Source organism: Lithobates pipiens, unplaced genomic scaffold (assembly GCF_037356315.1).
Source record: "Lithobates pipiens isolate NorthernLeopardFrog02 unplaced genomic scaffold, aLitPip1_a1.2 Scaffold_16, whole genome shotgun sequence".
Lineage (NCBI taxonomy): Eukaryota > Metazoa > Chordata > Amphibia > Anura > Ranidae > Lithobates > Lithobates pipiens.
This window is the reverse complement of record NW_027507748.1, coordinates 225,253,333-225,314,862: the sequence shown is the minus strand read 5'-3', so window position 1 is coordinate 225,314,862 and position 61,530 is coordinate 225,253,333. Positions and strand designations below refer to the sequence as shown.

At 43.5% G+C, this 61,530-nt stretch overlaps 1 protein-coding gene across 1 annotated transcript; it reads right to left on the bottom strand.

Annotated features, from left to right (window-relative positions):
• Positions 1 to 10,676: 10,676 nt before the first annotated feature.
• On the bottom strand, positions 10,677 to 43,572 carry LMOD1 (leiomodin 1). The gene is made up of 3 exons (XM_077481145.1): positions 42,922 to 43,572; positions 21,973 to 23,352; positions 10,677 to 12,660 (listed from the first exon to the last, which is right to left on the bottom strand). The coding sequence occupies exons 1-3, from the start codon at positions 43,138 to 43,140 to the stop codon at positions 12,634 to 12,636; spliced, it is 1,626 nt and encodes a 541-aa protein (XP_077337271.1). The 5' UTR covers positions 43,141 to 43,572; the 3' UTR covers positions 10,677 to 12,633.
• Positions 43,573 to 61,530: the final 17,958 nt, after the last annotated feature.

The window sequence follows — 61,530 nt, the reverse complement described above, 5'->3', positions numbered from 1 at the left end:
GACGTGACCAGGGTGGCAACAATGTCAAACCGTACACAACTCCTTCAACAAGAACTGTTCCCATGTGACAGCTGGGTGACTTCCTGTTTAACAGCTATTACCTCCTGCCTAATGGATTCTTTTGAGTTCCTTGAGAGCCTCCTTTAATACATAGAAAGGAGAGGGATCTATCTGGCATTCCATCGTCACAGATTTTAGTCCTTTGGTCAGCTCTTAGTTACGCCCCATACACACTATCAAATTTTCTGCTGATTTTTTTCCTTCAGATTTACCAAAACCATGTAGTGCAAGGGCCTGCCTGATTGCATACAAATTGAAACTCCTAAGGTTTGACCTCATATTATATGGTTATGGTAAATCTGAAGGAAAAAATCTGCAGAAAATCTGATAGTGTGTATGGGGCTTAAGGCTTCTTTATCCTCCCCATCCCATTTTCTAGCTTCCTGGGGCAGGGAAGTTTACTGTACTTTCTGTACTCACGCGGCCCTTCAAGGCCCATTTTAGCTGCACAGGCTGGATCTCAGAAATAAATTGATCATGAACCATCACAAGTATGGCAGCACAGCCATTGCGTATCTTTATCCTGCAGGTGGTTCCTAATTACTGTATGGCCATTGAATATTAAGGAATAGTCTCCTCCTCTTGATTAATCTACATAAAATTATTCTTTTGGAGTTCTTCCAGGGAGGCATTTTCACAATACAGAACATTCGAGCGAGCCGCTACAGCTGCTATAGTGTCTCTCCTTCTCAAGGAAAAGCTAACGCTGCCTGACAAGCCCCATCACCCAGGGAATGGATAGCTAAATCAGGAGGGTATGCCACGGGAATCTGAAACGTATGTGTAGAGCTCTGTATATGTTCTGCCCAGTCTGTCAGGGGAATATTTGTGCCAATACATTTTGAGATTAATGCCATTGCAACTTTATAAGGCATCATGGCCATCCTTCTTTTCACACCTGCCACTGAGTATGATGGTTCCGTCACCCTGCCGACTATGCCAAGTGTAGGTGGGGCCTAGTCAGTGCATTCGGAGGAATCGCCACATTGAGTCATTTAAATGTTGTTTATATTGTAGTTTTACAGCAATATGTATACACAGATCACAGGATACCAGAGGTGCACTTTCCTTGGAGGGGTTATGGTGTAAAGCCTCATACACACGATCAGACTTTCCGATGGGAAATGTTCAATGACAGGCAGTTGGCGGTAAATCCAACCTTGGGTATGCTCCATCGGACAATTGTTGTCAGACTTTCCGCGGATAAATGTTGGCTAGCAGTTTTTCAAATTTTCCGCAGACAAATGTGTGTTGTCGGATTTTTCCGAGCGTGTGTACACAAGTTCGTCAGACCAAAGTACAAACACGCATGCTCGAAAGCAAGGACGAGCCAGAAGCAGTCGGTCTTGTAAACTAGCGTTCGTAATGGAGAATTGACGTTCGTGACGTGGCAAATTCTGAAATCTCAAAATGCAACACACATTCTCTTCTTCTTTAATGGGATAATAATCAAGCTGGTGATACTAATGGAGTTATTGCAAATTAATTTTCAAAGGCTTTTTTTTTCTTCTAGTGATATCAAGAATAATATTTGTATGCTTTTTTTTTTTTGGTAAGTTACCACAGCACCATTATCCCGTAGTTTTTAAGATCAAAGATCTGAACTCTCCAGTTTGGATTAGAATGGAATGGTTTATGAAAATTGAAACATTGTTTAGGGAATTCATTTGGAAGAAAGGTCAGGCTCCTATTGTCTTACAGATATTACAGTTACCAACAAAAGAGGAAGGAGCGGCAGTTCCACACCCTCGCAGTTACTTTTTGGCTGCCCAACTGCAGCATTTGAGGGGATGTAATATATTAGGGGATGGTAATAACAATGTACGGATGATGTTGCAGGAAGCCCTGCACAATAGCTTGGTTGAAGCCCTGGAAGCGGATTCTCTTCTTCTTGTGTGTCCCACATTTAAATTAATTACAAAAAGTATGGCAGGCAGCCAAAACAGTAATGGAATACAGGGGGTTAACAGAATATACCCCAATTTGGGATAACAAATACCTTCCAGACTTGATTCCCATGGGTAAAATAAAAGAGTGGGAGGTTTGTGGAATCGGAAAACTCGCTCAACTACATGAAGGAAGTACTTTGAAGTCATTTGCGGAGTTGAGGAGCGAGTACGGTATCCCAAACCACTCATTCTACCGATACCTTCAAATTAGACACACCTTGAAGGCCCATTTTAAAGCACAAATAGTGGAATGGTGTAAAGTACCCCTTATAGAAAAAATAGTTAAAGGGCTTAATATCAGAGATATATGAACAGATATGTAGTAAAACATATGGGGAAAGCACTGGGGAAAGACTGGCCAAAAAGAAAAATAGATGGGAAGAGGATTTGGGGGAAAACAGCAGAACAGTGGAGAGGGATAATGGAATCGGCTCCCAGGTATCAGTCTCCCCCTCACAGAAAATGTCACAACTATTTTTGCTACATAGAGTTTATTATAATCCAAAGAAGCTCTTCCCATATGGATTTAGAGTTGATGATAAATGCCCAAGGTGTCAAGGAATAGGTGATTTGATTCACATCACGTGGAGGTGCCCAAAGCTATTCAGGCACTGGACAGAGATACTGGAGGATATTAATTGTACCTTTGGGCTTAAGTTGGATCTGGATGGTACTATATGTTTGCTGGGGAAAATAGAGGAAAACAGTGGGGGTTATTTACGAAAGGCAAATGCACATTGCACTGCAAGTGCACTTGAAAGTGCAGTCGCTCTAAATCTAAGGAGTAGATCTTAAATGAGTGGAAGCTGTGCTGATTTTATCATCCAATCATGTGCAAGCTAAAATGCTGTTTTTTATTTTCCTTGCATGTCCCCCTCGGATCTACAGCAACTTTACTTCCAAGCGCTCTTTCAGTGCACTTTCAAGTGCACTTGCAGTGTAAAGTGTATTCTCCTTTAGTAAATAACCCCCAGTGTGTCTGCAAACAGCAAAACTGTAGTAATAAGATGTTTATTTCAAGCACGAAAAATAATAGCCCAGAACTGGCAATCAATGAGGCCCTCGACATCAGAAGAATGGACCAAAGTGATGGATGCTACAATATGGAGGGAAAAAGTGGCATTTATTAGACGTAGCAACCTGGACAAATGCTTAACCACCTCAATACAGTGCACTTACACCCCCTTCCTGTCCAGACCAATTTTCAGCTTTCAGCACTCTCACAGTTTGAATGACAATTACTCAGTCATGCAACACTGTACCCATATGAAACTTGTGTCTTTTTTCCCACACAAATAGAGCTTTCTTTTAGTGGTATTTAATCACTAGGGGTTTTTTTGTGCTATAATTAAAAAAAACATACATTTTGTGAAAAAAACGCCTTTTACTTTGTTTCTGTCATAAAATTTTGCTAATTAGTAATTTTTCTCCATAAATTTTGGTCAAAATGTATACTGCTACATATCTTTGGTAAAAATAACCCAAATTAGTTGGACTTTGTGAAAGTTATAGAGTCTACAAACTATGGTGCCAATCACTGAAAATTGATCACATCTGATCAGGCCTTCAGTACATCAGGTGTATCTCATTTCTTGAGACACTAACAAGTCAGAAAAGTACAAATACCCCCAAAAGACCCCTTTTTAGAAAGTAGACATTCCAAGGTATTAAGTAAGTAGCATGGTGAGTTTTTTTTAAGTTGTCAATTTTTCCCACAATTCTTTGCAAAATTAATTTTTTCTTTTTTTGGCATATTATCAGGTTATTCCTCACACACAGCATATGCATACAACAAATTACACCTCAAAATACATTCTGATACTCTTGCTGAGTATGGCGATACCACGTGTGAGACTTTTATACAGCCTGGCCACATACAGAGAACCAAAATTGAAGTAGCACCTTCAGGCGTTCTACGAGCAAAAATGACATCTCATTTGACAACCACCTATTACACTTTTGAAGGCCATGAAGCACCAGGACAATGGAATTGCCCACAAAATGACCCCATTTTGGAAAGCAACCACCCCAATGTATAATCTATGAGGCATAATGAGTGTTTTGAGCGGTTAATTTTTTTCCAGAAGTTTTTGGAAAATGTGGAAAAAAAATGAAAACGCATATTTTTTTACACAAAGTTGTCCATTTATAAGATTTTTCTAACACATCGCATGTATATAGCAAAAATTACACCCCAAAACACATTCTGCTACTCATCCCGAGTATGGCGATACCTTATGTGTGAGACTTTTACACAGCCTGGCCACATAGAGAGGCCGAACATTGAAGTAGTACCTTCTAGGAGCATAAATTACATTTCATTTCATTCCTACCCATCACATTTTTGAAGGTCCTGGAGCACCAGGACAGTGCAATTACCCACAAAATGACCCCATTTTGGAAAGCAAACACCCCAACATATATTCTATGAGGCATGGGCTGCAAATAGGTCCTCGGGTACTCTGATGGGATGCAGATAGGTACTCGGTACTCTGATGGGCTGGTGACAGGTACTCGGGTACTCTGATGGGTTGGTGACAGGTACTTGGGTACTCTGATGGCCTGGTGACAGGTACTCGGCTACTCTGATGGCCTGGTGACAGGTACTTGGGTACTCTGATGGCCTGGTGACAGGTACTTGGGTACTCTGATGGCCTGGTAACAGGTACTCTGATGACCTGGTGACTGGTATTCGGGTACTCTGAAGGGTGGTGATAGGTACTCAGGTACTCATATGGACTGTGACAGGTACTCAGGTACTCAGATGAACTGTGACGGGTACTCAGGTATTCATATGGACTGTGACAGGTACTCAGATGGACTGACAGGTACTCAGGTGAACTGTGACAGGTACTCGGGTACTCTGATGGACTGTGACAGGTACTCGGGTACTCTGATGGACTGAGACAGGTACTCGGGGACTCTGATGGACTGAGACAGGTACTCGGGTATTCTGATGGACTGTGACAGGTACTCGGGTACTCAGATGGATTGTGACAGGTACTCGGGTACTCTGATGGACTGTGACAGGTACTCGGGTATTCTGATGGACTGGGACAGGTACTCGGGTACTCTGATGGACTGTGACAGATACTCAGGTACTCTGATGGACTGTAACAGGTACTCGGCTACTCTGATGGACTGTGACAGGTACTCTGATGGACTGTGACAGGCACTATGATGGGTGGCGACAGGTCCTCTTTATTGGGGGGGCAATCAGTGTGATTGGTGTGTACTGCAAGCAGTAACGAGATGTTACCGCAATCTCCTCCTCATACACCGATCATGTGAACCCGGTAACATCTCGTTACCGCAGTTTGTTTACATTCAGTGATCGACTGTGAAAGGATCACAGCTGATCACGTGGGTAAACAGCCAGCCAATGGCTGTTTACTAACGTCGGTGACGAGCAGTGTTCCCGGGAACACGCCACCACCGACGTGCACGAGCAGCGCGCTCGCGATCGCGCACATGTGCCGTGCACAGTGGGGGTGGAACCATCTGTGATCGGCCGTGACTTCATCACAGCCGATCACGTGGTAAATAGCCATACCCAATGGCTGTTCACCCCCCTCGCTGGTGAGTGTTGTCTCCATGACACGCCACCACCGAAGGAACAGGGATGCATGCGCACGATCGCGCGCATTCACTGTTTAAATAGGAGGCCGTCATATGACGCCCTCCCGCCACAAGAGCCGCCTGGCCGTCATTTGACAGCCGGCGGTCAGCAACCAGTTAAAGATGTGGAAGCCCTGGTTAGATAAAATGGGGTGCCCTCCATAAAGGGATTAACCAGGTAGTAGAGATTGTACCTAAAGAGTAGGTGGATATGACCGGGAAAATGAGGTGGGAGAAGAAAGGACGAGAGAAATAAGAACACATAATATATCTGGGTATGATACAAACAGACACAGTGCATGGATGGTAGCGTTTACACTTTATCACAAGGAAGGTTAGGGAGGAGGGGAAGGGAGGGAGGTTGTTACAAAAGAGTAGAGAATTGATAGAGGGGTCAGAATGGAGGTATTGGTAGCACTGGTGTTTAATTTTGTTATTTTGATCCCGGTAAAGGAAGTAAATATGAATGGTGTATAATGATGTATTGAAGGTTACTTAAGTGTGAAAACATGCATGACATTGTAAATATGCTATAGCAGCACGTATATTGTTTTAGGTGCCTCATGAGTGGCGGTATATATGTTTTTGTAAAAAAATAAAAATAAAAAAAAAGGATCAAAGATACAACTTTGTTGGTGTCCCTTGCCAATTTTACATTGTAGTTTTTTTTTATGTAACTGCCTACTCCCAAACTGTCATTTGAAGTAAAACACATAGCCAAATATTATTCTACACAATTTTTTTATTGTGCATTTAAAAAAAAAATAGACATACTATCTGCCAATAGAACTTAATCAAAAAGTGCATTCTATGCATCCAAAAATATAGAAAATATACCAAATCGAATCATTATTCAACCAAAAAAATAATGTCAAGCAATAACTCCAAGGCCAATAATAAATAACAGGTCATCTCCTCTGATTCTACAACATGGCTGGTTGACGAATGGCCATTCAGAAATGAAACGAAAAGCATAAACTGAAAAACGCTCAATGAAAAGCACGAATCAACACTCACCAAACTTCTACTAAGACAAAATTAGCAGAAGGAGCCCGAAGGGTGGCGCTGAAGAGGTGAAAATCCACGTAGTACGTCTAGTACATCACTAAGTTCGTAATTGTTGGCCATTTGTGTGAATGTGTGTATGCAAGACAAGTTTGAGCCAACACCCTTCGGACAAAATTCCATGGTTTTGTTGGAGGAAAGTCTGGTCGTGTGTACGAGGCATAACGTGTAGTTAGTAAGATTCTGATGTTTTAGATTTGTGTAGATTTGCATTTGTGTTTTCGATGTACTTTCTCGTTTGTACATTGTCATGATACTTTGTACTGAATTTACTTCTATTCTTCAAATAAAAAAATGTAAACAAAAAAAAGTCATCCATCCTAAGATGGCTGCCTGGAGCCCATAGCAGGGGACAAACTAGTCCTCGATGGTCTTCTGCCAGCCTGAAGAAATGGCACAGTGCCTCCTTCAGGTCAGCAGATATACTGCAGCCCAACACTTGCCTACAAGTGCAGCAGTCCACTGTAAACAGTCGCTTACACAAATACGACCTGCAAGGAAAAGTCCTTAAAAGATAACATTATCTTGTTTTCATACACTTTGAGAAGCCATATGCATTTTGTAACCCAGTGCTGTAGTTTGATAGACCAAATGTTGAAGAAACTGCGGGTAAAAAGAGGGACATACTGTAACCAACAAGACAGTGATTCAAAACAAAGTCAACCTTGAATTACAAAAAAAAACAATACATATTAAGATTGTGGAATGGCCATCACAGTTCCCAGACTTCAATGTTAGCGAAAATATGTAGATAGATTTTAAACATGCAGTGAGAGACAGCCGGGGAATATGTTTTTGAACATATGCCAAGGAATAGTTTGATAAATCCTAAAAAAACAAACAAAAACTGTCAGCTGGCTACAAGAATCTTTTGGAGGCTGTCATTGCACGAGAGTTTCAAAAAGCACTGACAGTGTTTCAAAGTTCTGGACATGCCACATTTTTATTTATTATTTTTTCAGCCTGTTAAAATAAGCAAATAACTAACAATTGTGTTAAGAAAAAGGAGAACAGTTGGGACTTTATATGAAGTGGTGACCTGGTAAGGTCAATTGCCTCCGTCCCTATCTATATGTCAAAAAAAGTGGGGAAAGGAGTTTGGGACTTGGAATGAAGCATGTAGGTATAAAGAATTCAGTTTATTGTATAAATTAACATACAAACACATCGTTTATGATCATGTGGCAACCCGTCTACATTGTATGTATAGATATTCATTTTTATGAATTGTACCAGTTATTATAATTGTATTGGATGTACACTTACTCATGATTATGCTTTTGTATGTTAATTTATACAATAAACTGAATTTTTTATGCCTATGTGCTTCATTCAAAGTCCCAAGCCCCTTTCCCCTCTTTTTTTAACTAACAATTGTGTGTTGAAATTATAAAGAAATGTACACATGCCAAGATTGGATTTGCTCCCAGCAGAAGTTATGTTACCTTTTTTACCCTGGGGTTTTTCGCCTTCCTCTGGATCAATTGTGGGTATAGGATTAGGTATATGGGATTGTATAATTTTATTTATTTATTTATTTTTATGGTTAAACTAGATGGACTTGTGCCGTTTTTCAACCTGACTAACTATATGTAATCCAGGGAAAAGCCACAAAGCATGTAATTTGACCAGGGGTACCCAAACTGGTGAGCCAACAGACCTTATCGCTTGTCAGTGTTCACTGTCAATGGACAATGTCACAGGACAGCCATCAACTGGTGACGCAGTGTTTACATCACCTGGGTCTAAACAAAACTAGAAGTTCTCAATTAAAAGTACTGTAGCTGCTGTCTTTTACAAAATATGTACTTACCAGCCCAAGAAGTACAACCCAATGTCTTCAGCGATGTCTTCGTTCCCACATTGCCATCTTGGATTTGGGTGCTGACTTTGACATCCTGATCAGTCACAACCGGGCCTCTACTGTGCAATTACAAGATGTGGTGGCTGGATGAGGCTGTCCTGACATAATTCCAGGAGGCTGCAGGCAGGGGTGAGCAGACTTAGAAAACCTAATTCTGGCCTAGGTAAGGAATGACGAGGTGGATGGAAAAGGTACTTGCTGCCTCCCATAAAAAAAATTTAAAAAAACTTTCCAAGAGTGTAAAAGGGCAGGGGGAGTTCAAGAATTAAAATAATTGTAAACGATCACCTTGTAAAACAACTCATTCAGTTTAAAATAGAAATGAAAGGCAAAATATTTTTGTATAGATATAAAAAACAAATACATTTTTTTCCCTTTTTCTTTTTAATAAGAGATCACATTCCCTTTTTTTTCAGCTGCATAAGAGCAGGGGGAGGAGAAGCAGCAGCTCACCGAGCTTCCCAGTGAATGGCTGTTCAGAGGGGGCGTGTCAGAACAAATCTAATCATTGGAGGAGAGTACACTGAGTTCCCATCATAGCTAGGGAACTGACCATGATGAGCTATCCTTCTTAGTGTGGTCAGTATTTATTTGGAAAGCAAGGGGACTAGCAGAAACACCAGGGATTTCCCATATAGGAAGCAATACAAAGAGAACACTTTCTCACACAAGCACATGGTACAAAAGGGACATATTAGGAATATGAAGTGTTGGGGTAACAAACAGTTTAAGCAATCTCCAAAAGGAGAGTGAAGGTCCCACTTTAACTATGCACTGCACTTTCAAGACTAAGGTGTCTGTGAATGCAGGAGAATGGAGCAGTGACATTTTTTCACTGCTTAATGAATGGAGGAGATCGTTCTCCTCTGGATGCCAGTTTATGAAGCTGTTCCTCTGGATGCTCCTCTGGATGCCAGTTTATGAAGCTTTGTAGATCGCTTCTCCTATGGAGGAGTGACGCGATCTACAAATGCTTTAAACAGTGGAGAACGGCCCCTGATACTGGAATGTCGTGAGACTTTACGAGAATACAGTACCAGAAATTCACTGAAACAAAAAGGTGTTAGTTTATTAAGCAGTGATAAATTATCACTGCTCAGTCCACGGCCATTCCTGGAGGAGACCGCCCACATAGTAATAAAATATTTGTCCCCATATATATATATATATATATATATATATATATACACGCACACACATATACATATATATATATATATATATATTTATATATATATACACACAGTACATAGACATGGCATGGGGACATGGTTACTGTCTTTGGGGGTCTGAATGAGGAAGGAGGAAGTAAAAAATCTTCCTCCTTCCCCGGGATTCTCTCTTCACTCCCCGATTCTCCACCTCTGAGCTGGTGAATCGGGAGTGTGAATTCCGACTCAGATCGCCAGTGAAGTGCTCTAAACGCAGCTTCATAAACTGGCCGTTTCTGTGCCAGTCAATGACAGCTGCTCAGTGTGCGGAGATGATCGGGGGAGAACATGTCTGTTTCTGATCATGTCTGATCATCTCTGTTTCTTAAATCGTTAACGGACTGTGATCAGCGGTGATCCTTGGGCTCACCGCTGATCACAGTTTCATAAACAGACACTTCTAACTGCTTCTCTGAAGTAAGTAGAGAAATAGAGACAACTTCAGTGTACTTTTACATCAGGTAGGGCCTAATAGTTTACTAGCTATGATGTAGCCAAAAAGCCATTTCAGCAAATGTAATTTTATAATGCAATAAACATAATTTAATAACATAGCAAGACTTTAAAGAGTTGTTTTGTGGAACTAACAGATCACAAAAGTATGCAGCCTTGTTGCTTTTAAACTTAAAGTCGCGAAGATGCCAAATTCATCAGCAAACACATAATACTATTTCTTTTCCCCGTCTATTAAAGAGAATATATGGCCATGGCCTTAGCTATTTTTCATGTTTCTCAGTCTTCTTGCTATGCCATTTCATCCCCCAAACATTCTCACCCTCCCTTGCCTTGTGAATAGAGAACAAGTTGCTGTGATTTCCTTATATGGCCAATTGAAGCATAAAGTATCTTTTCCCTGTCAGAGATACACGCAGTGCCAGACAACATATTCCAGAGAGGCTGGTGGAAGAGTTTAATTACACATGCATTTAAAATGTTTATTAAGCTCTTGAAACATTTTCCACAACAGATTTACATGTCAAAAAAATATATAAATTTATACCTGTGCAAATGTATTTTTAATTTAAATACAGTGATACTCAGTACCTATCAATTTCTTCTTACACAGCTCCTAAGCTATGCTTTATCTGTTAACCCATTCACAATGGAGAGGGAAACAGAGGGAAGTACTTCTACCATTATGTGATAGACACAGTTTTGTCTTTTCAAAAGAACTGTGACATACCGTTTACTTAGAATAACAGCAAACCAAAGTAAACAACAAGATCCATATATTCATCTAAGATATTGCACTGATTATGTGGCATCGATCATTGTGGTTTCATTTCACTCAAGGGAACCCTCAAAATGGGAATACAAATCAAGCATGGCTAATTTAAAGTGACACTAAACTCTCAGCCTCCTCCAAATTTCCAAATTCCATTTTATTTCCTGCCACCATGATCCAACTTTCTGTCATAGGCTAGCTATCTTTGTTCGTCATGGTTCCACTGTATGTAGGAACTTAGTCACCCTCTTCTGCTCACTCCCATGATGGACTATGAACAATGTACTATGGGATTTGTAGAATGCATAGAGCAGTGCACATGACCTTCAACTAATGTTCACTGCTCCTTCCTAACAAATGGAACTGGAGAAGTGGAGAGGTTCAGAAGCTCTTTGGAGAATAAGGATATTGTTTAGAGTCACTTTAAGGCTGGATTCATAGATGTAGCATTATAAAAGGACGTCTTGAATGTGTGTTTTACTAGGCTTTACTGTGTTATTGTGCGCTTTGCTGCTTTTTTTTTCACATTGAAAAATGCAAGCTTGAGAAGTGCTCTAAAAGTAGAATCTTTATAACACTATAGTGTGATTCCAGTCTCAAATGCCACTCTACCAATCCAGCAAATTAATCACAAGTCACCTTTATTTGCTATCTTCTGGTTGATCATACAAATAGAATGGCTGTTAAAAAATACAAGCAATTCAGATATAGTCATAACTCTATACATGAAGTGTAGATGATCAGTTTTGGAGACCAGCATTATATTTGGTAGAGATAAAGTTAGAGATACAGTTTTCTGCTGATACAGCAGAGGTCAGCCAGAAAGGGCCAGTCTGTAGTGATTTCATATAAAGTGTTTATGGACACTGTAAATTGGTTAATGTTAGGTGAAAAAGCATCTCCTAAGATTCATATTCATGTTTAAGTAGCCCTTATATGATCAACCTAAGGTGACGAAAGGTGGCTTCTGATTTATTGACATATATGATTGCACAGCACTACAATCTCGAGAATATCTTTGGAACAATGATTCCCATTTCTCACTGATCCCTTCTTGATCCTGTCTGTATTCTGAAATAAAACAAACTATTGGGCTTCATACTTGAAAGCTCTGCATGCCATCAGTAAATGATTGTATCAATGGTATGTACACTATTGCTGCCTTCAGGCCCTCCCATCCCGGGCAATATTCATATTGAATAAAAAGGTTAAAATAAATGGGACAGCATCAATGCAAAAGCCTTTCATTCAGTCTATGTGCTACTAAAAATTCACTTTTTTTTCTCCATGTTTTAGGGCTGGAAAAATATATTGCATTAATGTTTCATAAAATTATAATCGAATGCTTCATTAAAAAAACTACTCATTTTAACATTCCATGAGCTCCTGCTCACCTGTAGCCCATAATATTAGCTCCTGTTATATCCTTTTCTTGTTTCTGGTAAACAGCCGTCAACCCCCCCCCAAGAAATAATAAGGAAACGCGCTTATAAGGAATGTTGGGTAGCCAAGGCAGCCAAGACTGTAATTAGCCCCTAAGAAGCATAATAAACAAGTGTGGATTTAGAAAAACAAATGGGTATGCTTAAGATGTTCATATCGAGAAAAAATGCTCCATTTCGTATGCTTCGCTCTTCTTTTTTACCTCAGCCATTTTGGCACCTCCACCTATAAAATAGGAGAAATTATGTTAAAAGAGAATTTGCCATCTTTTTTAAATGTTTTATTTTATATTTATACACACATAATCCGCTTAGTACAATATTAGTACTGACATATTAATGTAAAAAATATATATTTTCCAACATTCCTCTGAAAATTTATAAAAAAAATTAATAGTACGCCACCTCCTCGACGCAGCCAAGGCGTGCATTCCTTTATGTTGGAAGTCCACACAACCTCCATTCATAGGATTGTGGCTCAAAAAGGTGGAGGAAATTAACAAAATGGAGGATCTCATCCTCACATCCCGTCACCAACGGGAATGCTACACTAAGACGTGGACACTCTGGAACATATTTGCCTTCCCTGACGAGGGATGGGCCCTCTATGAAAGTGACACGATGGACTAGTCCATCCCTAAAACAACTAGGATAGCAGACAGCAGTTTCCTGATGCTATCCACGACTCTTCCTATTCGTACTACAGCTTGGAAGATGCGCATTCGTCACCCCCCTTCTGGGCCCTGTTCCCCCCCCCCCCCCCCCCGCCCGTGCCCCCCTTCTCCCTTCCCTTCACTCTCTACCCTTCCTCTTCCATCCTTCCCCAGGCTCCTGTGGCTCTCTTGACTTCTTTCTAGCTCATTTTCTTCCCTTTCTTATATCCCTAATCTTCTGGAAATTTTCTAGTACTGTTTTATAATATTTGAAAAGGTTGATCAAGATCACTTACTGCTGCACATTAAAAGGCAATGAGAGGGACATTTGGTGACTTAGCAGTAGAGGTTTACAACCATGCCCTTTCAGAACCGCCATAGGGTGGTTCTTCCATGATAAGAGTGAAGGGTATGCTTGTCATATTTTGAATGTCTGTATTTAGTGACTATGTTCATGACATGATACGTTGCTTCACCTCACCTGATGCCATTATGCCATTTTCATGTAACTGAAGATGTTGTGTCTCGTGCTCTCATGTTTCTTTAAATAAAATATTTGAAAAAAATATATATTTTTTTCTATTTTTAACTGTATATCAAATGTAAAGGGACTAAAAAAAAAAACTTAAATTAATTCATTAAAAATTGATTTATTAATTTATAAAACTGGCATACAAGTATTTGTAAAATATATGACATGGTGCTTTTACTGGAAATTTTGGAGGCACCTGCTTTAGAACACACTAATTTACTAAAACTGGAGAGTGCAAAATCTGGCGCAGCTCTACATGGTAGCCAATCAGCTTCTAACTTCAAATAAAAAGAAGGGAAAAATGCGCTATTCAAAGAAAACTACCTGCTAAGCGGCAACTCAAAATCTTTATACTAACGACAATCAGACTTTGTATACAATGGGGAGCTGCGCTAAATATATACAAATATAATTAAAATTTTAACGTGTAAAAAATTAGTATTATTTTTTTATATGCAAACCCTACATTGATGTAAAAACCAAAGTGAATCAGGTAAAAGTGCAATCTGAAATATATGAAAGTGATGTAAAAAATAATATGTGAAAAATTTGATATATCACAGAAATTATTCTGTCACCAATTATTCTGTTGGGAGGAACGGCGTGCTGACGTCACCGCATTCTACGCAGACCCGGAAGTGCGGGCGGTAGCCGAGAGCTCGATTTTTAGAAGTGCTGATATACATGCTGACTATGTGAGTGTAATTGCGTTATATCTTTTAGTCTATTAAAAAGGGTTTTACACTATGTATGTGTTCCCTTGCTGTTTTTTATATATTCTGTGGCTTTAACGTCTCAACCAGTGGAGTATCTGGAGAGAAAGGCTTGCTGTGGTCCTCAGGATTGTCCATCTATAGTACCTGCAAAAGCGTTTTTGATCTCACTTAATCCTGAGATCTTGCGCTCTGGTAAGCGGCCCATATTACCTATTGGTGGAGGTGCTTCAGCGGAATTCTGGTCACACGTTTTTTCTTATTTGGTGTTACATCTTACTGCACGTTGGTTCGTCCAGAGGGAACAAACTTTTTTAGATTCATGTGGACTTTTCATATTCACTATCCTAATTTTCACACACTGTATAGAGTTATAATTTGTTTATGTATTTTTATATTTGAGTGAGGTCTTGTATGTTTTATTTATTTATGTATATTTATTTTTACTCCAGGTATATTTGTTAATATTTGGGGAATGTAATTTAGATTTAGATTTTCTCTTCATGCATTAATTTTTTGGTGACAGAATAATTTCTGTGATATATCACATTTTTCACATATTATTTTTTACATCACTTTCATATATTTCAGATTGCACTTTTACCTGGTTCACTTTGGTTTTTACATCAATGTAGGGTTTGCATATAAAAAAAATTAATACTAATTTTTTACACGTTAAAATTTTAATTATATTTGTATATATTTAGCGCAGCTCCCCATTGTATACAAAGCTTCTAACTTCAGTTTGTTCAGTTAAGCTTTGACAAAAATTAAATAAAAAAAATGGATGATGATTGGTTTCTATGCAGAGCTGCACCAGATTTTGCACTCTCCTGTTTTAGTAAATCCACCCCATAGAGATTCCCTGATACAAATTCAGTTAGGCCGCGTACACACGCGGGGACTGTTCGCTCAACTTTGTCCGCTGAACAGTGTTTCGGTGGACAGTCCGCTCGTGTGTGGGCTTCAGTGGACAGTTTCAGCGGACAGTCTGACGAACAAAGTTTTTCGGAAATTCCGTAAAACTGTCCGCTGAAACTTAGTTTGAGCGGACAGTCCGCCCGTGTGTAGGCTTGTTTGTCAAACTAAGTTCCGCGCATGCTCAGAAAGGATTTACACGGCGAAGGTTGCATTGCAGTGTATAGGACGTCGTATTTCTAGTCCCGTCGTACGTGCCGTTCACGTCATCGCGCAAGTTTCAGTGGACTGTTCGTTCGTCGTGTGTGGCCAAGTCTGTCCATGCTAATTTTGAGCGGACTGTCCGCTCAAACTGTTTGACGAACAAAGTTGGGCGAACAGTCCCCGCGTGTGTACGCGGCCTTAAAGCCTATGGGCAGCTCAACCTATGAATTCAAAGGAAAGCAAACCTTTCTAAATTAGTTTAAAAAATACATTCTCCAGATGTCTGCTCTGTAATATATTTTATTGACGTAGCTGTTTGCAAGGATGCCAATTGTTCTATCTGACATGTAGGTAAAATAGCTTCTAACAGCTTCATATTGCATGTGATCATCAGTAGTTACATTTGCTTTATTGCACAACACACATAATTTTAAATTGAAATTAAAAAAAAGTTGTAGACCATAAATATATGCCAGCCTTATGTTCAGTGATATGCTAACAACACCAAAAGAACAAGTGCGAATACGCAAGTAATTTAACAGGTGCTAAAGAGGTCATAAATTGCTTACATAGCCATGGGTTCATACAATGCTGAGGTCAAGTAACCTGAGGAGTGGTTGTAGTCTGATGTATTGCGTTACCTTCCCTCTATTGAGTTATGCATGAACAGAGACATTAATATATTATGACCTCCTCAATTCTTTCTGTAATCCTTTTCTCCCATATATCATATCATGTAGCAATGTTCGTATATATTTGTACAAAAATGTTATCTTGCTCTTTTAATTTTAAATGGAATTCATAAGGATTTGGAATATAGTACAGGGATGGAAGGATTATCATAGCCTTTCCTACATTCATCATGTTGAGCGTTGCTCAACAATTTAACATTGGAATGCTGGTATTGACACAAAAAATTACTGTATGCTACTACTATAATTATAGAGGCAAGTTTACCTGGAAAACTTCCCCTAGTTACCTATTAGATGTGCATGAAGTTCTTAGACTCCCTATGTCAGGGATATGCAATTAGCGGACCTCCAGCTGTTGCAGAACTACAAATCCCATGAGGCATAGCAAGACTCCGACAGCCACAAGCATGACACCCAAAGGCAGAGGCATGATGGGACTTGTAGTTTTGCAACAGCTGGAGGTCCGCTAATTGCAGATCCCTGCCCTATGTCCACACCTTAAAGTGGAACTTTAGTCAGAAAATTAAGTTCTGCTATATCAAGTTAGGCTGCCACCTTTTGCAGGTATATCTATGTAAAACATTAAAAATAAGTGCCTATACTGTTTAAAATCCAGTAATACACTTTCACCCTGCTCTGCACATGCTCAGTTGCTCTCCATTTTTAGGCACTGCCAAGTTTGTAGAGGCTGATTTGCTGACAGACTTAAAGAGGAATAAAACCCTCCTATCCTTTACAGCCAAGCTTCTCATGTTTGATCTGCAACTGACATGGTGCTGCACATGTGATCAGTTATGACACCAGCCATTTGATTGTTAAACAGTTTTGTTATGGACCGTTAGCATACCAGGAATGTAACTGTTTTTCCTGACCCCAACATGGCAGCATACATATGATATAGCTCTGCCCCTATATCCACCCACAGGACCTGTCCAAATCTATAAAAGTCTGACTGAAAGCAACCTCCCTCATTCTCCTTTTTGTCCTCAAGATATACGCAAGACAGTGATGCCTGGAGCAGTCCCACAACTTAGGTTGCTAAATGCACCAAAAAGGTGGGGAGCTCCTCCTCGTGGTCTTTTGGGGCTGAGGAATTCTCTAACTAGAGATGTCAGAACCTCATGTGGTGCATATGAGTTGGTGTTTGTTTGCTGGAGTCCATGCTGCATGTGTCTCTTTGCACATCTGAACTGGTGTTTGTTTGCTGGAGTCCATGATGCATGTGTTTCTCTGGACTCCTGGGCTGAATCCTGATGCTGGTGCCAGTGTTGCATTATCTTCTCTCCTACAGGTGCAGATGCCTCTACTGCCTTTGGTCATGAAGTTCCAGGGGAGACTGTTGTCTGAGGGTCTCACTGTGATAGCAAGCATGCCGATTGGACCACAGGCCTTGGGTTTACCCTAGCCATGCAATCTAGTCAGGACCAAGCACTTCAGCTACCAGTGTTTCCACAACACCTGTCCCATGATGGACTGTAAATTGAGGGGGAAGGATTGGAGGACATTTTCTGGAAGTGGTCCAATCCTAGGGCGGCACAGTGGTGTAGTGGTTAGTACTCTCACCTAGCAGTAAAAAGGGTCGCTGCTTCGTATCCCAACCATGATACTGCCTGCCTGGAGTTTGCATGTTTCTTCCTGTGCCTGTGTGGGTTTCCTCCGGGTATTCTGGTTTCCTCCCACATTCCAAAGACATGTGGGTAGGTTAATTGGTTTCTGTCCAAAATTGGCCCTAGTATATGAATGGGGACCTTGGATTGTGGGCTCCTTGAGGGTAGGGACTGATGTAAGTGTACAATGTACAGGGATAGGGACAGTTGTAGACACGTTCGTATCCCAACCATGACACTACCTGCCTGGAGTTTGCATGATCTCCCTGTGCCTGCGTGGGTTTCCTCCGGGTATTCCGGGTTTCCTCCCACACTCCAAAGACATGTGGGTAGGTTAATTGGCTTCGGTCCAAAATTGGCCCTAGTATATGAATGGGGACCTTGGATTGTGGGCTCCTTGAGGGTAGGGACTGATGTGAGTGTACAATGTACAGGGATAAGGACAGTTGTAGACACTCACTCAGGTTGAACTGGATGGACTGGTGTCTTTATTCAACCATACTAACTATGTAACTAACAAGGTTCCAGAAAGGATGTCAACAATTGCTATTTACTCTGAAGTCTGGAACAGGTTCAGAGCCTCTGCAGCCTGAGCAGACTTTTGATCCTGGCAACCCAGAGGTTTTGCTGAGTTGCTATCAATTCCTCACATGGACCTGGATATGTTGCTCAACCTAGTTTCATTAGGACTCAAACTTTTAGCTATTTCAGCTTTCACCAGGGAAAATGGCCATGTGAGCTGTCAGGAGAATGCTTCACAAGGTCAGTCCTGAGACTTTGCCCTGAGGGGGAATAACATTCCCCAGTATCTTTTTATTCTGGTCCAGGGCTCTGTTTGCACTATTAGAAAGCAGTCCCCAATGGGACATCACTCGAGAGTTAGTGTCCCTCGATATCTTCAGGTGATCTGATTCCTTATGGAAAAAGTTGGGGCCTATGCCCCTCGAGTAACTTGGTTCCCAAGGGGGCTTCTGTTTTCATCTTGCAAACAAAGTGGAATACCATCCTTCCTGGCAGAGACAGTACCAAACCTACACTGGATTTACAAAGTGTCTAAAATGCCTACCTTCAAGCAGCTTCCTAAGTAAATTCCTCCAGAAGGCTGTTCGAACTTGCCTGATGGAAACAGAGCAGAAACCTACAGCACAACCTTGTCGTCTTGGAGAGACAAGATTTCAAACTGAATTTTTGGCTGAATTTTGACCTGAAACGGACCAAAAGACGGACAGGACTCCTGTGCAATTTGCACCAGAGCCGCTGCGGAGATGTGTGAACCGACTCCATAGAGACCCGGTCACAATGTTCAGCTATGCGAATTGGATGTGGAGAAAATCGCATCCAATTCACACTAGTGTGAACCCAGCCTAAAGCTAAACTCCAATATGCAGCTATCCAACTTTTTATAATCCTGTACCCTATCTGCTGTGCAAATTTTGTACCATTATTTTAACATTTATCAAAAGTTTTCTGCCTTAAAAGCAGAGAGAAAAATAGGGTGATATGACCACTCTTTTTTTCCAGCTATGTACTTGACAGTGGGGGGGGGGGGGGGGCGTTGGGGGAGCCAATACATTACTGAAATGATGGGTATTTTGCAGACAACATGTTTAATAAAGCTGAAAACACAGTTTTGCCTAAATGTGAACAAAACAAAACCAAAGTAAACCAGATCCAGATCACACTGCATAGCATAAAACATATACTGTATCTGAGCTACCCTTCTATACTCCTTACTGCTCCTGTATTAATGATTGAGAACACATTACTGCCTAACCCACAAGTGTTCAGTCACACTGAATTCGCTGTCAGCTACAGAAGGAATACTGGAGGGTTATTTACTAAAACTGCAACATGCAAAATCTGGTGCAGCTCTCCATAGAAACCAATCAGCTTCCAGGTTTTATTGCCAAAGGTTAATTGAACAAGGTTAAGTTAGGAGCTAGTTGGCTACCATGCACAGCTGAACCTGATTCTGACTGTATTCATTTTAGAACATCTCCCCCATTGAGTCTGGAGCTTTGGTGTGTACAGAGAGGAAGGTTTCTTTGCATCTAACTTCCTTATCCAGGGAAAAATATAGAAGTTGTGCACAACAGAGGAATCATCAGCTATGACTGACACCAACTGAAATCCAGGTGATGTGTATTTAACAGTCTTGTGGGAGGTTGGACATCATACAGACAGAAGTGTACCTATAATGAAAATGACATACAGTAGGTACAGGAAGGGGTGAAAATGAAGGGACGTTACGGTTTACCCCAAGCAATAGAGGAAGAAAGAGATAAGATAGAAACCTATGAGGTTGAAGTTGCACATTAAGCTAATAAATCGAGTCACAGGATGCTTCCCCAGAAAATGAGTTGGCCTAGTTCAGAATATATATGGTCTTTAACAATTAGCATTTTAACATCAACTGCCCTCTTCCCTGGTTTTTGCTTTTTCTGGCAGGTGGTGCTTAGTTACGTGAGGTCTTTTTATGGAGCCATTATTCCTTTTCAGATATGGGCCTACAGATCTAGCAAAACTTTATTATTACTTATGATACAGAAATAATAGATACAATTACTGTTCTGTAAAAATTATTACATTTTTTATGCAATCTAAAAACAAAAAATGAAAAATGTTTAGTTTTTTTCTATATTGACACTATATTAACAACAGGTGTTGCAAATAAAAATAAAAAGGAATTTTTATACTGTAAAATCTTTTACTCAGAGCCCATTGAGGGACACAGCTTGATAGTATAAAACCTAAAGTAAAACTGCTGTCTACAGAATAAATTGACACTAGAAAACTGTATGCCAGCGTCTCAAGGGAAATGACCCCTCCACACCAATCCTGTTCAGTTGTAACAAGAAGTCGAAAAAGAGAAAAATAGCAGATGAGGAGAGGAAGTACTGTCCCTCAATGGGCTCTGAAAATCCCCCCCCCCCAAAAAAAAATATGTTTAATACATTGGGGTAGACTACGAACACTAAAAAGGTATAATATGTGAAACTGAGACATCATCGAAATAAAAAATTTAAAAACACTCTGGGACTCAACTGAATTTAGGGATTTAAACACCCAAGGATTCAAGAAGGTCCAGCATGCTCTGTGAGATGAGTGTCATAGGTTTTTACTGCATTCATTGTTTCATTCCAAAATAAATATATTTTATACAAATGACTTAAACATAAACTACACAATGACAGTTTATAAGGGTAAGGCAAGTGTTGTTTTTCTGGATTTTTACATTTATCTCAATTGCATGTCAAATGGAGGCCAGCATATTCCATATTATTTCATTGGTGTAGTGTGGATGGCAGTTCTCTAGCTGGATATAGTAAAATCAATGTAAAACTGGGATGTGGTATTGAAAGCAGGTCCAATGGAGCCATTTTATGTTCAAAACAGCATTTCACAACTACTATATATGCTGTAAGTCAAATTAGTAAACAATGACATTTTTTTTTTTACATAAAATGTTATTACACTTTTCCTATCAACATTTAAACTTACCTAGAACAGATTTAAACAATGGATCTAAATATGTGATTCAAGCAGCTTTGGAATATAATAACGAAAAAAAAAAAAAAACATACAAAAAAAATGTTCAAAATAGCTTGATCATACCAGTAAGACTCCTGGAAATTCAAAATCTTATGACTATTTACGATGTGTGAGAAAAGATGTACTACCAAGCTTACAATGCCTATAATGACATTAAGTAATGTAAAAGATATTTACTCATAGAAGGGAGACACCCATCCATTTAATATTTGTTAATAGATCTATAAAGAATGCACATACAGTAGTAGTAGTACTATGTTTACTAATAACTACCATGTGTTCAACTGACAGCTTCAGTTTTATAATGGTGAAATAAAATAATGATGTGGAGAACATCACAGAACGCATATGTGCGCTGTGTAAGAAAAAGCTTTGGTGATATCAGTTCCTATGCGGATTCTATTAGAGCAGGGGTGTTCATCCTCTGGCCAATGTTTTTGTGTATTTTATGTGTGGTCTAACACAATTTCTCATCTTCCGATGTGACCTTGGAAGAAGGTACTTTCTTCAGAGGGAGAACTGATGCACAAAATTCAGTTCTAATAAAATTATTGTCATATAGAGTACACAATGGCCATACTGGGGTTGTACAAACACTAATTCTACCTATTCTTTGCAAAAGCCTGCAGTTATCTCTAAAATTATGTTTATGAATTATGCCGCTTACCTTTTTTAGCTGTTTGACATTGCTTGACCTAATTGATTCCAAAAGCTTGTCTCTTGAGTTCTTCTCTGCGGGTCCGGTCTTTTCTTCTATCTTTCTTCGAGATGCAGGGGACAAAGAGTTCCTAATGTTTTCGAGAGGGGGTGCCAAGGGTGCCATTGGTGGAGGTGGAGGAGGTGGGGCAGGTACCCCATCCTTTTTGGGGGCATCCTTTTTGACCTTGCCTGGAACTGGTTTTGCTGGTTTTGGGGGCTCTTTTGGGGGAGGAACTACCTTGGGAACTTCTAAACAGTTTTTCTTGCCCTCAGCCTCCTTTAATGCTTTCTGTTCTGCCATTCTACGTTGCCTTTGCTTGTCCATGTTGCGACTCAGCAAATTGGTGACAGTCATGCGGGGACCAGCTAGCTCAAAATGGTACCCAAGTTTTAAAATAGTAGTGTTCTCCTTTAGAATCTTTGCTATCTCCATCTCAGTTTTTCCTCCACATATGTGACGTTGATTATGAAAGCGTAGTTCTGTAAGTGTATCATTGTGCTGCAAAGCTCGGAAAATAGCCAGTATACCTTTGCCTGTAATGTGGTTGGAGTCCAGATTGATGCTAAGAATGGTCTTGTTAGATTTGAGCAAAACAGCAATGGCCAAAGCAATGTGATCATCAGCACGTGTGTTCGCTAATGAAAATGTCTTAACTATGGTATTGAACTCTAGGGCCTCTGTAAAACTCATTAAGGTGTCTATGGTAATACACTCTGAATTGTTCAGGTTGAGCTCTATTAATTCTGGTTCATTGTTTTTCACTTTTTCCAGAAGTTCATCAAAGATTTTTGAAGCCTCATCATCCTTATTCTCTTCTGTTGCGTTCTTAGCTCCATTTTCATTCTTCTGTTGGGTTGAATTCTTTGCATTCTTCTTGTCTTGATCAGCTGGTGGCTTCTCCTCTGAAATATTTTTATTAGTTTGGACCCTTTCTACTTTATCTTGTTTCTCCTGAGTTTTGTCTGGAGTTGCTTTTTTATCCAGTTTATTTTCAGACTGAAGCTTTGTCGTTTCCTTCTTTTCTGTCTTTTCAACAACCTTCTCAGTTTTCTCATCAGTGCTTTCCTTTACTACTTTTTCCTTCGATGTCTGCTTTGCACTCTTTTCTTCTTCCTGTTTTTTAGATGGTGTCTTTTCCAGCTTCTCCTTATCCACTGCACTAATATTTTTTTCTTGTCTAAATCTCTCCCTCATTTTGCTAGCTCGATCATCCTTTGCTTTGTCTGTGTCTTTTTTTGCCATAGCTTTGCTGTCTTCTGGTGTTTTGCTGAGGCCTGCAGTGCCAGGCTCTTTTCCCATTTCTTCCTTCTTTTTCACTTCTTGTGTCTTCTGTGGAGATTTTTCAGTCTAAAAAAATGGCATTTAAAATATTTTTAATGTACAGAATATATTAAGTAGAAACTCAGTCTTTCTCATGTAGAAACATGCATGGATGTGTGTATCTCACTCTGGTGCACATCTGTTTTTATGTTATTTCTTTACAGAGATTTTATTTTTGTACTATACATCACCAAATAAGAGACTGTGACAGAGGGGAAAAAAAAGTTTTTTTCGAAGGTTCTTTACTATGGAGTATGGATAACTAGTGGGAAGCAATGTATGATGGCAGATACCAATAAAAATGTAATATCTCTTGTCTACGAATTACAGATTTGAGGACACAAAATATATTGTACAGTAAAAAAAAAATGCAACATGGCTAACACACACATATACAGTATGTCTTTAAATCAGTTTGTTTGAAATGTAATGATCTGAACCTCCACCTATAAAAAAAAAACTCTAAGAAGAGTTAAAGAAACAACGCTTACAACCTATAACAAATAAGTCAAAAGTTATAAAAAAGATAGTAATAATATAATATGACCACATCAATTTTTGCCAAATTAACATTGAATTTTGCCAATTTGCCATTTACAGTGTCACACCTTTTAAGAGATGTCTTGGTAAGGTGAGTTGGGCTACATAGAACCAATAACTAAACCAGAGCAAAGGACAGAAGAAGCATCTTAAAACATAAGGTTTTAAGGTGGGGCTGAAAAGTTCTCAGCCCAACCAAGATGGAAATGCTAGAGCAGTGGTCATCAACCCTGTCCTCAGGGCCCACTAACAGGCCAGATTTGCAAGATAACTGAAATACATGACAGGTGATATCATTTGCTGCTCAGTGATTGCAGTATTCTAGTCTGCATCTCCCCAAGGTAATACATAAAACCTGTTGGTGAGCCCTGAGGACGGGGTTGATGACCACTGTGCTAGAGCAACGAAATGTGCCTGCTATTCTACATATTCTCCCCTATGTTCACCACACTTAGCACATCATCTCCTCAATTTTTTTTTTTTTTTTAAATATCATTTTTATTAGATACTCACAAAGGGAGAAATCCCATCATTATAACAGAGATGTACATGTCGTCTTAAACAGTAGATGCTATTGGTACTCATACCGTATACGCAGAAAATTCAACTTTCATGGAGAAGTCAATAAGTGACAAGATCTCCCTCCATGTATTTTCTCTTTTTTTCCTTAGAAACAATAAGATGGTAGGTAGCAAAACAAAAAAAAAAGAAATAGAAGAAAGAGAAAGGGGGAAGATAAAGGAGAGAAGGGACAGGGACTGGGTGAGGGCGAAGAGAGCAATTGCGATTCAAGGGCATAGATACATTATGCCCCTAGTAGGGTTGTCCCTTCGTCTGAGTCAATAAAGATATTCCATAGGCTCCAGGTCTATCTGTATTTCTCACGGTTATGTTGCGCGGTAAGTACCAAGTCCTCCATTCTGTTTATATCCCTCCACAATTTCTTTAACCCTACCAAAAAAAAAAAAATTCTTCCATGTATTCTGCAAAAAATTTCTCTGTTGCTGCTTTGACCTTTGAATGTGTCAAAAATGTCTGTCCTTTCAGTGCAAAGTACACTACCACAGACATATCCAACCCTTTAAACCTAACTGTACCATTACATCATTACAGAATGAATGCATTATTATAAATGGGCCCACTGTGGGCTATCCTCTTAAAGTGTCAAAGCAATGTGAATAATAAATATGCAGGAAAAAAAAAAGATATTCCCCTTGGTCAACATTTTTGTGACTGTATACTAATGTATGCAATCTGAGATGGACAACCATGGGAGAAATTCAATTTCCAGGAGGTATGCACCCCAGAAAGGTCCTTCATTAGTAAGAAATGTTTTGAATTTTCAAGTAAAAATCAAAGCTAGCATGTCTAAATAAGAGGCTATGTTTTAATGCCGCTTAATGACGCTGACTCTAAATATCTGTTCTAATTGTATTACTTTATTCATATGCTCACTGCCCACTCACACATGGCCAGACAACTATCATTTAATTTAAAGTGGAACTTTTTAACTTGTACTACTTGAACCTATAATCAGGCTTACCTGTAGGTACAGTGAATATCTGCTAAACTTGCACAGTTTAAAAGATATTCACATGGTATGCAACCGGTGACAGAGCTGGCATACCCGTACTGTACCAAAAAGTCAGAAGGATTGTGAGGCCCCCGCATTCACAGAGCTTGGGGCCAGGGCTCCCACACAAATGTGTGGGAGTGATGTCATTTTGGCCCTGGGCATTCATACATTCTGAGCCCACAAACCCGGAAGACCGAGTGAAGATGGAAGTGCTGGTGAGCTGTGACAGTACTGCATTGGAGGGCTCCGTGTATAGGCAAGTCTGTCATAATGTGCTAGTATGAGGTGCAAATTGAATCTAGATTTATTGGAAGGAAAGTTATGGTATATGGTTATTTGCAGATTCAACTGTTTTGATCCAATCACATATTGATCAGATAAACATTGAAACATGTATGGCTGCCAAGAGATGGTACACAATGCAAGAGTCTCTGATTGTTTCTTCTACTTTTCAGGACCAGATACTCAATTGCAAAGACACTAGCCTACATTATTATTCCATGCAGAAGCTTCATGATTGATGAACAGCAAAGAGATATAAAAATGTAGCATATACTACAGAAATCATTTACCGTATATACTCGAGTATAAGCCGAGATTTTCAGCCTCTTTTTTGAGGCTGAAAGTGCCCCCTCGGCTTATACTCGAGTCACCGCTGTCTGACTGCTCGATCAGCGTATCGAGCAGACAGACGGCGGACATTAAAATTTAAAAGCCGCGCCTCCTTCTCCGCCTCCGCCTGTGATAGGCGGAACACTGAATTTCCCAGCAGTCAGTGTTCCACCTATCACGGACATCCGCTCATTCTCATACTACGGACGAGTATGAGAGGATGTCCGTGATAGGCGGAACACAGGCTGCTGGGAAATTGAGTGTTCCGCCTATCACAGGCGGAGGCGGAATTTTGAATTGTAGAATGGCCGCCGAGAAGAGCGGCGATCCATCGGCACGGCACGGGACGGAGGAGGCACGGGAAGGAGGAGGCACGGCACGGGACGGAGGAGGCACGGGAAGGAGGAGGCACGGCACGGGACGGAGGAGGCACGGGACGGAGGAGGCACGGCACGGGTCGGAGGAGGCTCGGGACGACGGCGGCTCGGGACGGAGGCTTGGGACACAGGTAGGCTGGACACACACACAAGGCTGCACGGACACACACACACACACACACACACACACACACACACACACACACACACACAAGGCTGCACGGACACACACACACACACACACACACACACACACACACACACACACAGGGATGGATGGATACACACACACACACACAGGGATGGATGGATGGATGGATACACACACACACACACACACACACACACACACAGGGATGGATGGATGGATGAATACACACACACACACACACAGGGATGGATGGATGGATGGATGGATACACACACAGGGATGGATGGACACACAGGGATGGACGGACACACACACAGGGATGGACAGCCATGTCTCACCCTCGGCTTATACACGAGTCAATAAGTTTTCCAGTTTTTTGGGGGTAAATTGGGGGCCTCGGCTTATATTCGAGTCGGCCTATACTCGAGTATATACGGTACTGTAGTGAAAAATGTGTGATTTTTCCATGAACAATTTGTGGCAAATGCATTCCTGGTACCTACTCTGGCTAGAATCTTGAAATATATGCCCACCTATTCTTCTCATCTGCCCACGATTTCAATAACTTGGGCACAATGCTTCACATCTAGAGGATATGCTCTTAATGCTCACTGATTGTAGACTACAGTGTTAATTTCGCCGACTAAAATGACTAAAACATATTTCCATATATGACCAGATCCATAGGGAGCTCTCTTATTCCACAAAAACTCAAACATCCCAAAACAAGCCACTGGTCTCCAATCTGCAACCCAGGAGCCAGATTTGGATCTTTGCTTGCCTTTATCTGGCCCTCAAAGCCAGTATTCCACCAACTGACACCAATGATAGAGCACCATCCCCGCCCCCCATTCCCCCTACTGGGATGTGAGAAGGTTGAAGCGCTTACACACCTGTATTCATTCTGACATCATCAATAGGGCACTATTCCTCCCATTAATACCAATGATGGGGCAATGTTGCTGTGGAATTTTCTACTCCCAACGGCCACAGTCTGGCCCCCCTAAAGCCTGAAGGACAGTAAACCAGCCCCTTGCTTAGAAAGTTTGGAGACCCCTGCTCTAGACTAATCACACATACAGTATATTTAGCACAACCATGCAAACAGTTGCCAAAGCGTGGAAACCCCCCTTACACAGATTTGGGAAAGTAAAAAGTAGACCCTGTGGCATCTTTAAATTAGAAACTCACTGCTATTTTTTGTGGATACATTTTTAACCGTTTGGGAACCCTGAATTGTCTAAATCTACCCCACATGTTATTTAGCATGAAATTTATACCCTGCAAGGCATTCTTACCTTTACAGCCCAGTTGGGTACCCCTTATAACCTGAAAACTTCAAAAAAAGAAATGCAAAGAAAAAATGTATGTTTCTGATTCTACAGCTAAGTCTTGTAGTTCGATTCTGCCAACTGCATTTTTCACTTATTTATTTATGAGGAATTCAGGGTGGGCTGGTTAACCATAGAATTCTAAGTGCTAAAAGAAAAAGAATCTGGGCATTCTAGACACTACTACAAATTAACTTAGCGTGGAATTTAATTTGCACATAGCAGGAAAGTATAACTTTTTTTTTTATTTCAGGGTGAAAAAAATGTAACTTTACAATTGCTTTAAACTTCTGTATATGTGGCCAAGAATAAATTCAGTTAATTGTGCTTCACCTTTCCTAACCCTTTCAGATCTGCGCTATAGCCGAATGAGGGCTACAGTGCGGATCTGCTTTTCTGGGAGGGTGTCCTCCCCTTTGCATGCTCACCACGCCCCCCTGAAGTCTCATTGACTCGGGTGATCACAGATCGGAGTAAGGGGTCGATCCCAACCCCTTACCATGTGATCAGCTGTCAGCCAATGACAGCGTGAGGAGAAAAAAAAGCCGATCACCGGCTTTTGTTGAAGGGACATCAGCCCCGAAGAGGAAGAAGTGAAGCCGCCTCATATGTGCCTACATGAATCAGTGCCCACAGTGCCCAATCAGTGCCCACAAGTACATCAGTGCCAGCAATCAGTGCCACCTATTAATGCCCACGAGTGCCACCTATCAATGCCTACCAGTGGTGCCAATCAGTGCCTCATCAGTGCCACCTAGCAGTGCTGCCTATCAGTGTCACCTACCAGTGCCGATCAGTGCCCATCACTGCCACCCATCAGTGCCCATCACTGCCAGCTATCAGTGCCACCTATCAGTGGCAGCTATTAACCCCCCTCAGTTCCACCTATCAATGCCCTTCAGTACCACCCACCAGTGCCACCTCTGAGTGTCCACCAGTGCCGCCTATTAGTGCTCATCAATGCAGCCTATTATTGCAGCCTCTGCAGTGTACATGAAGGAGAAAAATTACCTGTTTGCAAAATTTATTAACAAAATATAAAACGGTTTTGTATTTATTTTATTTTTTTAATCGGTCTTTAATTTTTTTAACAAAAGATAAAAAAATACCAAAAGAAACCTCTATTTGTGGGAAAAAAATGATAAATATTTAATTTGGGTACAGTATTGTATTGACCGCGCAATTGTCATTTAAAGAGTGACAGCGTTAAAAGCTGAAAATTGGTCTGGGCAGGAGGGGGGTTTAGGTGCCCAGTAAGCAAATGGTTAAAGGAAATCAATGGTCCCCACACACTATTTTTTAACATCAGCTTTGTAACAACAATATAAGCAATAGCCATATATGACAGTCCATTATAAGCTTACTAGAAAAATCTCTTTTTTTGTTGTGAATGCTGCTTGTCCACTAGTCGTCTCTTACCACAACTTCCTGGATTCGCTGCATGCTTTTAAGCTTCTCCTCTGCTGTTTACTTTCCATTTCTAAGGACTACGTACTAAATCCACAACAGTAAAAACAGTCTGTATATGCATTAAAGCAATCTTTTGGTATACTCACAGGGGGTTAATCCTCTGCATTGTGTAAAAAGGCTGTTTGATACTGTTTTCTCTGGTCCTCCCTCTCTTCCATTGTCCCCAACCCATCTTCTGATAGAACAGAGCCTTGGAGGCATTCTGCAAATGCATAGCTCCCAACTGTCCCTGATTTTGGTGGACTGTCCCTGATTTGGAGCAATGTCCTTCTGTCCCTCCTTTCCCCTCATTTTGGTCTGATCTTTTTATCTTTCAAAAAGTGTTTCCCAGTGCTAAACCTTTCATCCAATTTTCCAAATTGCTGCATTTGTACATTTTTAAAAGCCAATATAAAGGAATAGTAGCAGTAAAAAAAAAAGTCCTTGTGGATTTAATTAACCTTTTTTTGGTTAATTCTCCTTTTAAGGGGGTGTGGCAGGGGGTGTGTACAGACATTTGTTAGTAGGTGTCCCTCATTCCCATCTCAAAATGTTTGGAGGTATGCACATGCTCAGTTTGGTGTGTATTGCTAGAGAGTTTATTTTTTTCTTGGGAGGGTTCATGCACATGGCCAATCAGTACTGACAGAGGGTCAGAGGCCCTGCAGCCTCATAGGACAGCCAGGGGAGAATGAAAATTCCTCGTACAAGCTTTAGCCAGTGCTCAGAATGGACAATGATAGAAGTAATAAGACTGCTATATCAGGGACGTTGCTAGGTGTCAAAAAGACCAGGGGCTTTAGCCCGAAGTCCACGGTCAGCACGGGTGGGGGGCGGCATCGCAGGTGGGGTTGGCGGGGGGGTGTGTTTTGTGGTCCAGACTTCATGTTGGTGTGCGAGACAGCCAGAGGAGAGGAGAGCTGCCCATTCAAGCTCCAAGTGGGGATCGATGTGGAGCGGCGGCCGCATTGTAATTCCCGCCATCTGGAGCCTGCAGCGCCTATGATGGACGTCCCATGTCCAGCGGTCCCGCCATTGGACCAGTGGGACGTCCATCATGGGCGCTGCAGGCTCCAGAAGGGGAGACCTGCTATGTGACTCAGCCACACTCGGCAGGGGATCGGTCCCCGCTCGGCAGCGCTCGGGGCTAACAATTAAATTGTGCATGCCTGACACCTGGGGTTTTTCAGGGACTCATTCGGGGGGCTCCAGCCCCCACAGCCCCCCCTCCCGATACCCCTGTTGGTTTATACTGCTGATGAGAAAAGGTATTTAGCAGTTTATGTTTACTAAAATAGTTGCAAATAATTGAATAATGAATCATTTCCATGTTCTGCGTATTGTGGGAGACCAAATATAGTGAATACAGGGTCCTGGGTTTAGTAACACTTTAAGGAAGTAAATGTGTGGGATCTTCACAAAGTAGCTTTACAAACTTCAGCAATGTGACTGTTCAGATTAAAGAGGAAGTAAACCCTGATGAGTTTACTTCCTCTTTAATTCCCTGCAAAGGCAAAGCATAATGGACTACTATGCATCACATAGTATCCCATTATGTGTCACTTACCTGACACAGGAGCCAGCGAAGTCACCGCTGTCCCCTGTAGTCCGGCGCATCCATCTTCTCGGTGGGGTCTCGCAGTTCCGCCACTGTCATTCGGCGAAGCCGCGATGACGTCACTCCCGCGCATGCGCACTGGAGCCGAGACGCGTGGCATTGCGCGGCATCTTCGTCATCGACAATGCCACGCTCAGTGTGCCTGCGCGCCGCTGTCTACGGCGCATACGCCGTAGACAGCGGTGCCTATCTTTGGGCAAATATCTCCTAAACCGTATAGGTTTGGGAGATATTTCTTGGACCTACAGGTAAGCCTTAATCTAGGCTTACCTGTAGGTCAAAGTGGTTTGTAAGGGTTTACAACCACTTTAATAGAAGACTAGAAATAATTGAAATACAATGGGGAAATGAAATGAATAGGTTTCAAATTTTTGACCATAGATCCGCTTTAACAGAACTTTCCACTTCACCTAAGGCAGAACTATAGGCAAACGTTTTTTTTTATTTTGGGATAGAGTTAGTGAGGATTATAACCCCTAGCAGTTTTATTTTTGTCATCTGTGTCCCTTTGGGTAGATTTCCCTTCACCTCCTGTCCCACAGCTAAAACAAGAAGAAATTCCTCCAAAGTGCAGAAATGCCTTGTTACAATGGTTATTAGAACTAGTGTCCCCATTTGAAGATTATCTTCTTTACTTCTGGTGAAAACCCCAAATTTGGGATTTTTTTCACCTTTTAGACTGGCTATACACCTATAGATTATCTGTAGATTTTCTATGGTTAGATGAAAAAACTGCAACAGATTTCTCCATGTTCGCTAAACTGTGTGGATGGAGGAATCTCCCACTTTTTCCATCTAACCATAGAAAATCTGCAGATAATCTATAGGTGTATGAGCAGCTTTACTCTTGGTGATAACTGTAAACAGGACAAATATAGAGGGTAAATCTCACTAAAGGGGACCAATCAAGCAATAAAAACCTGACAGGTGATCTAATCCTTGTACACTTTGTCCAAAACTAAAATAAATAAATAAATAAGTTTGCCTTTAGTTATAATTTAACTCCTTTCTGTCATCCGTATGAATTTGCGGCCTCATAAAATTGGATCTTTAGCTGTTGGGCCGCATATATGCACCCCCAGGGGCGGACTGACCATTGGGCCACTCAGGCATTGCCCGAGGGCCCCGGGCCACTAGGGGGCCCCATCAGTAAAACCAGGGACAGTATATCATTTTTACATCTGTCTCTGAAATGCCCCTTACCGACATCCTTTTGGTCTAAGAATCCAGAGATTATAGCTGCCCCACCTCTCCAGTACCTTCTCAGCCAATAGAAACATGTCTGTGTATACTGTGTGTACATGTATGTGTATACTGTGTGATTGTATACTGTTTGTGTATACTGTGTGGCCCCATAATCTGATTGCCTGGGGGCCCCATAATCTCCTATTGCCCCATGAGTTGTCAGTCAGCCCCTGTGCACCTCTGTGTTTGTGCTGTGAGCAATTTGCACAGCGCACTCCCTGCACCACTCACCAAGAGCCCCGATTCTTGTACTACCGATTGGGAACTGGAAGGCTCAGTTCCGAATCACATGCTTGCTGTGATAGCCTCTGGTTGGCTATCACAGTGATCAGTCACAGTACAGCCTGCCCTGTGTGTTTTCTGCTCTTGAATGGAGAAAGATACACATTGTTTACATTTTTCTCCTCTAGAAAGGAAAAAAAGATACGAAGAACAGTGTGTATAAAGTAAATAAATAACAAAATCAAGAAACAAATAGCTAGATCAGAGTTTGATCTAGGTCAGTGTCAGGAAGGCCCCTTTCAGACGGAGCGGAATCCATCAAGCAAATCCGCCTGCTCACGCGGGATCTCTCCGCTGATCCCTGGCTGAGCAGGCAGATGACAAGTGGGAGTGGACACGGACACAGCCTGCTGTTCTCTATGGGGCAGTCGGATGGAAACAGACTGTCTGTTTCCATCTGTCACCCGATCCACTGGATCGTCATCCGTCTGTTTTTAGCGGACCAGATCGGAACAGATGTAGACAGGTATCAGCGGTCACATGCCCAGCTGACATCCGCTGCTCCATAGAGAACAATGGGTGGTCCACCTGAAAAATGGACCGGCAGACCCGATAGGTCTGCTGGTGTGAAAGTGGCCTTAGAATTAGGGTCAAAGTTTGGGCCAAACGCCATAGTAAAAGATCAGGGTCAAAGGTAGGGATCAAAGATCAGGGTCAGTGTATTTAGATATTTGGATTTTTTTTAAAAAAGCATTTTTTTAAATTAGTATCAGTGTCAGTTAGTATCAGTGTGTTTTAGGTAGAATAAAAAAGCAAAATGCCTCTGAACTGTTATCAGTTAACCTGTTGCCAACCAGCTGCCATCGTTATAGGGTGGCAGGTTGGCACGGCTGCGCATACTGCCGTAGGTGTACATCGGCCTCCTTAAGAGCTGTGGGAGGCGCGACGCCGGAGACGATGCGTGTGGCCCGCAGCCGCGATGTCCACCGGCCACCCGCGTTTGCTCCACAGAGAGCCAGAATGAGGATCAGTCAACGTCAAGAGACAGATCCCTGTTCTGACAGGGGAGGAGAGAGGGATCTGTTGTTCCTAGTGATCAGGAACCGCAATCTCTCTCCTCCTCTGGTTAGTCCCACCCCCCTACAGTTAGAAACACCTCCTAGGGAACAAATGTAACCCCTTGATCGCCCCCTAGTGTTACCCCCTTCCCTGCCAGTGACATTTACACAGCAATCAGTTCATTTTTATAGCACTGATCGCTGTGTAGATGTCAATGGTCCGAAAAAAAGTGTCAAAAGTATCCGATCTGTCCATCACAATGTCATAGTCCCACTAAAAATCGCTGATCACCACCATTACTAGTAAAAAGAAAATAAAATTATAAAAATTTCATAAATATATCCCCAATTTTGAAGATGCTATAACTTTTGCACAAAACAATCAATATACGCTTATTGCAATTTTTTTTTAACCAAAAATATGTAAAAGAATACATATTGGCCTAAACTGAGGAAGACTTTTTTTTTGGATATTTATTATAGCAAAAAGTAAAAAATATTGTTTTTTTTTTTACATTTTGGTCTTTTTTGTTTACAGCACAAAAATTAAAACCGCAGAGGTGATCAAATACCACCAAAAGAAAGCTCTATTTGTGGAAAAAAAAGGACATAAATTGTGTTTGGGTACAACTTTGCGCGACAGTGCAATTGTGAATTAAAGCGATGCATTGCCGTATCGCAAAATATGGCCTGGTCAGGGAGGGGGAAATTCTTCCGGGGGTGAAGCGGTTAACATTGCTCCTCGCTATCTTTAAGGATCACGAAAAACATCCCCTGTTACAGAGAAGATTTATGTAGTCCTAACACATTTCCTGTACTAGGGTGACAACCATGCTGAGTAAGGTTGTCACCCCAGGACAGGAAGTGCGTTAATGGCAGGATTATTAGGTTAAAATAAAGAGAAAACTGTGTGAAAAAAAGAAATTGCATGAAGCCACAAAGGACTTGTAAGCTGCAATACTATACATTTTTACTGTTGGGGTTCAACACGCTTTAACGAAAAATGCAAATGTAAAAAAAAATGTAAATGACTTTGAACATATCAAGTATTTAAGCTGACTGGCACGGCTCACAACGAATTGAAAGCACTAAAAAAAACCACTAAACAATATCCTTGTTCTCCAAAATCCATCTTTACACCTCCCACTACTTAATGAGCCTGTAACCTATTTTGCAGGGTGTATTTTCCTACCTCCTTTTAACATCCTCCATGAGCTCCTGAACCTTTCCTTTTCCCTCTCACTTCCTCTTATGCCGCGTCCACACGACCGGACTTTCCGGCAGATTAGGTCTGACGGTCCTCCTGACGGACTTTTGGCGGAGTTCCGACGGACTTTCCGAACCATCGGACTTGGCCACATACGAACGGACTAAGTCCATTAGTTTTGAACGTCATGAAGTAAACGGGACTAAACAAGGAAGTTCAATAGTCAGTAGCCAATAGCTGCCCTTGCATCGTATTTGGTCCGTCGGACGAGCACACAGACTAACAGTTTTCCCAATTTTAGTCCATCAGATAGATTTAAAACATGTTCTATTTCTAGGTCTAGGTGTCTAGATTTTTTTTCCGAAAAACTATCGGACTAGCCCACACATGATGGGATTGTGCGACGGACTAATCCTTTCGGACCTAGTCTGCCGGAAAGTCCGGTTGTGTGTACACGGCATTATTTGCAACAAGTAGTGCATGTTATGGCTCGTACACACGATCAAACAATCCGGGCTCCTCCGCTAGTAAAAGAGCTAGGCGAGAAGACCCCCGAAGACGGAAGAAGACCCCTGGAGCTGTGCAATAAACAATTTTAACCCTTGTGTGTTGTTTTTTTTTTTACTTTTTTTTCACAGGTAGATGGGTAGGGGTACATTGTACCCCATACTCATTCACATAGGGTGGGGGGCCGGTATCCGGGGGCCCCCTTATTAAAGGGGGCTCCCGGATTCCGATAAGCCCCCCGCCTGCAGACCCTGACAACCAACGGCCAGGGTTGTCAGGAAGAGGTCCTTGTCCTCATCAACATGGGGACAACGTGCTTTGGGGTGGGGGCGCTCACTCGTCCCCACCCCCTTTCCTGGCCGGCCGGGTAGCGTGCTCGGATAAGGGTCTGATATGGACCTGAGGGGGGGGGAACCCCCATGCCGATTTTTCGGTGTAGGGATTCCCTTTTAAGTCCATACCAGGTGACGGGGCCAGCGACGCCTCCTTTGCTGGCCCCGGCTACCTGGAGACGCGCTCAAAATGAGCGAACTTTTGTCCGCGTGTGTGGGCGAGTCTGTTCAATTCAAAAGTACGACGGATAGTCTGGCGGACTTAGTACGCCGTATTAGTCCACTTAAAAAGTGCCATGTGTGGGCAAGTAGCTCGTTCGGAAAGTCTGGTGGACAGTCCGGCTGAAAGTCCGCCAGACTAAGTCCACTGGATAGTCTGCTACGTGTGTACGCGGCATTAGTTGCGGTCATGTACATTGCTCTATGCACACTACACATCACTAATGCCCTGTACACACGGTCAGACTTTCTGACGGAAAATGTGCGATCGGATCTTATTGTTGGAAAATCCGATCATGTGTGGGCTCCATCTGACTTTTTCTGTCGGAATTTCCAACACACAAAGTTTGAGAGCAGGATCTAATATTTTCCGACAACAAAAATCAATCTTTTAAATTCCGATCGTGTGTAGACAATTCCAACGGATTCCAACAGACAAAGTGCCACGCATGCTCAGAATAAATTACAAGATGAAAACTATTGGCTACTGCCCTCTTTATAGTCCCGTCGTACATGGTTTACGTCACCGTGTTCTGAACGATCGGATTTTCCGACAACTTTGTGCGACTGTGTGTATGCAAGACAAGTGAGCAAGAGAGTGAAGCCATGTTCCTACATACAGTGGGACCATGGAGAATGAATGTAACCATTCTTTAATAGGAAGGCTGATCACAGAAGAAAGAAATATGAATTTGGAAGATTAGAGCAATAGAAGCTACTTTTTTTAAGTAAAAAAGACATACTTTTTTCAAAACCAAAAACCCTTTCACACTGATGTGGTGCAGTTTAAGCAGGCGTTTTGTGGGTTAGCTGAGCGTTTCCATGGAGTTCTATTATTTCCTGTGGTTTTAGTGCTTCATCTTTCTGAAAGCGCACCAAAACCACGGGAGATAAAAGAGGTCCATGGGAAATCGCTGCAAACCTGTGGGTACACTGCGCTGCACCCCTGGTGTGGACAAACCGCACCACATCAGTATGAAAGTGTGCTAAGGCAGATCGTACTTTATGCAATTTTATGAAAAATTGCTCAATTCCCTAGTTTTCAGTGTTCATGGGGGAATCCCTCCCGCTATTGTATCCTGACAGGGTGAGGTTTCCCAGCCATCGGAATACAATGATCACTGCTGGTGGATATAGCCACCAGCAGTGTTTGAACATAAAAAAAAACAGACAGGCTGGTTAGATCAACTTCAGTACAACCAGCCTGCCTGTAGATATATAGCTAAACATGCCTGATTTTGATCCATGACTGGCTTAAGTGATACTTTAGGATGAGTGATTGGATTTACAAAATCCTAAACCTGATGAAAATTTTCAGCACATTGGCAGCGTTCCACCCTCGAAGCCAACAACTTTCCCTTAAAAGACAGAGCAGGGGTGCGGGGGATTGACTAAAACTGGAGCAGCTGTGCATGGCAACCAATCATCTTTTAGTTTCAGTTTGTTCAGTTATAAATATTTTTCAGAAAAAAATAAATAAAAAGAGTCCTTTGGCTGTAGATCCAGATAAAGGGAAGAGTAGCCATCTAGCTGCCGCCCGTGTACATTTACTGCGGCAGGGCAGCTGTTGTGCACTGGAACATGTGCCCCCCCCATCTCCAGAGCATTCCGGCCAGTGCTCTCAGCCATTGATCAAGAGCAGATCAGCAGACATTTTACAGTCATGCCCCAGCTGGCCTTTGTCGGACCGACTACAGTACGCACGGGCTGAATGTTGGCCAGTTTCTATGGAACCAGCCGATGAAGCCCAAAATTCGTTGAGTGTGTACTAGGCTTAATGCTGCGTACACACGATCGAATTGTCCGGCGGAATTGGTCTGGCAAACAATCCGCCGGACTTTATAGCGAACGGACTTGGCCGCACACGGACACTCCGAAAGTCCGGCAATTTCTAACGCGATGATGTACAGCACGTACGACGGGACTAGAAAAAGGAAGTTCAATAGCCAGTAGCCAATAGCTTCCTTCTCGTACTTGCTTCAGAGCATGCGTCATTCTTAGTCCAAATAGTTTTAAATGAAATTACTTTCTAAGTCCGCCGGACTTTATGATGAAAAAGTCCGCTGGAGCCCACACACGATCGAATTGTCCGGTGTACTGTACAATTCGATCGTGTGTACGCGGCATTAGTGTCACTAATGCCGCGTACACACGATCGGACTTACCGCCGGACTTTCCAAATGAGCGGACCTGCCCACACACGACCAGACTTTTCCGGCGGACTAGGTCTGGCGGACAATCCGCCGGACTTTTGAAATGAACGGACTTGCCCAGCTGGGACTGTGACATCATAAGGGTGCGGGGTCACCATGTGACATCACCCAGTTACCCCGCCCCTTGTCCCTATATAAGTTGCCGCACAACGTGTCCCTGCCATTGCGACCAGAGAGAGTGTAGTGTCAACATTGCAAGGAAGAAGAGAAGAAGGCGGCGGCGACGACGGCAACAGTGACAGAAGACCAGGCCAACGCTAGTAAAAGAGCTATAAGAAGATAGCGGAGGCCCGGCAGAAAAACCGAAGAGGGGGACAAGACCCCCGAAGAGCGAGACAAGACCGCGATGTTGGAAGAAGACCCCCAGACGGCGGCGACGACGAAGAAGAAAGCCGGGCTCCTCTGCTAGTAAAAGAGCTAGCAGAAGATAGCGGAGGAGTCCGGCAAGAAGACCCCCCAAGACGGAAGAAGAGAAGACCACCGGAGCTGTCCAATAAATTATTTTAAAACCTTGTGTTGTGTTTTTTTATTTACACTTTTTTTCACCAGGTGAATGGGTAGGGGTACATCGTACCCCATACTCATTCAATTAGGGTGGGGGCCGGTATCTGGGGCCCCCTTATTTAAGGGGGCTCCCAGATTCTGATAAGCCCCCCGTCCGCAGACCCCGACAACCAACGGCCAGGGTTGTCGGGAAGAGGCCCTTGTCCTCATCAACATGGGGATAAGAAGCTCCCCCCATCTTGAGGGCACACGGCCTGGTACGGCTCAGGAGACGGGGGCACTTGCTCGTCCCCACCCCCTTTCCTGACCGGCCAGGCTGTGTGCTCAGATAAGGGTCTGATATGGACTTTGGGGGGACCTCCACGCCGTTTTTTAGGTCCATACCAGGTGACGGGGCTAGCGACATGTCAATCTCGCCGATGGAGGCGACGACATTAACTTCCTTCGCTAGTCCTGTCTACTTGGAGCCGCATTCAAAATGAACTGACTTTTCTCCGTGTGTGGGCAAGTCCGTTCATTTCAAAAGTTTTAAGTTTTTGAGTCAAAACTTCTAAGTCCGCCAAACTTTTGGGAAAAAAAAGTCTGCCGGAGCCCACACGCGGCGGATTGTCCAATCGTGTGTGCGGGGCATAAGTGTAACCACCAGCCAGTGTCAGTGTCAGATTGCCTGCCATCCTATTACAGTCCCACTATAAGTCTGTGATCACTGCCATTATTGGTAAAAAAAATAAAGAAGTACAAATTCCAGTAAATATACTATAGTTTGTAGATGCTAGAACTTTCATGCAACCCAATTAATATACACTTATTTTTTATTTATTTTTACCCAAGACATGTAGCAGAATGAATTTTGGCCTAAATTCATGAAGATGTTTTTCTGAAGACATCAACATTTTTTATTGGATATGATTTATGGATATGATTTATATGATTTATAGCAGAAAGTAAAAAATATAGTTTTTTTTTTCCTGGAATTTTCTGTCTTAATTTGTTCATATAATAATATTAATAATTAAAAAAAAATAAAAAACTGGTGATCAAATACCACAAAACTATTTGTGTGAAAAAATTGTTTTATAAATTCATTTGCATACAGCATTTGCATTGTCTGTTAGGGCTCATTTACACTTGATTAAAAACATGGCTTCGGACACGCTTTGTTAAAGCTCTCTGAATGCCAGTCAAAGCTCCTGTCACTAAATAAAATTGTTTAGGTTATAGTCCTGTTTTCACCTGCTTTTGCTTTTATTTCCTTCGGCTTTGCTTCAAAAATGATACACCATGTTGCTTTAGTGGTGCTTTAAAGTGTCTTCAAAGCCTCCATAGAAGTCTATGACAAGGGTTGCTTGAAGCACCTGTAGATTTTGAGAGGCTTTACTTCAGCTTTAGCTTCTCTTTGTTTTGAAGGTATTGCAGGTATGAGATATCAACACACACAGGGCATCTGCCAAGCTTCATTAAGGCTTCAAAAAAGCACCACTAAAGCATCACTGAAGCACCCCTGAAGCATCAAAAAAGCATGTAGAAGCGGTAAACGCTTTAATGTGTGTTGAAGTCAAAGCAGGTGTAAATGAGCCCTTCCCCAGTTCCCCACCCCATGTACATTTACTGAGGTGGGGTGGATGCTCTGTGCAGAATCATGTACTGGTATGTGATCTGACACTTCTGGGTCTGGGGCACGTAAGCATGCTGCCGGCAACCCGCTCCCAGTGTGATTGGACACAGCGGGAGCCAATTAGCAGGTCTGGCGGACTAAATATCTGCCGGGATCCGTCGATAGTTCGGAACACAAGCAGAACGGCAGTCTGCCTGTGTAAACAAGGCAGATTGTTGTTTTGTCAGAGGGGAAGGTACTGATCCTGTGTTTCTGCTAAGCAGGAACACGGATCTTTGCCCTACTACCCTTGTCAAAGCACCTCCCCCACAGTAAGTAAACACAATTTAGGCATACATTTAATCCTTTGATCGCTTCCCTGATGTTAATTCATTCCCTGCCAGTGTCATAATACAGTGACAGTGCATATTTTTTAGCACTGATCACGCTATTAGTGTCAATGGTCCAAACCAATCAATATACTCTTTTTGGGATTTTTTTTTTTTTTTTTTTTTTTTTACCAAAAACATGTAGCAGAATACAAATTGGTCTAAATTGATGACGGAATAAGATTTTTTTTTAAATGCTATTGGGTATGTTTTATAGCAGAAAATAAAAAATATTGTTTAAAAAAAAATAATTGTCAGTCTTTTTTTTTGTTTATAGCACAAAAAATAAAAACCTGCAGAAGTGATCGAATACCACCAAATTAAAGCTCTATTTGTGGGGAAAAAAGGACATACATTTTCTTTGGGTACATTTTCGCCGGTTTGCTCAATTGTCAGTTAAAATAAAGCGCCATATCGCAAAAAACTGCCTAGTCATGAAGGGGGGTACATTTTTTTCTTAATGTCTCAAAATAACACAACATGACAAGATAGCGTGAATGGGTACAAATAGGCCATGAAGAACAATCTTCAATAACACACATAAAAAATAAAAAAAAACTGAATACAAGAACTTGTAAACATGGTCTGCAAGCTGTCAGCCACGATATCAACACACACCATGAAGGTTTTTAAAATATTTTTGAAAAAGGGGAGAGAGACACCCTAGGGTGTCTGAGGGAAAGGGGAAGATGTAAATGGAGAGGAGAGAGGAAAAGGAAGGGTAAAAATAAAAATATGGGAGATATAGTTAGGGGTAGAGGAAGAGGGGGACTGATGGGACGAATGGAAGGGGTGGAAGTCCACGGTGGGGGCGACTGGGCTTCAAATCGCATCCAATACAGAACATGTTAGCAGGTTAACAGTGATAAGTATTCATCTGAATAGTAAAACAAGCCCTCGCATGTTGTGCTCCTCAATCTTATTTCTAAGAGCAGCAGTCTCCATATGTTGGATGTCTGTCGATTATTTTTTGTTTAAAGCGCAAAAAATAAAAACTGCAGGGGTGATCAAATGAAAGCTCTATTTGTAGAGAAAAAAAAAGGACAACATTTTTTACTTGGGTACAGTGTCGTATGACCACGCAATTGTCAGTTAAAGTAACGCAGTGCCATATCGCAAAAAAAAGGCATGGTCATGAAGGGGCCAAATCTTCTGGAGCGCAATTGGTTAAAGTAGCACAGTTCTGAATAGCAAAGAAATGGCTTGGTCATGAAGGGGGTAAACTTTCCAGAGCTGAAGTGGTTAACCAGTTGCCGACCAGCTGCCGCAGTTATACTACAGCAAGTTGGCTCGACTGCGTGAATTGATGTACTGGTACGTGGGTTCCTGCACTGGCTTTTGCAGGTGCGCTCCTGCCATGCGGTGCGGGCGCTCGCCCGCTAGTCCGGTGGTCTTGATGTCTGCCAGTCACCTGTGATTGTGGGAAACAATGTAAAAAAACAGATCCCTGTTCTGACAGGGGAGGAGAGAGAGATCAGCTGTTCCTAGTGATCAGGAACATAGATCTCTCTGTTCTCCCAGGTAGTCCATCCCCCATACAGCTAGAAACACCTCCCAGGTAACACAGTTAACCCATTGAGCGCTCCCTAGTGTTAACCCCTTCCCTGCCAGTGCCATTTATACAGTGATCAGTGCATCCTTATAGCACTGATCACCGTATTGGTGTCACTGGTCCCAAAAATGTGTCACTTGGGGTCAGATTTGTCCACCGCAATGTCACAGTCCTGCTAAAAATCACAGATCGCCGCCATTACCAGTAAAAACAATTTTAAAAAAGTCCCTAAATCTTTCCCCTATTTTGTAGACGCTATAACTATTGTGCAAAACAATATACGCTTATTGCCATTTTTTTTACTAAAAATATGTAGAAGAATACATATTGGCCTAAACTGATGAATACATTTGTTTTTGTTTTTTTTCCCCACAAAATGTTATTGATATAATGAAAAACAAGCAAGTACATGTTTCCATGAGAGCTTACAGATCAAAAAACATATGAGATAAGTACATATACTTTAAAACAGATGCGTTAGGGTGGTATTGTTTTATATATATATATATATATATATATATATATATATATATATATATATATATTGGATATGTATTATAGAAGAAAGTAAAAAATAGTTTTTTTTCAAAATTGTCGTTTTTTTTTGTTTATAGCGCAGAAAATAAAAACCGCAGAGGTGATCAAATACCACCAAACGAAAGCTCTATTTGTGGGAAAAAAAGTACATCAATTTTGTTTGTGTGCAGGGTTGCACAACCAATTGTCAGCTAAAGTAACGCAGTGCCGTATCACAAAAAATGACCTGGTCATGAAGGGGGTAAATCCTTCCAGGGCTGAAGTGGTTAAAGTAGCACAGTGCTGAATAGCAAAAAATGGCCTGGTCATGAAGGGGGGAGGGGTAAAACCTTCCAGAGGTCAAGTTAGGTAGGTGAGCCTTACCTTGGCTGCCTGTGCCTGCTTCTCCCTCTCCGCCTCCCTCTGGTTGGATGCTCTCTCGGTCTGGTCCCTGCGGAGCCCCGCAGACAAGCCGGCATCCGGGTCTCCAGCATCCAGCTCCTTGTGCAGCTGCTCCATCTCCTCCGCGGACAGGGTGGACAACAGGTTGTCTATGTCCGGGTCCTCGCTCACCTGGCGCCGGTACTTGGCCACCCTGGACATGATGCCTGGCTGTGTGTGCAAAGCAGAGAGGGGCACGGATCTGGAGTATACAGGAGCGAAGCTTTTATACAAGGAATGGGTTCAATGATGGAGAAGAAGATTCAGGATAGGAGCATAGCCACGATGTGATCTACTATGTCAATGGTCCTCCTAACTCCTATGGATCTACTATGGCAGTGGTCCTCCTAACTCCTATGGATCTACTATGGCAGTGGTCCTCCTAACTCCTATGGATCTACTATGGCAGTGGTCCTCCTAACTCCTATGGATCTACTATGGCAGTGGTCCTCCTAACTCCTAGACTGCGATGTACTGGTGGATTTGGGGAGCCCCAGCAGGTGTGTACCCCAGCACCAACAAGGAGAGGATGGTGTTGTAGTTGTCATGGATTGTCTTCTCCGCTGACTCTGTCCTCGGCACTCCCCCTCCACTCCCCAGGGCTCAGAGTCAGACATTCCTGTGAAATTTCCACACATGCCCAAATTTAGAGAGAGGATACATCGCTTTTTATGGAAATCACCGAGGACTGGCAGCAGGAGAACTGCAGCATGGGAATTAGCCAGGGATCTTTGTATACAAATGAAAGGTTAATCCTGATCATTCTACAACCTGAGATATCAGCCAACTCCACTTTCACCTATACATGTCCTCTACCATACACTTCTTTTACCTGCATCCCCAACTCTTTGTTAAAGCTGCCTATTTTCTTCCCTAAAATACAAAGTAATCTACTTAATAATTTAGCAATATGATTGGGATTTAGTATATTCTGACAGCTGTGTGTCCTTTGATGTGTCTATTATACAATTAGTGGAAGGTACAGAATATTTAACAAATCCTTATTTGGTAAAGAAAAAACTCAGTGTTTACACATTGCTTAGCTCTGGAACTATCTGTGGCTCTGGCAGTTATTACTACACATCCTAGGAATGTTAGTGTAGGACTACAGATGACAGCAAAAGAAAAGCTGATTTAATAGTACCCACGGTTTCAGAACCATTTGCAAGTTAGGCTAAAGCAGTAATTTTCAACATGGTTCCAGGGAACACTAGGATTCCCCCAGAGGGTGCTAAAGGTTCTTTGAATTGTGGCTGATTGAACTCCCATGTGATGGTGTTTGTTTGTATCTGGGGCAAACACCACCTGTAAGAGCCAACTGCATAACACTTATGCCCTGTACACACAGTCGGACTTTCCAATGGAAAATGTGCAATCGGATCGTGTTGTTGGAAAATCCGATCATGTGTGGGCTCCATCTGACTTTTTCCGTCGGAATTTCCGACACACAAAGTTTGAGAGGAGGATCGAAAATTTTCCGACAACAAAACCTGATCGTTTAAATTCCGACCGTGTGTAGCAATGGCGTCACTAGGGTTGGTGTCACCTGGTGCGGAAAACATTGGTGTCACCCCCCTCCACCAACTATTGTCTCTTCTGAATATAGACACCACCATCAGTGTAGAATCCCCCTCTTAGTGCAGACACCCCCCCTTTTAGTGCAGACCCCCCATCAGTATAGAATACCCCTTAGTGCAGACCCCCCATCAGTATAGAATCCCTCTTAGTGCAGACCCCCACAGTATAGACACTCCCCTTAGTGCAGACCCCCCATCAGTATAGAATCCCCCCTTAGTGCAGACCCCCCATTAGTATAGAATCCCCCCTTAATGCAGACCCCCATCAGTATAGAATCCCCCTTAGTGTAGACCCCCATCAGTATAGAATCCCCTCTTAGTGCAGACCCCTATCAGTATAGAATCCCCCCTTAGTGCAGACCCCACAGTATAGACACCCCCTTAGTGCAGACCCACCATCAGTATACACCCCCCTTAATACAGACCCCCCCACCAGTGTAGATCCCCTTTAGTGTAGACCCCCACAGTATAGACACCCCCCTTAGTGGAGACCCCCATCAGTATAGAATCTCCCCTTAGTGCAAACCCCCGCAGTATAGACACCCCCATTTAATGCAGACCCCCATCAGTATAGAATCCCCCCTTAGTGCAGACCCCCCCATCAGTATAAAATCCCTCTTAGTTCCGGCCCCCCACACTATAGACACCCCTCTTAGTGCAGACCCCCCATCAGTATAGACTCCCCCTTAGTGCAAACCCCCATCAGTATAAAATCCCCCTTAGTGCAGACCCCCACATCAGTATAAAATCCCCCTTAGTGCAGACCCCCCATCAGCATAGGCACCCCTCTTCCCTCCCATAGGGCCCCCCCCACACACGTCCATCTACTTATAAGCAGACATATAAGTGTACAGTACAGACCTCAGAACAGAGCGGCCGCTGTCATACACACACATCGGTGTGTCCCTCGGCTCCTCCTCCTCACTGGATGTAAACAGAGAGGAGGAGGAGGCGGCTTCAGGTCCGCTCCACTGGGGACACAGAGAGGCGCAGATCATCAGGGCAGCGGCGATGTTAGTGGTCCCGCAATCCATGGGTGTCACCCCTCTGGCGGGTGTCACCCAGGTGCGGGCCGCACCCCCCGCCCCCACCTAGCAACGCTACTGGTGTGTAGACAATTCCGACGGACAAAATGCCACGCATGCTCAGAATAAATTAAGAGACCACAGTTATTGGCTACTGGCCCGTTTATAGTCCCGACGTACGTGTTGCACGTCACCTCGTTAAGAAGGATCTGATTATCCGACAACTTTGTCTGACCGTGTGTATGCAAGGCAAGTTCGGCACAAAATCAGTCGGAAAAATCCAATGGATTTATTTGTCGGAATGTCTGACCATGTGTAGAAGGCATAAGGGGCAGGACAATTCTTGGTTAGTGATATAGTACAAGTTAGTCTAAAGCAGGCATTCTCAAGCAGGGTTTCCCCAGAGGTTGTTAGCTGTGGCTCATTGAACTCCCATCTGATGGTGCTTGCTTAATTCTGGGGCAAACACACCTTGGCAAAGCCAGCTGCATAACACCAAGGGGCAGGACACTTCTTGGTTAGTGATACAGTACAAGTTATTCTAAAGAAGCTAATCTCAATCAGGGTTTCCCCAAAGGTTTCATGGGTTCCTCTAACTGCGGCTGATTGAACTACTATCTGATGGTGCTTGCTTAATTCTGGGGCAAACACCACTTAGCAGAGGCAGCTGCATAACACCAAGGGGTATAACACACTTCTTGGTTAGTGGTATAGTACAAGTTATTCTAAAGCAGCCAATCTAAACCAGGGTTTCCCCAGAGGTTGCAGGAGTTCCTTTAGCTGTGGCTGATTGAACTCCCATCTAATGGTTCTTGCATAAAAATGTGGCCAACACCACTTGCAGAGCCAGCTGCATAACACCAAGCGGTGGGACACATTTTGATTAGTGATCAAGTACAAGTTATTCAAAAACAGCCATTCTCACCAGGATTCCATAGAACACTTGGATTCCCCTAGAGCAGTGATGGCGAACCTTGGCACCCCAGATGTTTCTGAACTACATTTCCCATGATGCTTCACTACACTGCCGATTGCATGAGCATCATGGGAAATGTAGTTCTAAAACATCTGGGGTGCCAAGGTTCGCCATCACTGCCCTAGAGGGTGCTAGGGGTTCCTTGAGCTGTGGCCGATTGACCTCCCATCTGATGGTGCTTGCATAATTTTGGGGTCACTCCTTGGTTAGTGATGTAATACACATTAGTCTAAAGCAGCCAGTCTCAACTGGGATTTCCCCAAAGGTTGATAGGGGTTCCTTAAACTGTGGCTGATTGACCTACCCATCTGATCATAATTCTTGGGCCAATAACTTTTGGCAGAGACAGTTGCATAACACCGAGGAGTGGGACACTCTTTGGTTAGTGATATGGTACAAGTTAGTCTAAAGCAGCCATTTTCAACAGAGCTCCATGTAGCACTAGGATTCCCCCAGAGGGGGCTAAGGGTTCCTTGGGCTGTGGCTGATTGACTACCCATTTGATTGTGCTTGTGTGATTCTGGGGCCTCACCACTTGGCAGAGTCAGCTGCATAACACCAAGGGGTAGGACATCCCTTGGTTAGTGATATAATATAAGTTGGTCTAAAGCAGGGATGTCCAAATTTTTTTCAAAGAGGGCCAGATTTTATGAAGTGAACATGCGCGAGGGCCGACCATTTTGCCTGACATTCTTTGAACCATTAAAATTCGGTCTGTGTTTGTCCGAGCACTAATACACGGCCCAACAAGAATTCTCTTTCCTTTGTGGCTGTGTGTGGTGAATATTTGAACTCAAGTGTATTATTTGGTTACACCGTATTTATTGGTGTATAACACGCACCTTCACTTTAAGAGGGAAGCTTCAGGAAAAAAAAACTACAAATTTTAAATAAAGAACTGTGAAGCAAAATAAGGGTCAGTGTCCACCTGCAGACCCACAATTGCCAGGAATGCAGCACTCACCATTGCCAGGAATGCAGCGCCCACCATTGCTAGGAATGCAGTGCCCACGATTGCCAGGAATGCAGCGCCCACCATTGCCAGGGATGCAGCGCCCACCATTGCCAGGGATGCACCCACCATTGCCAGCAATGCACCCACCATTGCCGGGAATTCACTAACCATTGCCGGGAATTCACTCACCATTGCCGGGAATTCTGCCACCATTGCCGGGAATGCTGCCACCATTGCCGGGGATGCAGCCACCATTGCCGGGAATGCTGCCACCATTGCCGGGAATGCTGCCACCATTTCCGGGAATGCTGCTACCATTGCCGGGAATGCTGCCACCATTGCCAGGAATGCAGCCACCATTGTCAGGAATGCAGCCACCATTGCCAGGGATTCACTCACCATCGCCGAGAATGCTGCCACCATTGCCGGGAATGCTGCCACCATTGCCGGGAATGCAGCCACCATTGCCAGGAATGCAGCCACCATTGCCAGGCATGCAGCCACCATTGCCAGGAATGCAGCCACCATTGCCGGGAATTTTACCCACCATTGCCAGGAATTTCACCCACCATTGCCAGGAATGCAGGCACCATTGCCAGGAACGCAGGCACCATTTCCGGGAATTTTACCCACGATTGCCGGAAATTTCACCCACCATTGCCAGGAATGCAGGCACCATTGCCAGGAACGCAGGCACCATTTCCGGGAATTTTACCCACGATTGCCGGAAATTTCACCCACCATTGCCAGGAATTTCACCCACCATTGCCAGGAATGCAGCCCCGATTGCCAGGAATGCAGCCCCCATTGCTAGGAATTCACTCACCATTGCCAGGAATGCAGCCACCATTGCCAGGAATGCTGCCACCATTGCCGGGAATGCAGCCACCATTGCCAGGAATGCAGCCACCATTGCCAGGAATGCAGCCACCATTGCCAGGCATGCAGCCACCATTGCCAGGAATGCAGCCACCATTACCATCAGTGCAGCCATGGAGAGCAGGACGAGTGCCAAAGACATCTTACAGGAGAATCTCCTGTTTACACAACGGCCTCTTTAAGAGAAAGTCCCGCCTCCTTTGATGGACAGCACAGTCGACCAATGGCAGGGACGGGACTTCGTATTACAGAGGCTGCCGTGTAAACAGGAAATTCCCCTCCTGTGTGCATGGCACTCGTCCCGCCTCCTCCCTCCGACCCAGCCGGACTATATATCTTTTGTGGCCACAAAAGATATATATGTTTAAACAACCAGGCGGGCTGTCCAAAACCGGACCGCGGCCCGTGATTGGCCCGCGGGCCGGACTTTGGACATGCCTAGTCTAAAGCAACAATGTTTAACAAGCTTCCATGGAACCCTAGGACTCCTCCAGAGGGTGCTTGGGGTTCCTTGAGCTGTGGCTGATTGACCTAACATCTAATGGTGCTTGCATAAGTCTGGGGTCAACGCCACTTGGCAGAGCCAGTGTCAAACCACCAATGATCTTTTTAACTTTCTGTTGAGGGGCCTTGACCACCAATGTACAGTATCTCACAAAAGTGAGTACAAACCCCACACATTTTTTTATACATTTTGTTATATCTTTTCATGTGACAACCCTGAAGAAATGACACAATGTAAAGTAGTGAGTGTACAGCTTGTATAAAAATGTATATTTGCTGTCCCCTTAAAATATCTCACACAGTCATTGTCTAAACCACTGGCAACAAAAGTGAGTACACACTTAAGTGAAAATGTCCAAGTTGGGCCCAAGCAGTCATTTCCCTCCCTGGTGTCATGTGATTTATTAGTGTTACAAGGTCTCAGGTGTGAATGGGGAGCAGGTATGTTAGATTTGGTGTTATTGCTCTCACTCTCTCATACTGGTCACTGGAAGTTCAACATGGCACCTCATGGAAAAAAACTCTTAAGAATATGGAAAAAAAAAGAATTGTTGCTCCACATAAAGATGGCATAGGCTATAAGAAGATTGCCAAGACCCTGAAACTGAGCTGCAGCATGGTGGCCAAGTGGTTTAACAGGACAGGTTCCACTCAGAACAGGCCTTGCCATGGTTGACCAAAGAAGTTGAGTGCACGTGCTCAGCATCATATCCAGAGGTTGTCTTTGGGAAATAGACGTATGAGTGCTTGCCAGCATTGCTGCAGAGGTTGAAGGGGTGGGGGGTCAGTCTGTCAGTGCTCAGACCACACACTGCATCAAATTGGTCTGCATGGCTGTCATTCCATAAGGAAGCCTCTTCTAAAGATGATGCACAAGAACGCCCGAAAACGTTTGCTGAAGACAAGCAGACTAAGGACATGGATTACTGGAACCATGTCCTGTGGTCTCATGAGACCAAGATAAAAGTATTTGGTTCAGATGGTGTCAAGCGTGTGTGGTGGCAACTAGGTGAGGAGTACAAAGACAAGTCTGTCTTGCCTACAGTCAAGCGTCATGGTCTGGGGCTGCATGAGTGCTGCCGACACTGGGGAGCTGCAGTTCATTGAGGGAACCATAATTGCCAACATGTAATATGACATACTGAAGCAGAGCATGATCTACCTTCAGAGACTGGGCTGCAGGGCAGTATTCCAACATGATAACGACCCCAAACACACCTCCAAGACGACCATTGCCTTGCTAAAGGAGCTGAGGGTAAAGGTGATGGACCGGCCAAGCATGTCTCCAGACCTAAACCTTATTGAGCATCTGTGGGGCATCCTCAAACAGAAGGGGGGGGGGGGGGGCGTTAGGTCTCTAACATCCACCAGATCCGTAATGTCATCATGGAGGAGTGGAAGAGGACTCCGGTGGCTACCTGTGAAGCTCTGGTGAACTCCATGTCCAAGATGGTTAAAGCAGTGCTGCAAAATAATGGTGGCCACACAAAATATTGGACATTTTCACTTAGGTGAATACTCACTTTTGTTGCCAGCAGTTTATACATTAATGGCTGCATGTTGGAGTTATTTTGAGGGGACAGCCAATTTACACTGTTATTCAAGCTATCCACTCACTACATTGTAGCAAAGTGTTATTTCTTCAATCTTGTCACATGAAAAGATATAATAAAAAATTTCCAAAAATGTGAGGGGTGTACTCACTTTTGTGAGATACTGTAAGAGGCATTTTCCCGCTGACTCCCTATGAATCGGTTTTAGCAGAGATTTCCCAAGACCTGAAAACTATCTACCCCTGGGGTAAAAAATTTTTTGATGAAGGCCGGTCTTAGGGTTTTCATTAGGAGAATGGACAAATGTACAGACATCGTTCGACTGCTTTGTGGCACCTCTAAGAGAGGTACTAATTATAATAATGACTAGCTACCAGCTATCCACGTGGATCCTAACGATACAACTTCACATGACTATACTCATACTGCAGCCATGAAGATTTGCTTCACAGCCGTGGCATTTTTTACTTGGGCTGCAAAGTTTGACAAGTAACATTGCCTGTCAAACTCGCCCATTGAGTTAACACATTCCCTTCTGCAACCAATTTCAATGTGTAGTGCAAGATTACAGAGTTAAGTCTGGCAGCGAGGAGGCGATATGATGCCAAATGTGTAGAAACAGAACGAAACTCTGGATAGCCGCACTCCGGATTGTGTAAAAATTAGATGCCTTTATTTCTTCAAAATGCAAGTGCAAAACTTCATTGAACAATCTCCTCCACATCTCCTATCAAATGCTCTCTGAAAAGTGATCCAAACACATATCGCTCTTCAGAGGGCACCACAAAAGTGAAAGCCCTGACAACTCTCAATCTACCTCCAATCTCTTTATTCAACTAAGCTCAGGTGAAACGGCATAACATAATGATATTCAAATCCCCTGGTGCCTGTGTGGAAAAAGTACAAGAAGACCACCTTGCTCTAGATTCCATAGAATTTTTTTTGTTCATAAATAATAAAAAAATTATAAATTAAAAGCTTTTTACCTGGTATTCTTTGTAATGGCACGATTTTATGGTAGATGTAAAACTACACAATGGTGAAAGATCCTGTATGTTACATCATAATTTGTCTTTGAGGCATTCCGGGTGGTAACATTAGGCTACTTTCACACTGGGACGCCCGGCCATTAGCGCTTTTCGGCCGCCAGCAAAAAAAAAACAGAAAAGGTAAAAAGTCCCATTTTGCTGCGCTTTCAAAGTGCTTTTCAGGCGATTTGAAAGCGCTGCCAATCATTGCAATGGCCAGTGATAAAATTAGAACTCCATATAGATTATGTGCACATTGATTCTTAAAATTCGGTGTTGGGTTTGCTGTACTTACTTTTTCACAATATTGTAACTGAGATTTTTTGATTGATTTATTTATTTCAGGTACTTATATAGCGCTGTCAATTTACACAGCGCTTTACATATACATTGTACATTCACAAGTCTTCAAGGAGCTTACAATCTAATGCCGCGTACACACGATCAAACAAGCGGGTGGAAAAGTCTGGCAAACTGAAGTCCGCCGGACAATCCCCCCGTGTGTAGCCTCCGGCATACTTTTTTTACCCGAAAGTATGGCGGACTTAGAAAGTAGTTTTGCACTCCAATCTTCCCGCCGGACTCGCATTTCAGTGGACAATCCAGCCGTGTGTGTGCCAGTCCGCCGTACTTTTGAAATGAACGGACTTTTCCCGCCCGGAGAAAAGTCCGCTCATTTCAAGCGGGTCTCCAGGTAGGCGGGGCCCACGAAGGAGACGTCGCTGGCCCCGCCACCTGGTATGGACTTAAAGGGGAACCCCAATGCCGAAAAAACTCGGCGTGGGGGTCCCCCCAGGTCCACATCAGACTCTTGACCGAGCATGCTACCCGGCCGGCCAGGAAAGGACCCCTCCGGACCCTTCCGAGCCGTACCAGGCCTCGTGCCCTCAACATAGGGGGTGCCTAGGGGAAGGGGGAGCTGCGCGGCCCCCCACCCCAAAGCACCTTGTCCCCATGTTGATGAGGACAAGGGCCTCTTCCTGACAACCCTGGCCATTGGTTGTCGGGGTCTACGGGCGAGGGGCTTATCGGAATCTGGGAGCCCCCTTTAATAAGGCCGCAATGGCAGTGACGTGCTGCGCGGCGACTTATATAGGGACAAGGGGCAGGGTCATTGGTTGATGTCACATGGGTTGATGTCACATGGTGACCCTGCCCCCTTACGATGTCACAGTCCCGGAGGATGCTGGGACTGTCGCCATGTGACATCAACCCATGTGACATCAACCCATGTGACGTCAACCGATGACCCCGCCCCTTGTCCCTATATAAGTCGCCGCGCAGCGCGTCCCTGGCATTGCGGCCGGAGAGAGCGTCGAGTCAACATCTCCAGGAGAAGAAGAAGAAGAAGAACGGAAGGCGGCAGCGACAGAAGACCGGGCCACCGCCTGTAAAAGAGCTATAAGAAGGCGCGGTGGCCCGGCAGAAGAACCGAAGAGGGGGACAAGACCCCCAAAGTCGGAAGAAGAGGCTGCGGCGAGGAAGAAAGCCAGGCTCCTCCGCTAGCAAAAGAGCTAGAAGAAGATAGCGGAGGAGTCCGGCGAGAAGACCCCCGAAGACGGAAGACCCCCGGAGCTGTGCAATAAACGATTTTATCTCGTGTGTTGTGTTTTTTTTGTACTTTATTTTACAGGTGAATGGGTAGGGGTACATTGTACCCCATACTCATTCACATAGGGTGGGGGGCCGGTATCCAGGGGCCCCTTATTAAAGGGGGCTCCCGGATTCCGATAAGCCCCCCGCCCGCAGACCCCAACAACCAACGACCAGGGTTGTCGGGAAGAGGCCCTTGTCCTCATCAACATGGGGACAAGGTGCTTTGGGGTGGGGGGGCCGCGCGGCCTCCCCCTTCCCCAAGGCACCCCCCATGTTGAGGGCACGTGGCCTGGTACAGCTCGGAGGGGGGGCGCTCGCTCGCCCCCCCCCCTTTCCTGGCCGGCCGGGTAGCGTGCTCGGACAAGGGTCTGATGTGGACCTGGGGAGATCCCCACGCCGATTTTTTTCAGCGTTGGGGTTCCCTTTTAAGTCCATACCAGGTGGCGGGGCCTGCAACGTCTCCTTCGCGGGCCCCGCCTACCTGGAGACGCGCTCGAAATGAGCGGACTTTCCTCCGCGTGTGTGGGCGAGTCCGTTCATTTCAAAAGTAGGGCGGATAGTACGGCGGACTTAGTACGCCGTATTAGTCCGCTGAAAAAGTGCCGTGTGTGGGCAAGTAGCTCGTTCGGAAAGTCCGACGGACAGTCTGGCGGGAAGTCCGCCAGACTGAGTCCGTCGGATAGTCGGCTACGTGTGTACGTGGCATAAGGTTACCTAATCAACTGAATTCCTGGCTAAATATCGATCAGGTAAAGTTTCTTCTAGCACTCTGCCACAGAAACATCATACATTTACTCATAGGCATGCGCACGGGGTGTACCAGATGCACCAGGGCAGGGCTTTTTATTCAACTGAAATGTGCCGAAATGGAATTATGCCACCTCCAGTGCTAGCCCCTTGCCTGTCACTCGCTACTATCACTTGTACACACAAGCCATACATCCTCTGCTATGATTGGATGCCTGGCGTCCAATCACAGCACCTGCCGTTTCAGCCAATCAGGTGACAGGTAGCAGATCCAAGCACCTGATTGGCGGAGAAGCGGTTTAGTGTTAGGAAAACAAATATTTATTTGGTTTTCTAACACAGCTGAGTGACCTGCAAGCACCCAGTATGGCACTCGCAGGTCACCTTTTTTGACACCTATTAGAGCCTATGGCTCTAATCAGGGGCTTTAAAAACAGCCCCCGTTGCTGTAATTCAGGCGCCCTATGCCCAAAAAGGTGACTGGGTGCCTGAATAGGGAGCGGCAGTGGCAGCCATAGATAGATTCATGCAATGCATGAATCTATTGGTGATAGAGGGGTGGCTGGAGAGAGGGGGCGGCACCCGTGCGCTCTTATGGACGCACTGCCACTCCATAGGGCACTCCTTAACTCTGCAACTGTTCATAGTATACTCCTGAGCCATGTGCCCTGTACATAGCACACTCCTGAGCCCTGCCACTTGAGCATAGCACTCGTCCACTGTACCCTTTGCATAGTGCACCTAACACTGCTCCCTGTACATAGCACTCTCCTTAACTTTGCTATAAATTTATATAACACACATACATATATATACACACACACAATATTGTCAAAAGTATTGGGACAGCTGCCTTTACACACACAAACTTTAATGGCATCCCAGTCTTCGCCCGTAGGGTTCAGGATTGAGTTGGCCCACCCATTTCAGTTATAACAACTTCGACTCTTCTGGAAAGGCTGTCCACAAGGTTTAGAAGTGTGTCTATGGGAATGATTGACCATTTTCTCCAGAAGTGCATTTGTGAGGTCAGGCACTGATGTTGGATGAGAAAGCCTAGCTCGCACTCTCCTCTCTAATTCATCCCAAAGGTGTTCTATCGGGTAGAGGTCAGGACTCTGTACAGGTCAGTCAAGTTCCTCCACCCCAAACTCATCTTTGCCTTTATGGACATTTCTTTGTGCACTGGTCCAAATCATTTGGTGGGGGGGGGGGGGGGGGATTATGATGTGGGGTTGTTTTTCGGGGGTTGGACTTGGCCCCTTAGTTGCAGTGAAGGGAAATCTTAAGGCATCAGCATACCAAGAAATTTTGGACAATTTCATGCTCCCAACTTTGTTAGAACAGTTTGGGGATGGCCCTTTCTGTTCCAACATGACTGTGTACCAGTTCACAAGGCAAGTTCCATAAAATCATGGGTAAGCGAGTTTAAGGGGAGAAAGTTGACTGGCCCGCACAAAGTCCTGACCTCAACCCGATATAACACCTTTGGGATGAATTAGAGCAGAGACTGCAATCCAGGCCTTCTCATCCAACATCAGTGAGTTGAAGCTGTTATAGCTGCAAAGGGTGGGCCAACTCAAAGTTGATCCAGGGAAAATCCGATTGCCTCTTGAGGGATCAGGAAGGATTTTTTTTTCCCCTGCTGTAGCAAATTGGAGCATGCTCTGCTGGGGGTTTTTTTTTGCCTTCCTCTGGATCAATTGTGGGCATAAAATTGGGTATTTGGATTGTACGATTATTTTTTATTTTATTTATTTGTTTTTAAGGTTGAACTGGATGGACTTGTGTCTTTTTTCAACCTGACTAACTATGTAACTATGTAACTATGTAACTATGTAATACTGAACCCAATGGACTAAGACTGGGATGCTAGTAAAGTTCATGTGCGTGGAAAGGCAGGTGTCCAAATACTTTTGGAGACTTTTTGAGTATTTCTTCAAACAAAAAAAAACTTTATTTAGGTGTCAGTAACAAATAAAGAGGGAGGCAGCTCTGGAGAAACTGGGGAGATTATCGAAGCCTTTGGCCCCCAGGGCGCACATCAACTATTTAAATGCATAAATTGGTGGCCTGAGGAGCACATGTCTGAGAGAGAGAAGTCTGGTCCTGAAGTCCAAGAAACCCGGAACAGCAGCAGATGACATCTATGTTCCCAGGCTGTGGTACTACAAGAGGCTGCATCTTCTGTCAGACCAGACTGAACCCAGGTCATCACTCTCTGGTCTTCCTTCCACGCTTCCTTCCAGGCTGTGGCTGTGGTGCTGGAGGTGTGGCAGAAGGAGGAGGAGGAGGAGGGGCATGGGCAAAACCACACAAGTGTGTTGCTTGTGTGATTTGGCCCAACAGACCCTTGTTGAGGGTGTGGAGAATTAGCTCCTCACACAAGAGCTTTTGCCCTTCCTCCATTTGCTCGAGTTTGCACGCAGCCAAGGCGGCAAAGGCATCTTGATAGGTGGGGGTGGCTTGGAGGGCCGCAGAAGCCTCCCCGATCAGGCTCAGAGCCAACTCCTCCACATTCTCGCCCTTTTGCGTGGAAGGCGGAGGGGAGGGACCTGGCATTCTGTCAGGCTCCTCCGCCCACCCCCCGCCTGGCTGCCGTTTACCCCTGCCTCCTCCTGGCTGACACTTTCCACAGCCACCTCCTGGCTGCTGCATTCCACACCCTCCTCTTCCTGGCTGAGGTCTTCCTGTGTATGAAAAAGGGACATAGTTTTAGTTTTTGGTTCATCAAACACACACAATTTTCACATCAAGACTGGTGCAAACTGTTAACCAATAGAAAAGACTATCATTCTGAGCCCAGCATTTTTCTTTCTTGTCCCAAAGGTTTTGGCCACTACTGTCTTTTGATATGTGAAACACTTTCTAAAATCAGCAATTAGTGAGCAAAAATCAAGTTAACATCATTAATTTTTACTCCCAAAATATGTACAACAATACTATACCTGGCTCAAGCTGGGCTCCCCCAGTTCTTCCTGAGTGGAAGGCCCAGGTTGGGCGTCAGAAGACTCAGCGGGTGTGGAATGTAACATGGAAGGACGCGTGGAAGGAAGGGTAGAGAGGGATTCTCTGACCTCAGCCTGGTCTGACAGAAAATGCATCCTGTCATAATACCACAGCCTGGGGACATAAACCTCACCTGCTGCAGCTCCAGATTGCATGGACTTCTTCCTCTCCTTCAGATATGTACTCCTCAGGCCACCGATTTTCACTATTAAATAGTGGATATCTGCCCTGGGGACCACCGGCTTCACAAACTCAACCAGTTTCTCCATTGCTGCCTTCCTCTTTAGTTTGTTTTTGTATTGAGGGTGCGTTGATTGCCACAGGCAGGGCAGCTCCCTGTATTGATTGATGAACAGAGGGAGGAAACTGTGATCGTTGAAACTGTCCATAATCTCTGCAAGATACAACACAAGACAAACCCTAATGTCAGGCTAAACTCCACTAATGCAGGCCTCAATCTAGAAGCATTATAGGCTAGTGATGTACCAAGTTAAAAATTGTACCTTCGTTTGCACGATCGGCGCATCAGCTTCTCCCTCTGTTCACAGATCGTACGTACGACACACGCATGTTGCGTTTTATATACAGTGCGCATGCGTGAAACTCTGCCCGCCCCTGACGTTCTTTCTAGACTATTCCCCGCCCCTTCGCTTTCGGCGCAGTGGGGAGAGCACATGGCGGAGAGAACGCAGGGGCACAATCAGAGTTCCACTAATGAGGAGGAGGGCGAGGAAAGCCCAGAGCCTGAAACGTCCCGATCCTGGAAGAGAAAATTTAAGGCCTCAAATATGTCTTTTGGAGAGATGTTGGAGATGGTGGACATATTGAAGAGGACCGACTATGATGAGAAGTATGGACCTTACCCAAACCCAAATATCAGACAGACCAAGATCATGACTAAAGTTGTGAAGAGTCTTCAGAAGAATTTTGGGGTACAATGATCCAAGGATCAACTAAAAAAACGCTGGTCAGACCTGAAACTGAGGGAGCACTATCAGTACAGAAGGATCAAGCGTGTTCTTAAAAAAAGTAAGTAGTTGTCATGTGTTCATATTATTATTCTTGCTTGCATACTGCTCCATGTGCTTTGATTTCATGTTGTACAGTTTAAAATGGCCACTTTCAAGTTCATGGGTTCATTCGTTCGTAAGAAACATGATTCTGCAGGTAAGTCTTCCAGCTTTAGAAAGTGTCCACAATAATGTTCTCACCTTTGAACTCGGCCAAAAAACACAATTGTACCACACTTTCAAGCAATGTTTCATGTTCCTATTTCTGCCCTCTGTGCGCTAAGACTCGGGAAGTCTAAGGACACCAGGGACCCCACCCCTCCCAAAGAAGGCAAAATTCCAACACCAGAAGCAGAGGAGCAGGAGGAGGAGGAGGAAGGAGAGATCATTGAAGTTGGATAAATTGTCACCACAACAGGCGAGTGTCGGAGACCACAGCTTCCGGTAAGCTCATCAATGTATGTTGGCATATTTATAATACATGGTGTGTTTTTTTGCTTTTTTTGTAGGTGATGTGGAAGAAGAATCACATTTTACCAGTGAAAGTGCCCAGATCCTGATTGGAGAGATAATGGGGTGCAAACGGGATTTAGAAAATATACAGCAAAACATCAATGATGTTCAAAATAAAATGTAGAACATCATTGATGTTTTGGGGAGAGTGTGAAACACCCCAAACTAGCTAGGGTTTTCTTTTTGTGTTTTGAAACAACAAGTTTTGTATTTTACAAAAAGCCATATTTGGAAGATGCACAGAGTGTGTCAACATGCGCTATCTCCCATCATGGGGGATCAATGTACGTGTTTTGTGGAAAGTGGCTGAGTTTGAAGGGGTTGCAGCCCCAAAACATGTACATTGATTCCCCATGATGGGAGATAGCACATGTTGACACACTGTGTGCATCTTCCAAATTTGGCTTTTCCAGGGGTGACACCCCATGTGATGAAGGCAATATCAGCCCAGTTTGTACATACTCATGTCTGATATTGTCTTTACTTTTCAAAGTTGAACTTTGTAAGTTCCTGTGTTCTGTATGTTACGCTTTGATACATGCCTGTTTACACACAAACACCAAGTTACCCAAAAATGACCTTTAATAATGCTTTTGATACACCCAATATGTTAGTTTGTTGTAAAACCCTTTTCTAAACGCACATGTGAGTGTGCTTTGTTTGAAAAGTTAAATTATCAACAATGTGTGGCTTCCTTTTTCAATGCGCAAAAGCAGTATTTGGAGTAAAATTGTTGTTTTCGGTGGCAATGGGTGTTATTTACTAAAGGCAACTCCACTTTGCATTCCAAGTGCAGTTTCAGGTGCACTTTTGCAGTGCACTTGTAGTGCATAGTGGATGTGCCTTTAGTAAATAACACCCACAGTGATGTGTTAATTTTCACAATCATGCCATTTTCATGACCCCACATATTTATGCCATGGTGCTGAAAATTAGCAAGATTTTGGTCAGTAATGCACTACATACATTAGTTAACAAAAACAAGGTGTGTGTAGCAGACCCACAACATAATAAGATTATCTGAAGAAGAGACTGTCACCTCATCTCGCTCAGAACTTGGGTTTGCACTGTTGTAGAAAAATGCACAACAACAAAAAGCAAACATTTACCTAGGAGACACCTAAAACCAAGCCAAGCAGTAAATGAAAACAAAGATTAATGTAGTTTCAAAGAAAAATGTATTACAAAAATGCCTCTCCGACATTGTCTGGCATATCAATGGCCCCCCTACCCACAAAGTACTCCATGTATTGGGTTCGGACCTCACGGGCGCTTTGGGGGGGCAAGCCAGGACGAGCAGCTTCAAGGGACGTGAGGTTCTCATTTATAAGCAAGTCTGCATCTTGGCCAACTGAGACCACATAGTTAGCTGAAAGGCAAGCACGATGTGATTTATTTTATATTCCGCCATGTGGAAAGGCGTTAAAAAAAGGCGGAACCGGCTGGCCAGTATTCCAAAAGTGTTCTCCACCACTCTTCTGGCTCTGGCCAGCCGGAAATTAAAAATCCCCTGGTCCGGGGTGAGGTTCCCCATCGGGAAAGGCTGCATCAGATGGTTTGCCAGGGCAAACGCCTCATCCGCGACGAAGATGAACGGGAGTCCTTCCTGATTCTCCTCTGGGGGTGGCAAGCCCAGACTGCCACTCTGGAGACGCCAGTAGAATTCCGTCCGTGTGAACACTCCACCATCCGACATCCGGCCATTTTGCTCCAAGTCCACATACAAGAAGTCATAGGTCGCTGACACCACCGCCAACATCACGATACTATTAAACCCCTTGTAGTTAAAATAGTACGACCCCGAGTTGGGGGGTGGGACGATGCGGACATGTTTCCCATCAATTGCACCTCCACAATTGGGAAAGTCCCAACGACTGGCAAAGTGGGAGGCCACAGTCTGCCATTCCTGTGGCGTTGAAGGAAACTGTGGAGTGAAAAAAGACAAAAAATTTGTAATTTTGCAAATCAACATTGCAAGCAGATTAGACACCAACATTTTTGGCCAAGATCATAACATTTTGGGAAATTATTATTTTGGTCCCCTTATCAGAGTCATCACCCCCCCCCCCATCCCCTCATCTGATGAGCCCTTGCAAAAAATGAGGGGGGGGGGGATGTTTTGGACAGGTAACCCTCTCCACTTGATTGAGAGCTGAATGCCTAAATAATGTGTGATACTTTGGGAAGCCCCTCCTTATTTACACTATTGGCAGGCCACCGGACAGGTAAGAAGTGTCATAATACCAACATTTTTTAAAAATGGAAGCACATTTTCACATTCTGCTATTACATATCAAGATAATAATAGGGGAAAAAAAATATATAGCATTTAAAAGTATTGAGGCAGGCCCTTGCACTACATGCTTTGGTGAACTCCTCCATAAATGTGACCATCAAAAAGGTAGGTAGCGTGTGTATTGGGTTTGGTAAAGTCAGCAGATAGAGGATTGCTATCAGCTGAGCTAGCAGTTGGGGGGATTGGTGTTCCTAATGAGTTTGGCATAACCAAAAAAAAAAAAAGTCACTCTGCATGAATTGAAGCACACACATAACATTTGAAGACATTTTAGGGGGTGTTTAGGGGAAAGCAATACTATGGAGCTGACAAAAGACATTGGTAAGGGACTAGACTATAGCTTTATGGGCCAAGAAGAGCATGGTGGGGAAGTTAGTGAGGCAAATATGCATGAGGACAAAGGGGCACAGCATATGAATTAGAGCATATTGCAATCATGGTAATTAGGGAATGAGGAAAGAAATGCAAGACATTAGCAATCATTAAATACATAGAAAGTGATGTTAAAGGATAAAACTTACCTTCATATAGTCCTTCTGCAGGACCTGAATGATGGCAGAACAGGTCTCTGGAATAATGATCCCCAGAGCCTGGGGGTAGATGCCTGTGGAGAACTTGAGGTCCTGAAGGTTTCTCCCTGTCGCCAAGTAGCGCAACATGGTGATGAGCCTCTGCTCCAGAGTGATGGCTTGCTGCATGCAGGTATCCTGCCTGGTGATATAAGGGGACAGCAAAGCCAGCAGACGGTGAAAAACAGGGTCCGTCATGCAGAGATAATTCCTGAAATCATCAGGATTATTCTCCCGGATCTCACGGAGCAAAGGCATGTGCGAGAACTGGTCACGCTGGCGCAACCAATTCTTGGTCCACAAACGCCTCCCCTC

Coding starts and splice junctions, on each gene's coding strand:
- LMOD1 (XM_077481145.1), bottom strand. CDS start 43,140: ATGTCCAGGGTGGCCAAGTACCGGCGCCAGGTGAGCGAGGACCCGGAC. Junction 23,353..42,921: donor AGCAGGCACAGGCAGCCAAG/GTAAGGCTCACC, acceptor CCATTTTTTTAG/ACTGAAAAATCTCCACAGAA. Junction 12,661..21,972: donor ATGTCAAACAGCTAAAAAAG/GTAAGCGGCATA, acceptor CCTATTTTATAG/GTGGAGGTGCCAAAATGGCT.